A 72,089-nucleotide genomic window follows, 5' to 3' on the forward strand; every position below is an offset into this window, starting at 1 on the left:
GTAAATTTGCTGGTTGGTCCTTTTTATAGACTTTTATATATATATATATATATATATATATCTATAAAATGTGGTAAAAAGGGGGAGGGAGGTCAGAGAGTCTCAGACTGGGGATTATTGAACACGGTACAGATTTTTGTAATTCTCAATTTTACTTTATAAAAATAAGATTTAATGATGATCGATGGTCCTTAATTAAGTTGTTGTCCTGCAAACACAATAAGCACACACATCAAGGTACTAGTATGTGATAATTCGACTGCTACAAAGTAGTATTGTTTAACTGGTCATCGTTTATCCCTACTAATCCGTTAACTGTCGGATAATCTCACCTATTCAAATGAAATGTACATTATATCATTTTCGTTTCTGGTTAATTACATCATTTAACGAGAAATATTGCCTTGGCTTAAAATAATAAAAGATATTGAACCGAGAAAAATCACTACACAGCCGGACGGGGTGTTTGTGAAAAATACGAGCCGAGAAAAGCAAAACAAAAATTTAGCCGCAAGGGTGGAAGTTTTCGCACATATATACTTACCTCCTGAACATGATTTATATATCCAATTATACCGAATACGAAAAAGAGAGGGTGGTCTGGAGCATTATATATTTTATTCCGTTACAATTTTGCTAAAACAGTTGAATGTAGTAAAGCACACAACTGACCAAAGCTTCGTGAATACGGTATACACAGCGTTTTGGGAAAGAGTGCATGCATGGGAAGGGCATAAATCACGGCAAACCAATATGAAATACATCATGAAGTAAACTGAAAACAAAGTGCAGCTTCAGCAATGAACTCTTTTCAACAAAGTTGACTGGAATAGAATTCATGACAATCTTATTTTTTTGTTGTTCATATAATTTCTGCTGTTTTTAGTTTTCTTCGGTTTTCTTTAGTTTTCAATTTGACCAAAACACAAATTAACGGTAAAACTAAACAGTATCAACTGGAAGATTGTCATGATTGTGGTGAAATTTGGACCAGACGTTTCAGAGAAAAAGGTTTATGTTAACTTAAATGACGACGACTATGCACATATATATTGATTGAAAAAAGGTCTATTCATACATCCATATATCAAGCTAACGAAAGATACTCAGAAAAACTACTCGTTAAGAGTTATCATCAAGAGGGTCTATCTAATCTAAGTTAGTTTATTGAATTCTGAATTATTTTATAGAGGTCGTCTTTCACACCAGCTCGTCACACTTTAATGTCTTAAGATAAATGCAAACTTATACAAGACGTTTGCAATAAAACAAATATTTTGAGAAATCATAAAATAAGCTAGTATCATTAGCAACTTTGCGGAAGATGGCCGCCGTGAAGAGCCGCGTATTTAAAACGCAGCTGGTTTCTATATTTGCATTTTGCATCACGAATTCTAATAATTGCATTTTAAATATTTTTTTAATTTTTATTTTTACATTGTTTAGGAGACAGTGGAACATTAGAAATGAATTCCCAAAGAAAATATGAACAAAATAATCTAAGATAAAATTTTGTTTCAGTTTATAAATGATCGGTTTTGGTCAATGATGTTTTATCATTTTATGCAGAGCCTCGGCCGGCGATTTTTTTTATTTTTAAAGAAATTGTAATGCCAACATTACAACATCTAGTGTTTATTACCCAAATATTTGCCTGACAACCAAAAATAGATTATTGACCCGAAGTGGGCCCGACACGTTATGTATTTTAAATAATGGCGAAACGTAATTTACCGTAAACTAGTTTCTGATAGTGTCGTAATAATCATTGAACAAACAATGATTACTCAATAGCAAACAATATATCGTCTGGTGTAAGAAAGTGATTATACTTAGGGTCAATATTCTGTCCAAACACATTGAATAGCTTCTGAATTAATCTCTTGGGAAAATACTTCGGTTGCTCAACAAGAAACATAATGCCTATATAACAGAAGTCTGGAAAATATAACACCCGTCTGAAAAAATCAGGGTGTCGTAAATACCCGATAAGGATAAGGTGTGTTGTTATCTCAGTTTACTCGTCCTGACACAAAGGTGTGTTGTTATCCATACCCGTCCTGACACATTCAGCACTGATGAAAATGTTAACCTCATTCTAAATTTTCAAAAATAAAAAAAAAAACACCCAAATATAAAAAAAAAATACAATGTGGTAAAGTTTCCATTGTGACAACTCTCCACAAGAGACCACATGACAGACATTAATAATTATAATTCCCCGTACGGTCTTCAACTATGAGCATTACAACTATAGATCACCGTACGGCCCGCAACAATGAACAAAGCCCATGCCACATAGTCAGCTATAAAAGGCACCAAATGACAAATGCAAAACACTTCAAACGAGAAAACTAACAGATTAATTTATGTACAAATAAATGAACGAAAAACAAAGATATAACATATCAACAATTCACATCCACTGACTTGGGACTGGCAGATGCATACAGAATGTGACGGAGTTAAACATGTAGGCGGGATCCCAACCACCCATCAGTAACCTGGGACAATGGACAAAATCAGTTGAAAAGGCTTAACCATGTCACCAGATGGATACAAATATATATACATCTATTAAAAAATAAGAGTGGACGTGGCTGGATACTTGTATATTCCAACAACAAAAAGACACTATGTCCAGATCTTAGAGTAGTCGCATTTACTGACAGCTAGTTCAAAGCTACTAAAAAGTATAATAATAAAGCATGCATCTATATAATCAATCAGTGCACATCCAATGTATTTAATGTAAAGACGTCATAAACCGTCAGAGAAAAACATGACACTGTGCCTTTATTGTCGGATAAAAAAAACCTAGAAAAACAATCGAATAATGGAAATATATGGCCAACCTGGTTTTTATTATTATTTTTTTATGTTGCAGATGTTTTCCTTAAAATTAAATATTTTTTTCGAGTATTTTATTCTTTATACGTTTTCAGGTGACAACACGTCAAGCCGTGTCGTTAATTTAAGTAGGTGTGTATAAAATCAGTGCATGTATATGTAAAAAAAAATTGACACCTGCTTTAATATACAGAATACACAGGTGATTAAAACTGCTGACTCCACAAGACAGCAATCCAGAAACAAAAATTAACCGATCAGTGCACAAGAATTAAAAGGAGAACTTTTCATGCTTAAAAGCGCCCTTTTCTAACCAAGTACAACTTGAATTACTTATACCCTAAATGTCATATATAAAATTTCAGTTGGTTGAATAATTATAAAATCTCATTGATGGTCATTAACTAAGTTAACTGGTTATACGTCGCCAAATGATTGTGTTTTCCTTCCTTAACAATGTTTGCGAATCGTTCTTTTATTAAATCGTTACTGTTGAATGTTGATCTATTTACTAGTTGTACTCCCCCCCCCCCTCCTATAATTCAGCTCATTTGGTTGTGTTATTTGAAAACATCTTCGTCGCATCACTTTGTTCTATTTTGATTTAATATACAGAATACACAGGTGATTAAAACTGCTGACTCCACAAGACAGCAATCCAGAAACAAAAATCAACCGATCAGTGCACAAGAATTAAAAGGAGAACTTTTCATGCTTAAAAGCGTCCTTTTCTAACCAAGTACAACTCTAATTACTTATACCCTAAATGTCATATATAAAATTTCAGTTGGTTGAATAATTATAAAATCTCATTGATGGTCATTAACTATCTGGTTATACGTCGCCAAATGATTGTGTTTTCCCTCCTTAACAATGTTTGCGAATCGTTCTTTTATTAAATCGTTACTGTTGAATGTTGATCTATTTACCAGTTGTACTTTTTATTTTTCCCCCATATAATTCTGCTCATTTGGTTGTGTTATTTGAAAACATCTTCGTCGCATCACTTTGTTCTATTTTGATTTTGATTTTTTTTTAACTTTTTTATTTTGGTTGACAAACTATTTAATGATGAAGGTTATTCGCGAAATACGTTAAGTGTTAAGTTCTACTGTTTTTACTTAAATTTATTAACACTTAACTTCTGACTAAGAATTAAGTTATAGTGATTTTACTAACATTTATAAACACTTAACTTCTAAGAATTAAGTGATAGTGTTTTTCCTAGCATTTATAAACACGTAACTTATGACTAAGAATTAAGTTATGATAGTGTTTTGACTTTCATATTTTCATATACAATTAACTTGACTAAGAATTAAGTTATAGTGATTTTACTAACATTTATAAACACTTAACTTCTAAGAATTAAGTGATAGTGTTTTTACTAGCATTTACAAACATGTAACTTATGACTAAGAATTAAGTTATGATAGTGTTTTGACTTACATATTTTTTTTATACAATTAACTTGACTAAGAATTAAGTTATAGTGAAAAAATAAGAGTGGACGTGGCTGGATACTTGTATATTCCAACAACAAAAAGACACTATGTCCAGATCTTAGAGTAGTCGCATTTACTGACAGCTAGTTCAAAGCTACTAAAAAGTATAATAATAAAGCATGCATCTATATAATCAATCAGTGCACATCCAATGTATTTAATGTAAAGACGTCATAAACCGTCAGAGAAAAACATGACACTGTGCCTTTATTGTCGGATAAAAAAAAACTAGAAAAACAATCGAATAATGGAAATATATGGCCAACCTGGTTTTTATTATTATTTTTTTATGTTGCAGATGTTTTCCTTAAAATTAAATATTTTTTTCGAGTATTTTATTCTTTATACGTTTTCAGGTGACAACACGTCAAGCCGTGTCGTTAATTTAAGTAGGTGTGTTATAAAACCGTTATTATAAAATCAGTGCATGTATATGTAAAAAAAATGGACACCTGCTTTAATATACAGAATACACAGGTGATTAAAACTGCTGACTCCACAAGACAGCAATCCAGAAACAAAAATTAACCGATCAGTGCACAAGAATTAAAAGGAGAACTTTTCATGCTTAAAAGCGCCCTTTTCTAACCAAGTACAACTTGAATTACTTATACCCTAAATGTCATATATAAAATTTCAGTTGGTTGAATAATTATAAAATCTCATTGATGGTCATTAACTAAGTTAACTGGTTATACGTCGCCAAATGATTGTGTTTTCCTTCCTTAACAATGTTTGCGAATCGTTCTTTTATTAAATCGTTACTGTTGAATGTTGATCTATTTACTAGTTGTACTCCCCCCCCCCCCTCCTATAATTCAGCTCATTTGGTTGTGTTATTTGAAAACATCTTCGTCGCATCACTTTGTTCTATTTTGATTTTGAGTTTTTTTTTAAACTTTTTTTTATTTTGGTTGACAAACTATTTAATGATGAAGGTTATTAACGAAATATGTAAAGTGTTAAGTTCTACTGTTTTTACTTAAATTTATTAACACTTTACTTCTGACTAAGAATTAAGTTATAGTGATTTTACTAACATTTATAAACACTTAACTTTTAAGAATTAAGTGATAGTGTTTTTACTAGCATTTATAAACAAATAACTTATGACTAAGAATTAAGTTATGATAGTGTTTTGACTTACATATTTTTATATACAATTACCTTGACTAAGAATTAAGGAAGTACAAAGTTTTCTTCTTTTTTTTTAATTATATTTCCCTTTCCTGTTGTATTGATTCGGACTTTAATCTGTCCCATATCTCACTTTCTCTATTGTAGTCTGGGTTGTTGTATTCTTCAGTTGCAGGTGTGAGAAAGTTCTGCACTATATTGCACTCAGGGTTGTTTCAATTATTTGTAAATAAAAAAGTACTAAAATCCCAACAGGGGATAGTTTTAATAAATACCTCCTTCAATAGAAAGACCTTGACATACTTAACCGAGAATTTTTTCGGATGTAACAAAATTGTATTAAATCATCTGCCCTTCGTTGCACGCAAGTATCTTCTATGGAAATTAGGGTCATGGGTCAGGTTCGACTCATCGGTCAGTTTTTCATATTAAAAACTTGAAACCATTCATTTTCCACTTCACTTGTGCAAGGCCAGTGATTCAATTGAAGAATTATGTGACAGGTCAGGTTGACATGGCGATAATTGATACACGTTGACTTTGTTCAATTTTCTAGTGCGTTTTTACAATGAATTGAATTCGTTTCTTTAAAATGTAGTCATTTTTTGAACAACAGAAAATTGAGGGTTGTCTGAATGCTTTAACAGATAATTATTGTGTACTTAAGATTCAAGAAGACAGATGATTATGATGCGCTGACAGATTGTCTGAGAAAGTTACATCACCAAAATCTACACAAATAGTTTTCTTTTAAATATTTTTATATTTTTTTTTTGACAATTTAGAAAGAATATGCCAACAAAATGATTTTAAATTAGTTTTACAAATGATTATTTATCAAAATATCTAGAATCAGTTTAATCGTATATTTTTTTTCTCATTGTTAATAAAAGCCGAAAGGTTGCATATACTTGCTCACGTCCACTTGGTTTGAAATTTGGTTGATAGTTAACTCTTTTTATATTGGGAGTCAGTATCTTCATTTTTTAACATTCTTCAATTTTATACCATATTTCATTTATATATTTTTTATGTTTTAGAATTTCATTTTTTCTCTAAACTTAAAGGCTCTTAAGTTTTTGCCTAATCATCCACTGCATGTTCTTAATTTGTTGACCAACTTTTCCCTATCCTTATTGTGGTACATTTTGTAAACCATAATCCTAACTATCATATTCGAAAGAAACTAGGTTTATAGACGGCATAACTTTTCATAGCTCAAACAAATGTTATTTCGTAATGAGGAACGTTTTGCGTTCCGTTTTCTGGCAGGTTTTTGAAGAAGAAAAACATTACATGAAAAGATATACGGATTTTAAGAAGGCATAAATAAATTATTTATTTGGTTTAATAGTTTAAACATATTTATTTAGAGTGGATTGGGAAACTAGTTTTGCAACTTATTTTAATCCCTCTCCACTTTGCGGGTGCGAGTGCTGCCTTGTAGCGGCATTAGCCTACTCTTTTTCGAAATCTACAAGGGTGTCTTTAACGTGCAAGAGATATGGCTCTCTCTTAACACGGGTCAGCCATTTATCGTCCCCTTCCGACGGACTATCATCGTTTCATCAAGACCATACTCGCAAATGGTGTCAAGGGAGAGCCGAAAATTGAGTTCCTGAAATTTTCATCCCAAACGGGAATCGAACCAGGAACCTATGTGTTAGTAGTCCGATGCACTAACCACTACACCACGGCTCTCTTGTTAAAACTTATTTGGTTTGAATTAAAATATTGATAATATCTATTGATGAAAGATAGAAAAATGTAAAATTACAAAAATACTGAACTCCGAGGAAAGTTCAAAAACGAAAGTCCCTAATCAAATGGCAAAATAAAAGCTCAAACATATCAAACGAATGGATAACAACTGTCATATTCCTGGTTTGGAACAGGTATTTTTTAATGTAGAAAATGGTGGATTGGACAGGAATTTATAGCTAGCTGAACATCTCACTTGTATGACAGTCACGTCAAATTTCATTATATTGACAATGATCGATGCGTGAACAAAACAAACACACATGATAATAGGTAAATATGTCAAAATTACAGCAGTCTTCTTATTATTTTCTTAAAACAGTCAAAACACTATAACTTAAAACTGAGTCAGAAGTTGAGTGTATATAAAATACAGCAATCATCATTTGATCTGTCCTTGACTGACAATAGACACATTTTCAAAGTGAAATATAATTAAACGTTTCATGAATTGCAATACTTACGCTGCATACACGTACATCAAGGATGAAATTTAAAAACTGAAAGTCACACCATATGAAGGACAAATTGTTCAGACAATTGATGTGTGTGAGTGTCTAACACCCGAAATTGTGTTATGCATCACCTATAGGTGTGAAAACACACTTTTTTGCTTAACACTTAAAAGTGTTGGTGTTGTGCAACTCGCTTCTCGAAATAGTGCAGCCTCTGTGTGTGAAAGAAAGCTATAATTGACTTTCCGTGACCAAATCTTAACATTTCAATTTATAAATCTTTTCTATTTTAAAGATACCAAATTTTTTGACCATTGAATAACTCCAAATACAAAATCCCAGGCCATGAGCCTCTGGTCTTTATTCAGTCTTGTATGATTTTCAATTTTAGTTTCATGTGTGAGTTTAGTATGACGTCCATTATCACTGAACTAATATCCATATTTGTAGGGGCCAGCTGAAGGACGCCTCAGGGTGCGGGAGTTTCTGGCTACATTGAAGACCCATTGGTGGCCTTCGGCTGCCTGTTTTATGGTCGGGTTGTTGTCGCTCTGGCACATTTCCCTTTTCCATTCTCAATGTTATGACTACATCCAATCCCACTTGTCCATACAAAGGATACTTTTCTTTTATTAACAGGTAAATGTGAAATAGCACACCGCTCAAGTAATTAATAATTCTAGAGATATCATTAGGTTTCAAAAATCAGTTTCATTTTTATAAGGCCCGAAATACGATCAAATAAACTACTGGCATTCAGTATCGATGTGAACATAGTCACTTTTTTTTTACGATTCATTATGCATGTACGACTATTCCCTTTCAAATGTATTTTTGTTTTATAATTTAATATTAATATTGATAAATTCCAAAAGCTTAAACAGATTGTTAATTTTGAATTCAATATCATAGCAGGTTTTAGGAGTGAGAGAAGGTTCCAAACCATCTGATATCTTACTTAACCTCATTTATCACCGAAATTAATCTCTAGGTAATAGTTAATTAAGATAAATAAATGCTATGTCAGTCTTATCCAACTGCCAAGGTCATCATCGTAACATCCAAGGTTGTTGATTACGTATCTTCCATTCACAACTGGGCCCCAGTTACGTGAGAAAACGCTTTTATCTGGTTCCGCCTTATCAGTCAACATTTGCATTGTAACATTAAGGGTTAACTAGGGACAAGGATGATTTGCCAGAATTTACTGTAGCTCCTTGGGGGAAATATACATTACAAGAATTTTCTTATGTTTAGCATCAGCTCCCATGGGATCCAGACTCATCTGAGAAGTGTATTTCGATCTTCCGATTTTACTGAAGTGGTTCCGTGCACACGATATGAAAGGTCTATCCACGAAAGAATATGGAACATGAGTTATCAAAAGTATGATATTTCGTTATACAGAAAGGAGCATTAAATTGTAACGATTCAAACACAAAAGCATCCTAGCAACCGCTTGCAATTATTTCAAAGAAAATAGCTCTACAAAAACTATACAGCCTAATATAACTAAATTACACATTATAAGCTTGTACACAGATGCGAGATTTTAGGAAATGTGGAATAATTGCCAATCAATTTCCATCAGTTACCAAAAGATGATGATGGAAACAATGTTTAGGGGTCAGCTGAAGGACGCCTCCGGGTGCGGGAATTTCTCACTACATTGAAGACCTGTTGGTGACCTTCTGCTGTTGTTTTTTTATTTGGTCGGGTTGTTGTCTCTTTGACACATTCCCCAGGACCATTTCCATTCTCAATTTTATTATAGATCACCGTTCATATTTCAACAATTGACTAACCCAATATTGTAAAAAATATTCTGTAAAAGACACCGGACTGACAAAAAAATATTCGGGATATATACAGAGTGTATGATTAAAAACTCACAATTCTATTGAAACTGACAATACCATGTCTTAAACGTGATTCGACAAACAAGTCACAATCACAAAACACAACACAAGAAACTAAAGTCTAGCAACAATACCTAACCGGTAACTTGGGAGGGGATCTCAGGTTCGCAGATCCCGCTCCACTATTAGTACCTGTTGTGTTACTCATTGTATGTACAAATTCGGCATAAATATAATTCGGGGAAAAAGCTACGAAATGATAATTCACTTTTAGAAGCTTATTTGTTCAATTTTGTCAAAATTATCTACAACAACCCTTCGCTGTAGAATTTCCCACTTACAAGTGAATACATCGACCTCATTCAATCTGTATTCGTGTGACCTTCAATTTAATCCAGTAGCTAGATATGGGTTACGCATGAATTAGGTGTGTTCAAATTTCGGAAGCAAAAGAATGATATGTCAACATTGAAAGTGAATCAAGAGTTAACCATTTTATTGACTGATTCCATCCACAAAAACTAGTTATTATAAAAGTAAAAACATACAAACAGACCTAGAAAAATAGAATTGCACGAGTCGACTCTAATTACATATTTATATCGGGTTATGTTACCATCGGCAGTCTTTAGAGATCACCGCGGCGGTCAATTAGAAGGCGTCTAGGCTGAAATACATAAGAAATTTTGATACATATTATCGAGCCCATGTATTGTGAATTGTTTTTTTTTTAGAATTTAGAATAATTTTAGATACACATATTTTATATCAAATATTAGAATTTAAGCGAAATCGGTAAATATTAATTAGACAGCTCATGCCCCTTTCATACAATTTGTTTGGTTCATCTTCACTGTGTATTATCGCCACCGGAAATTGGGTACTAACGAAGCGGAGAGAAATTAAAAAAAAGTAAACAAGTTAAGAATTCATTCAATTTAAAGCATTTCCGTTCATTTGATGAGGGTGCCGCTTAAGAAATGATTTTCTGATATATAATTCTTTAAATTATTAGGCCGATAAGTACAAAATTAATACAAGATTTTGTGTAATACTCCAAAACTTGCCACTTAGTACCTGAAAATTTCGAGGTATATCGTCCTCTGTCGCTCCATTCTCAAGATATTGAACTGTTTTTCATTATTTTTCCAGACACATTTTTAGATTATTATAGTGTGGCATCATATTTACTGAAATTTGTTGTCAAAAAGATGTTTTTTAAAGAATATAGACCATAAAAAATAAAGTCTAGGATACGGCAACTTGCTCGTGTTGACAAATTTACTGTATGGCAACTTGTTTTCAACTGTATGGCAACTTGCTTATTTTATAATAGTTATTTACCGTACTTACAAAGAAAATAAAGTGTAAAGTTCAAATATCTAAGGTGGGGGGATTACCTTTTTTTATGTTAAACTGTTTTTGTCCTTTTTATGGAAAGAGAATCGTCCATAGATTTGATTTCCAATAATAATAATGGTGAAATATAATCTCTTTTTTTTGTGAAACCATAAAAAAAGAAGATGTGTTATAATTGCCAATGAGACAACTACCCACAAAAGACCAAAATGACAAAAACATTAACAACTATAGGTCACCGTACGGCCTTCAAGAATGAGCAAAGCCCATACCGCATAGTCAGCTATAAAAGGCCCCGATAAGACAATGTTAAACAATTCAAAAGAGAAAACTAACGGCAACAAATGGCAACAATCAGCATTTATTTGATACCAAATAATGCAAAATAGGAGGTTGAACATGTCACAAAGATCTCAAAAACTTGGTCCAAAGGAAAATTTCAATCAATAAGAGTGATACCTTTCCTGAAACCATAGACATATATCTATCAAGAGGTAAAAAAATCATATGCATTTCTGCTGTTTTTTCCCCATACAATTGAATTGAAAAGATCGAGCATCAAACCTTTGTTGAAAAACAATACAAAATGACTTATAAAACATGTTAAAAACAATCTAAATGTTCATATTAACCCACTATGAAGGCTTTTATTTTATTATTCAACTATCACCTATCTAAAAATCAATTTAATTGTACAAAAACTTTCATATTTAGAAAATTTACCATGGCTATAATGCGAAACTAAACTTGTAACTGTGTATTGGTATACCTGAAGCTGTCTCATAAGTTAGCAATCATGTAACTACAAAAAAGAGAATAGAAGTTCAATGTTTGTTTCTTGAAACATATAAATGAACCAAAATTTAAAAATGAAATAAATACAAAGACTATATAGCAAAGGTTACGGACTCAAGTTGGGTCACGCAGGTGCAACAAATGCGGCAGTGTTAAACACGTAGGAATATCTCATGCCTCTCTTTATATGTCTAACCAATGTAGTTATTTCTGACTTCTATTTGCAATGTATCCAAAACGTTAAAAGGAAAAGCCACTTCTTATCCAGCTAAAACCATGGTCAGTCCTGTGATGTAAATAATTTAGATGTATATGGAGTGTTTGATACGTAATATTGACCCAGAGTACCTGGACGGAATTGTGAAAAATAAAGTATCTTTTCAATTTGCAATTCGTAAAATAACTGAACAGTTTTGCCTGGTAGAAGAGGCTGAAAATGAGGACTTGGTTCTCAAATTGATGTCAAATTTTCTAGTCTAAGACTTCAGAAATGTAAAGATGGGCCTAGGCTTTTTATATATCAACTTAGAATTGTTAAAAAGGACTTGGAGATGAAAGAGTGCTTCAACTTGTGACACCTTACATGTTACTTTCTGATTTATACACTGGTTTTGATGAGTTAAAATAAAAATCAGTAAACCTTCGCAATTTCTTTTAATAAAATTATTTAAGCAATGAGTCGTATGAATACCCTGACTGAGATGTAACCATGATCTATAAGAGCCCCCGCCATAAAAAAAAATAATGTTTGCGCCCTATAGTATTCACTCATTCTATCTGTTTGTTACACTTTCCTACGTCTTGACGATAACCAAAGTTTGCTACGACTCATTGACATAAAACATTTACTCAACAATATACATGACCAGAAAAAGAATCCCTTTTGCTGTTTGGAGCATGTTCGATTATTTATAAAATACATGTAGTGTCCTTTTTCTTGGAGTCAATCACTCCGTCTGCTTTTCCGTCCGTTCAATTGTCTGTTCATGTGTCAATAAAAAAAAAACATGGTACTTGCGTGTGTATTCTGAAAATTAGTCAGCTTTATAAAAGATTCCTTATGGAGCTTGGCATTCCTGCGACTTTTACAGTGGTTTTCAAACATTTGAATAGATTGAAGAGATGCACTTCCCCTTTTCATTGCTTTTGTGTTCGTTTGGAAAAAGGGTAAATTAGTTGCTGTTAACTCTTATCAGTATTTAAAATTTGTTGTTAACTGTTTTTGTCAAAATCGAGGTGTTTTTAACATATTCACGGACCCTCTACCCCCCCCCCCCCCCCCAAAAAAAAAAACCAGTACCTGACCACCATCTAATTATGCATTAAATCGAACTACCATTTGCTTGACAGCATTTAAGATGTATACAAATTATATATTTTCAAAAAGAAACTGACAAGAAAATTAATTGTAAATGCAATTCACGATTTTTTTCTCCTTACTTTTCGATGAAAACAAAGTATTTTCCTAATTTTTTCTTTTTACAAATGAATTATTTCAGAAATTAGATAATAAATTTTTTTTATGTGTCTGTTCGAATTCTCGATCCTGTGGTTCGGTGTTTGTCGTTGCTTCATCTATGATCTTATTTGTTGTTTTCATAAATTGTTTTGTTATAAGTTAGGCCCTTAGTTTTCTTGTTGAGTCCTTCCACATTTTTCGGTCGATGCTTTTTATAGCCAACTATAACATGTATAAGGTACGAGTTTTCGTTGTTGAAAATCGAAAAGCGGTACGCAACGAGGACTTCTGAACTAAATTAACGGCATATATTTATTAACATATGATAAATACGACATTTTGTATATTTGTAAGCCTGTAAAGCTTTGATATCAACAAAATATCGTCACTTGATATTATTTAAACAGTGATTAATTTCCTCTTAACATTATTATAAATTGCAAGACGCCGTATAGACAGAAGTTGTTATTTTGCAATTCGCCATACAACGTCCTGCAATTCGCCGTACAACAAACAATGTTTTTGTCCATATTCTTTTAAAAAAATGTTTTTGACAACAAATTTCAGTAAATATGATGCCACACTATTATTATCTAAAAACGTGTCTGACAAAATAATGAAAAACAGTTCAATATCTTGAGAATGGGGCGACAGAGGACGATCGACCTCGAAATTTTCCGGTACTAAGTGGCAAGTTTTGGAGTATTACACAAATTCTTGTATTAATTTTGTACTTATCGGCCTAATACTTTAAAGAATTATATATCAGAAAATCATTTCTTAAGCGGCACCCTCATCAAATGAATGGAAATGCTTTAAATTGAATGAATTCTTAACTTGTTTACTTTTTTTTTCTATTTCTCTCCGCTTCGTTAGTACCCAATTTCCGGTAGCGATGATACACAGTGATCTTACTGGTCAAAATATCGGCGAAGAGCTCATGTTCGTTCTGTATGTGTTTACAGTACACATTATACGGCGTAGTGTTCCTTGTATTATAGTATGGACCCGAATTGTCATGACTTCCTACATGTGTAGTTTGCCTTTTGGAGTGAGAAATTCATCGGCTTTTGACTCTAAAATTGCGCCCATCGTTGATGAGTGTCATATGATACAGACCCTAGTGCGTTCAATATATATTTTCGCTAAATACTCTTCAACTTCAGAGCATCATGTTATTTAATCAAATTACAATATAGCTAATTTGCTTAATGTTTGTAGCTTAAAAATATCAAATCCTTGTTTTTATGCCCCACCTACGAAAGTAGAGGGGCATCATGTTTTCTGGTCTGTCTCACTTCAGATTAAAGTTTTTGATGAAGTTGAAGTCAAATCAACTTGAACTTAGTACACTTGTTCCCTATGGTATGATCTTTCTAATTTTAATGTCACATTAGATTTTTTCCCAATTTCAGTCCATTGAACATGGAAAATGATAGTGCAAGTGGGGCATCCGTGTACTTTGGACTCATTGTTGTTTTAATTTAATGTTTTATATAGTTTTGAATGTTGTTTGCTCTCTTGACATACAGTTTGTGAAGTCGGGTAATAGTCCAAAGAAGGACAACTTTGGGTTGTTTTTATGTTATGGTAATTTCAGCAAAATTGCTAAAAAGTCGCTTTTAAAACACGATATGCGTTTAAAGAAGGATAACTCTATATCACCGAGTTGTAACCATTTGTTAATAAAATGCCAAGAATCTTTCAGAAGGTATAAACAGTCATGTATTTCAACTGCAGTTGCCGATGCATGGAGTGAAATACAAAGTTCTTTTTCTGGAATAAATTTTTTCTGTTTATGCGGAATTGAAATTTTAATTTAATAAGCTACGAAGATGTAAAAAAAATGTTGCATCTTTTTAAGGGAAATTAATCCAGGCACGTAAAGGAAGTCATGTTTATATAGCCGAGTTTTATGTTATGCTCTATGAGAATCTCTCATAAGGATACGAGTTGAAAGAAGAAAAACTCTGCAAATATAAAACAAATAAAAGAACATCAAAACGCCAGAGGATATATAGAGAAGGAATGAACAGTTTAAGTGACAGTGAAATCAAAACAGTATACCAGAGGAACTTGTAGAAAAGGAATGTTTGGTATGCAATAGGTCCAACATATTTGGTGTATGAAAAAATTGCAAAGTGAGCATGCCAAACTAGCAGGTGTCATCTGACCGTAACCTCATTGAATGTTGTTGTATTAGCAATGTATATTTTGGTGTAATGAGTTGCACATGTATTTCTGGTTTGGTTTATGATACATGTATTTGTAGTAAAGTTTCAGTCAATTCAGGACTATCAACATAATATCAATGGCTAGTCAAGAAGGCGTGACATTTTAACATGTGCACTCTTGTTAATCACAACTTTAGATTATCAAATGTATACCATTCAGAAGGTTTTCCTTAACGATGCACAAATGTCTTCTCTACAACACCTATAAATTGGTCCAAAATTAACTTTGTGCCCTAATTCAGTAATTTCATTTTGTCAATAACTTGAACATAAACCACTCTATAGAGTTTATTTTTATATCTTATTAATTTTCCAGAATTGCGTATCATTTAAGATTTCAAATAACCTTTGTTCCATGGTAACTGCCAATAACCAGCTTTGCCAAGAGTGCATCATTGTATGCTCATTTTGTGCATATTGAAATTGTTGCAAGAATAAAATGACTCGGAGTATACCATTAAATTTAAAGTTTGTTTTGTTCACCAATTACAACAATTAGGTATAGTTTCTACTAAATCAATGCTAGGAAACTCAAGTTATGGTACAATATGTAAATAATGTCCCATAACTCTGAAGTGACAAGCCAAGAAGAAATCAATTAAGGAATAGGAGAGTTTGAAAATAATATGAAGAATTGCCTTACATCGAAGTCAAAAATTCTGTTTTTTTGGCAGAATATAAGACAGAATGTCACAGGACAAAAAGTCACAATTCATTTTTATTTACAAAAACAGTTTTGTGTTTTTCTTGAATTATTGTATATAAATCAACTTTTTAAACAAAATTTATCAAAAAAAATTCAATGATGATCAAATAACTGTTAAAAAAACAAATTTCAAAGTAGCTTGAAATATATCCTTTGCATGATTAAAATTCAATAAATCTTTATTTTTCAAGTATAATGACAATTTTCCTAAACTTTATTATGCATATATGTATTAAAATATTTCAAGATATTTCTCTTATATATATACTGTGGATTCATTTATTTTCGTGGGTACCAATTTTCGTGGATTGCGGAAAACTTGCATATGCGTGGATATTTAAATTCGATGTTTGAGAAAATTTTGTATTTCGTTGAACATTTGAATTCGTGGTTCCCATGTTTCCACGAAAATTGGTATCCAACGAATATTAACGAATCCACAGTAACAAAATTGAAACAAATTATGACTTTTTGTCCCAGCAAATTTGTGACTTAATGTCCGTTTACCTTTTGGAATGGGTAAAAAATACACCAATTATAGTTCTATTTTTGTTTAGGTTGACTTGTAGATTTTGATGATATTTAATAATTCATGAATGTCCTCTACCATATATTCCCTATCAAGATGATTGCCAATTATTTTTTTTAAACAATAAGATGTACCAATTTTATTTAGGCACAAGAACATAAAACTTCAACAACTGGTCTTTTGAATTTGTTTATCCAGTTAGCCTGTTACATAAATGTATATTTTTCTTTTGTGTTGTGAAATAAAATACAAAGTTTAAGTAACCTTTTATCTACCTTAATAAGGGGGACTTTGCACTCTCCCTAAATTTACCTCTGGCAGAAAATTGCCAGACAATATAATAATGTTTTCAGAACCTTAAGCCAGACACTGAATTTCCAATGTTATTCTAAGAATATGTGATAAAAGGCAACATAAATCCTAAATAACAGAACCAAGAATTGAGGGTCAATTTCTTCAAAATATGCAATGCCTTCCTAACATCTTTTTCACTAGTTGTACCCCATTTACAAAATATCAGAATTGTATCATTTTTTTTTAGCAACAAACATATGTTAAACATATTTCCATGAAGATATTATTAAAAATGAAAATGGAATGTGTCAATAAGACAACAACCCGACCAAAGAGCAGACAACAGCCGAAGTCCACCAATGCGGCTTCAAAGCAGTGCGTGAAACTCCCACACCAGGATGCATCTCTCAGATGTTTCATTCAACAACCAGACTGTATGAATAGGAAAGACACCATGTTATCATAATTCATGCATTTAGAAATTTAATTTATTTATACTTTCTCAAATATTTAAGTAAGTTCACATATTCACATTTTTAAATAACATGTGGCTTCCAAAAGGAAAAGTAACAATGCATTTTCAAGAATACACAAAACATGCCTTTAAAAACAAAGAATATCTAGGAATTTTTACAAATGAAAGACATAGTATATATCTCACTATTTGGTGAATTTCTGATTTGTTATGCATCTTAGGCCCAAAAGTACAAATTATTGTCTATGTAGAAAGAAAGCCATACATAATCAATTGGGCCAAATTCATAACTAAATACATTTTTCAGAAACAGTACTTTTAACTGACGACTTAAAATGTCTCTTATTGACTTGTATTCCTGAAATGAAACCTCATATCATGTATATTTCAGTAACAGTTATAGCACTTCTGTATAGCACTTATACACTTAAATTTGATTATAGCACATTAAAAGTAAAAAAATATCTAGCACTTTATATTATCACAAGTTTGCGTAAACAATATTTCGAAATTTTTGTTTTGTAAAATATTGGCACTTCCATTTCCAAAACAGTTTTTTTTCTGAAGGATAGTGAAGTCTTCCCTTCACGATGTTTTTTTTTTTTTAAATAAAAAGGAATAAATATTCCTTCAGAAAAGTCTATTCATCTAAAATTAACTTTTTGAAATGAACTAAAAATCAAGAATTAGCATTTTTATACCAAACCTTGCAATACAGTAGAAAATGTACAATCAGTAGACATGGTAGAAGGAACTACAGAAACTATTGTTAAAAGCAGTCAGAACAACTGAAATTTTTGTAACAAAAACTATCTCAAATAATAACAAAACACCAGATTCAGATGACACTATTTTCCAAGTTTATATTATAGGCTAAATAAATAACTTCATTTTAAATGGTTTTCCCATAAAAAAAAAATGTTGCTCAAGATAAACATTACACATATTTACCAGATTGCAGATTAATTTCCCAAATTTACAAAAACTGGCCGAAATATGAGCAAAAATTTCAATTTTTATGAAATACTTGGAAAAAATGAAAATAACATCTGAATGAGGTGTTTCTTACACAAATATTCAGTTCTGAAGACATGAACACTTATAGCAGCTACTTCTACGATCATTTTGTAAATGATTACAATATTTCAGATCCACATATTAAATGTTGTCCTTTGAAATATTTATTTGCGTCATGCTTCAAAGCTGATGAAGATTTCTAGATCTCTCATTGTCTACGAGTCAACGATCTTTCAACAACCATGGGCGATTAGAAAGACTTAGAAATGTCCAGGAAACAAATAGGAAACTGTCCATGGTGTATTTAGATTGTTGCTCGATAGACCAACTCCCGTACATCCTCCTGGAGAAACATCTGCCTCGCGCTACAATGTATTGTGCAGAATATTTCATCTCTCGAACGTCTCGTGTTCTTCACGCCTCCACACTAGCTTGTAATGATGGAATGCTCTAATTATATGAGTCAGTAGGACACATGTTGAAGGGAAATCAAAAGAGAGGCAACTCTTGTTCAAATTCACAGCAGATTTTTCTAGGTTAACACAGAAGATAATTTACCATATATAACATTTAAAATTGGAAATTGAGCTGAAACCTGCTAATATCTGAGTAACTTATTAAATCAACAAGTATTTGATAGCCAAGAGATTCAGGTTACAAGACAATTTCTACCATAGCCATAACGGTTTAAATAGTTATTCAAATCAAGATGCATTGTTCATTTGGTATCTGGCAAACCTTGGTCACTATCAGAAGATAATTTGTTAACACAAGCCAGTTTCCTCCAGAAATTGCATCAATATATAGAGCTAATGGTGTAAACCTTCATCCAACAGGTTCATCTTGCATTTAATTTTTGTTTGTTACATAAAAAAATATTTAAATATGGTGTTTTACTCGTGTAAGCTCAACTTCAATATATTTTCAACTCTACAAAATTATTTGGCATTTTTCTACAGGCACATGCTGTTGTTATAATCTATTAACTATTTCATCAATTCAAAAAAACACTGCAAAGAAGATCAAGACCTGCCTCTCTTTGATTTCATTTCCAATGGCAACACGGCAAGATAACACACTCTCTCATTGTTGAACAATGTCTATAAATAGAATGTGATTACATCATGATTATTTATATCTCAGGTCAATAATTAGCACTTCAATAGTGTCACTATGGAGACGGAATCGTACACTCTCTCTCACACCTCTCACATAACTCGAAAAAAACACGAGTTCTGTGCATGCAGGACAATGGTTATACACAAGTCCCACACTAATTTGTTCCTAAAATCTCAGATCTGGCTCTTTATCTGAAATAGAGAAAACAAATGTCAACACATTGGAATAAATCAACAAGAACATATCGAAGTTTATTGTTTTCTATATGTGTGAGAGATAAAACAATCAGCTTGAAGTTTTTTCAACACGTATTGATTGATATCACCAAAATTCCTATTCATACAATGGTACATATATCTTTTATTTTGATGTTAACATCATTTGTATAAGGGGTCAGCTCTTTTATACCTTTCAAAATGAAACTACATGTAAAAGAAGTAAATCTGAAGTGAACATATTTTTATTTATATTTTGGATGTTTTTATTTAATTCCAACAAGTCTTATCAAAACACATTTTTTAGTGTGTTGTTGGGTTGCAGTTTTTCATTGATGTTTATCACAAGTCTCCTTTTCCGACTTGTTTATTCATATCAATATAAATCAACTATCTTTTTGCATTAGGATGTTGCTCATTATTTATAGAAATATTCAATGAGTGACTGAACAAACACATTAATTCAGGAATGCGCATAGCACATGAATATAATCCTTTTTTGGTCACAAGTTGAATATCTTTTTCAATTTTTGAATTCTTTGATTAGTTATTCTTTTTATTACATTGGCAAATGGCTTTTTAATGAAATTAAAGTAGAAAATGTCAGGAACTTTATCTTTTTCAACGCATTCACAATTTGTATTTCATTATGTGTGCGACATCAATTTACTTACCAGGAAGCATTTTTTAATTTGCGAATTTCTTTTGTGGCCCACGTGGCTAATGTTCTAGATTTACTGGCTTTTCCTCTTCTACCTTTAGAAATAAGTCCTGTGATTGGTTCTTTATCGACCAATGGTAACATACTAGCACCAAAAGCTGTACAGAGGTCACTGCAATAAGTAAGGTTATGAATTAGTTCCTTGTCAATCAATGGTAAAACACAAAAGTCAAATGTCACTACAAAGAGAATTCACACATAGTCGCACTAAACACACAATGGAAATTAAAAGTATCAGAAAACAGAAAATAGGTAACTTACAAATCCAAAAAGTGCACACAAGTCTTATTCATTACTGTGAAAATGCTGAATCATTATGAGATTGTTCTCTTCACTAGGGACAGACAGAAACATAGACAAGAGAACATGTCCTCTCTAAATATCTTAATAATATGAGTTGATGTCGTGGTATTTTTCCGTTAAATGTGTGTGAAAACTGAATTAGCTAAGAACAGCAAGACAAGAGTTTTAACCTTTCAGATATGTGTACTTTATCAGTCCGCAATGTTAGGCACTAGTTCATGCCCCAGACTTATATTTTATTTGACTAGTAAGTATTTGCAAAACTTTGTTTAGACACACAAGAACATTGGACTAGAAGTTGGAGAAAGCTTATCTTGCAGACTGCTCTATGCAATATTCTAGGCATTAGAGATTAGATTACGTTATATTTACCCTATCAAACCACAAGCAGACTGCTATTCTAGGCATTAGAGATTAGATTACGTTATATTTACCCTATCAAACCACATGCAGCTGCTACATTTTCATCGCTATGGTCTTCATCTAATGCTATGTGTTCCATAAACGACATTATATGTCCTACATGGGGCTGTATTAAATTTACATCAGCTGAAACAGAATAAATGAATCACTTTATTGGACATTTAATGCTATATTTTTCATACACCACATTATATGTCTAATTCTTTATGTCAACTGAGCCAGGAATTTTGCTCTTTTTTCTAAATTTCCTATGCTTAGCCAAGAAGCAAAAAAAACTTATACAAGACACTGGCTTAAATCCGTAACATGGCCCCAGACAAGCATATTACCAAAAAAATTAAAAAGAAAAAAAAAATAGTTGAAAAATAAGACATGTCTTTCGTTGAAGATTATATGCAGACATCTAGATGTTTTTTTTGTTTGTTTGTTTGTTTTTTTAAGTTATGTCGCTGTTTCAACGACACACATCCCACATTTCCCTTTATCCATTTCTACCGTCATGTGTTTGTACCCACCATTTGGTTGATCTCCTTCACCTTTTAATCCCTGGACTATTCCCGTGTATGCCTCTAAACACCCACCACGTAATTCATTTAAATAATCTATCATATCATAATCAGTCTGAAATACAAAAGGTGTCACATTAAAGGTTGGAAGGAACTCTTCAGCATTAAAAATTTACTTTAACTATAATAAGGAAATGAAAAAGAAAGAATATAGTGCATCAATTTGTAACAAACAAAAAATGATTGTCGCATCTAAAAACCCAAGTTAAAGTAAGTGGTTTTATTGCTCTTTTTCAACTCAGTCACAGCGAGACCTTCAACGTTAACTGTGCATGCATGTCAGATCACATTTGCAGGGCAATTTTTAATCAAATATAAGCTTGTATATTTAACACATCAATGTAAATATAACGGAATTTGATGAGACTGTCATTAAAGTGAGAGGGTTAGCGCTATAGAACCAGGTTTAATCCACCATTTTCTACATTTGAAAATGCATGTACCAAGTCAGGAATATGACAGTTCTTGTCCATTCATTTTTGATGCGTTTTGTCATGTGCCATGTGATTATGGACTTTCCAAATTGATTTTCCTCAAAGTTCAGTGTTTTTGTGATTTTACTTTTCAGTAATAATGCCAATCCCCGACAGTGACCTTCTGTTATGATGGTGCATTTAACAGAGATGTAAACTAGAGGCTCTAAAGAGCCTGTGTAGCTCAACTTGGTCTATGTGAATATTAAACAAAGGACACAGATGGATTCATGACAAAATTGTGTTTTGGTGATAGTGATGTGTTTGTAGATCTTATTTTCTAAACAGCAATAACTCCTTAGGAGGTCAATTGACCATTTTGGTCATACAGCCGACTCTCGTTATGTCGAAGTCAGCCGGACCAGAGAAATATTTTGAGATACACGTAGTTCGACTCAAACGAACACCGGAAGTTCGACAATCTAAGGGACACAACTCTTGCTTAGCTTGGTAAAGCTAAAATAAATCCGGGTGAATATGGCAAGGGGATCGATATTCTAGTATCAGATCGATGTATTTGTATGTCACAGTCTTTTATTATTATAATGACATTATTTTTACTTATTCAATTGTTTCAATTAAAAAAAAATTTGTAAGGGTTCCGCAGAACCCAGTGTCTCGCCTACTTTTGCTGTAAATCGCAGGCTCAACATAAAGGAGGAAAAAAATCAATAAAAATATTCCTTTTGATTGTAAGAAGCATCTGTCCAAGTTTGGTAAAAATGTAGGATAGTTAATGAATCTAATTAATGTTTTGAAAACTTAAACTGCAGACTGTATGTTATGTTAACTGGAAGAAAATGTAAGTCCCTTTAAAAGTAAAATACAGAAAAAATGGAAATATCTTTTAACAAAATTTACTTCTGGATACTATCTTATGATCATAAATAAGCTTCTGTCCAAGTTTGGTACAAACCCAGCTAGTTTAAGAAAGTTATTAAATTTTTAAAAACTTTAACCACAGAGTAAATGTGATGTTTCTCTGTAGAAAAACTAAGTCCATTTAAAAGTAAAATACGGAAATAATGGATTTATTTTTTTACAAAATTTACTTCTGGATACTATCTTATGATCATAAACTAGCTTTTGTCCAAGTTTGGTTCAAACAAAGGATAGTTTAAGAAAGTTATTAAAATTCTAAAAACTTTAACCACAGAGTGAATGTAATGTTTCCCCGCAGAAAAACTAAGTCCATTTATAAGTAAAATACTTTAACCACAGAGTGAATATTTGTGGACGCCGCCGACGGAAAGTAGGATCGCTTAGTCTCGCTTTTTCGACTTAAGTCGAAGGCTCGACAAAAATCCTATGGCGTTTCCACATGTTCCAAGAGAGTAATTTCCAATCGATAGTTTCGTTATTCAGGTCGGTTATAGCTGACAAAATTGTTTATTCTCGGATACAAGAGATTTAAGAAAATTTTGATTTCTATTCATTTTGTTTTATCTCACTCTTTCTTTTCAAAAGAAAATATAACAAGATTAAAGACGCCATTTGAGTAGTTTTTAGGTGATCATCAACGGAAGCCATAATCCTCACTTTATACACACCCAAGCTCATTAGTGTAAATCACATATTAAGTGTTTTGTAAACATTTTAAATATTTTTTCATGAACATTAACAAGGTATCACTAATTATTTATAAAAATTTTATAAAAGATAATCTTAGGTAAACACTCATGGAAATAGCATGTCATAAATCAATACAGTGGTCAGTGACTGGAAATTTAATTACACGTGTATTGTCAGATTAACTCTTCAATCCATTTAAATCCCGGAGGTCATGTTTTGACATGTGTATTAGTTCGAGATAAAAAATGAATTTTGAATGCTTTTGTTAACCTTGGGACCGTAAATTTAGTTCGACTCAACAGAAATTTCGACTCATCAAGAGTCGAATTACATACTGTTGTATGGAATAAAGTTCGGGACCACGTGAAAACTTCGACTCATCCGAAATTTCGAGTCAACCGAGTTCGAGACAACGAGAGTTAACTGTATTAACTTATTTGTAAATCTTACTCAGCTGAACATTAATGCTGTTTACAGTTTATCTCTATCTATAATAATATTCAAGATATTGACCAAAAACAGCAAAATTTCCTTAAAATTACCAATTCAAGGGCAGCAACCTAACAAAGGGTTGTCCGATTCATCAGAAAAATTTAGAGCAGATAGATCTTGACCTGAATAACAATTTTATCCCCTGTCAGATTTGCTCTAAATGCTTTGGTTTTTGAGTTCAAGCCCAAACTGCAATTTACCCCTATGTTCTATTTTTAGCCATTCCAGCCATCTTGAATAATTGGCCGGGTCACCAGACACACTTTTTAAACTAGATACCCCAATGATGATTGTGGCCAAGTTTGGTTAAATTTAGCCCATTAGTTTCAGAGAAGAAAATTTTTCTAAAAAATTACTAAGATCTACGAAAAATGGTTAAAAATTGACTATATAGGGCAATAACTCCAAAAGGGGTCAACTGACCATTTCGGTCATGTTGACTCATTTGTAAATCTTACTTTGCTGAACATTAATGCTGTTTACAGTTTATCTCTATCTATAATAATATTCAAGATATTAACCAAAAAACAGCAACATTTCCTTAAAATTACCAATTCTGGGGCAGCAACCTAACAACGGGTTGTTAGATTCATCTGAAAATCTTTAGAGCAGATAGATCTTGACCTGAATAACAATTTTATCCCTTGTCAGATTTGCTCTAAATGCATTGGTTTTTGAGTTATAAGCCAAAAACTGCATTTTACCCCTATGTTCTATTTTTAGCCATGGCGGCCATCTTGGATGGTTGGCCAGGTCACTGGACCAATTTTTTATACTAGATACCCCAATGATGATTGTGGCCAAGTTTGGTTAAATTTTGCCCAGTAGTTTCAGAGGAGAAGATTTTTGTAAAAGTTAACGACGACAGACGACGGACGCCAAGTGATGAGAAAAGCTCACTTGGCCCTTCGGGCCAGGTGAGCTAAAAATGTGTGGTTACCCTCAATATACTGGTAAAACACTGTAGAGATTTACTTTTATATTAATGTGTTAATGCTTTGAGTGTCATATAATTTTATCCCTGGAATACATCTAATCCTATATCTTACCTTATCCACCTGAGCTTGAGAAGCTTGCTGTAGTGTATTTAAAACATATTCTAAATAGTTTTTGAAGTATGGACCAATGGCTAATGCTATATCACCAAATACTGATAAAATCTGTGGTTTTACTGATCGATGGACTGTGGAATTCTGAAAAGACAACAATAAAATCAAATTCAAGTAAAATTCTCATGCTTTTGTTGTTCAACCACACTTTTTTCTGTTAATTCTGAAATCACTAAATATGACTTTCAAATGTCTACCTGAATTTTTTCCCCAATATTAACTGTGTTAATATGATGAGACACAAGATAGTCTTTCGAAGTTCCCTGTTAAACAGAATTTAATAAAATGTGAACACTGAAAAAAGGTTTTACTCTGAAGAGATTTAAATATCAAAATCTACGGGCACTATAGTACAGATTCTACTTACACCTAAATTTTCTAACAACATCATCATAATCTCATCACAGTAAGGTAGTACTTTCTGACCTAAAGCTCTACATAAATCTCCTACTAAACCAACAGCAGCTAAACACACCTATAATACAGAAGATTAGTTGCATTTTTCTGACCTGAAACTTGACATATCTCAGCAATATACTTATAGATCTCACACCAACAAAATATATACATTCTCTATTGAAATAATCTTCTTTGTTAAAATATTAATTTAAATTTCAGGACATCTTTTTAGTTTCATGAAAAATACCAATTTATGTTTAGTGCCTTTAATATTGCAATTTTTATAAATCAGTGAGATTAATTGCTTCAGGAAATTCTATACATTGAATACCATCAAATTCTATAAAGTAGGTTTGATTTTTGCCAAACTTGACACAATTTTCCCTACTATAAAAACTTTATAAATTTTCCTGAATTGACAGTAATAAAATAATTGTGATACATGCATGTGTTTTATCTCAAATTCTTAAATTGAACAAGTTTAAAGAAACATTGTTTATATCTTCCAGCCTTTAATAATACTTACTGTATATTCTTCAAAGTTTTTTAAACTGACACCCAAGTATGGTTTAAATGCCTCCATGTAATTCAAGAAATTTTCACCAAGAACTGTAAAATAAAGTATATATATACCATATATACATCAATTCTTAATGTTTCTTCTAGGCTAGATTTAGTAAACAGCATCTAATAGAGAAGCTCCTTGTAAAGTGATGTTTTCAATGTTACAGTCTACACTGTTAGCCACTAGTCAGATAATCTTGTACTGTTGCAGTCTGGGTCAAACTATATTTTGACTGGGAAGTATTTACAAAATTTGTTTCGACACATAGAAATATTGGACTTTGGGAAAGATTTTGGTACCAACTTTTTCATACACATGTTTTTGTCATCATTGTAATTCTCAATAGATTTTGTCAGTAGAAAAATTGTCACTTGGTTCTTCTGACATTGTCAAACAAGATTTAAGTCAAAACGCTTAAATTGACTGCCCTGCAAATAGTGAAAATGCATGATTTAAGCTGGTCCTGTATAAAGATAATCTCTTAATTTTATATACAAGTATATAATGGTTTACTTTTCTAAAATTGTTATTTGGATGGAGAGTTGTCTCATTGGCACTCACACCACATTTTCCTATATCTAAGAAATAGCATAACAGTTCCCTATATCGCTAGAATTACACAATTACACCTCCTTTCTGCTATTAATAATCTATTACATCTTTCAGATTATCTATATAATTTGAATTCATTCTCACATGGCTGCAAAGTGTTTCTGCATATTAACAAAATTTTTACGTAATTCCAGATCTATACTTTTTTTAACTCATTATTTCCTTTAGCTGTCTTTTTTACATACCTTCAACTAACGTAGATATAGCCAAAAGAACATCTTCTTGTACCCCGCCTGTTTTTATTTGGGCAGAACTACTCAACATTCGTAACAAAGCACTCATAACTTGGTCGGATATCTTAGGTGCATCTTCTGGAGTTACTTTTCTTAACACACTCTGAAAGTCAGATTCACTCTTCATAATTCATGTGTTCACAAACATACAATACTATTACATCATATTTTCTTATCTTGCAAAATTTCCAACCTTTTTTTCTCTCTAAAGACACATTCAATTCTATTTGTTTAAATTCTTAATTTGAAGCTAATGAATTTAAGAACCAATAGTTCAACGACATCAATTTTGGCCATTGACCTTTGGTTTAACCAGTGTAACTCATTCTTAAAACGAAGACAAGATTGGGACAATACATACCTGTAAAGTTGCACACAGGAGGGACTGTAAATCATTGTACTGAGCTTTATCTGATGCCATCATAATATTCTGAAGAAAAAAAAACCCAAATGAGTGATAATAATGTTATTTTGCAGATGTGAAACATGTCCATAAGTAGGATTTTGAAGAAAAAAATCTGTCTATAAACTTTTTCTGGGCAATTACATTTGTTTTAGAGGATAATAAAATCTGTGAATATTTTTTCCCCAGTAAAATTTATCATTCTGTGAAAATAATCATGCTTAAATAAAAATATGTCCATAGAACACACAATGCCTGACTTGCACTGTTATTTTTTTCCGACTTGTTCCATCAAATTATAATGCTGCAACTACAACTTCATGATAAACTGTCATGATCAAAAATTTCATACTGAAATAAGACAGACAAACAAACAAACAAACATAGACCAGAAAACATTTCCCAAATACTATTGTATGCTGGCCATTTTCACTGAGCTGGATAACCTGAAGATAAAAATAACTTGTCCACTTACCTCCATTTGTAGAACTCTATCTAACTTTTCTAATATAATTAATGTAGTTTTCTGTACTATTGCATAACAATCCTGGAAATACACAAATAAACATCTTGTGAACTAATCATAAACATCAAGGCTTCATAAACCAGAAAAAAAATCAATTACTAATATTATGAAAGAAATAATTTACAAGCTTCAAAATTGATTTAATGTTCAAACTTTTGAATGATTGACTGCAGTTAAGATATATAACACTTTAAATGAGAGATATGCTGCTTCTTTTAAATCATTTATGTTAAACATAATTAAAACAAGCATTCTGTGAGTATTGCATGGCAATACATAGTCCCTTACTGGTTAAAAAAATATTGGAATTGAGCAAACCTACAACTAAATTCTTCAAACTATTTACTACTTGACCTGTAACTTGTCATGGTTAAAACAATACACCAAATATTAAATCAATATCTTCAAACATGAAGAAAAAGTCTGGAAAACTGATTTGTGGACTGACGGATTGACAGACAGACGTGCAAACCTAGTCGCCTTCGACTTCCTTGGTAAGGGACTAATAAACTGCATTACTTAGAATATGAACGTAGGTTTGAAAATGGTCTACACAATTTGTGAAATTCTGTCCTGAACAACAAATCAGAGTTGTCTAAAATGAACAAAATACAGAGACCCATCATTTTCAGTTCCTTGGACTATTTGACACAAAGGGGTTAGGCAGGAAAACTTGCCATCCTCGTCTTTTAAGATAATTTCTTCAGACCTATAGAACCTTTAAGGTATGAATAGAATTCGCAATTAATGGTGTTTTGGAACATATTTTCTAAGAATAATTTCCCAGGACCCTGGATCTTATCCAAAATTTAACTTAGGACTTTTTTTACTAGAACTTATCCCCATGTTTTATGAGGACTATTTATCCCCAAAAATATAGTTTCACTGTAGGATTATTTTCCTAAAAAAATATCCTAAGTTTGACTATAAGAAGAAATCTCGTGTGTCACTAACCTTAGGACTATTTTTCACCATTTCCATCAGAGCTTCATAGGCTGCATTTCTTAAATTATGCTGGTTACCATCCGCTCTACAAATAATCAGATAGGCATTTAAAATTTACGAAATTGAAAATATTTCTGTTAAATATAAGTGACACTACCCAAAATTGTACTTGATCCAAATTTTATGGTATTTAGCATTGTGCATTGTTATTGTGTTTCATAACATATCGTTGAAGCAAAAGTGAAAGAACTGAAATGAAAAATCCAGCTATTTTTATGTATGGACGTAAAGACTGACAAATGTAAAACTTGATCTCCCCTCAGCTACAGCAGGGGCATAAAAAAGTGTCGGTAGACAAACTCCTTTATTTTTATTATGTTAGTGAAAGAGATAGCAACCTAACAGTATAAAATCTGGTTTTCTATTATAGGTCTTTTGTCTTTTAAGAAAAAAAAATTCTCATTATCTCTGTCCAATAGGCCTATGTAATTACCTGTCTGTAGTCTGTAATAACTTATCAACAACAGATTCAAAATAACTAGATAAACAGTAGGTGTTTGGTTCAGCATTCTCGTCTGTAGTTTCTGCGTTGTCATAAGCTGCTTCAGCTAAGCTAGAGAAAGCCTACAAATGGATATTGTAAAATAAGTAATTACATAAAATGACTACTCAGAGCCAATGAGGAATTTGACCACAACACCTGGCAGGTGTGAAACTATTGAGTGATTTTTTTTTAAACCAATGTCATTTGCATGGTGGTCTCTCTGGCAATAATACCACATCTCTTTATTTTTAAAGTATAAAAATGTCAGCCCATTGATGGTTTGTGACCAGCTTGCAACATTTTAAAATGTGGTTCTTTAAGCTCAAGACTTTAACACAGCTACTTGTGTAACAATTTGTTTTGATCTTTTGTGACTGCTTGATACATCTCTGACACAAAGAAACATAGTGAAGGTATCAATGCTTACAAAACACATTTCTTTTGAGCCTTGACACAGGTTTTCTAATAAAAAAGTTTGAATACCTACCCAGCATACATTACTGGCAACTCTTGGCTCGGCTGTTAATCCTTCTACTAAGGCAATTAATAATGGATTTAATGTCTTTTCATCAATCACAGAATCAGGTAATAGTTCACAAACACGTCCAACAGTCCACGCTGCTGTATCACGCACTACAACACTAGAGTCTTTTAACAATTCTATTAACATTGGCATTGCCTGTTCTACAATCGGTTTTAATTTCTGTGGATCTGGTCCTTCTAAAACTGAACCTATGGGTAAAAGAAAGCATATCATGCATGTCAGTTGATAAATAAACCAGTTTACAGAGAAGATTCATATACCAAGTTTTTATGGATGTTTTGATTTTCAAACTAATTTTCAGTGTTGTATGTTGTTGAGTGCATCTGTGGAACTCTAATCTGTTGTCAAGGTCTTCAGGGTCCATAGTGTTGTCGACGATTTTGATTTTATTTCACTGGACAATTTGTTCAAACTCCAGCAATTTTTCAATGTTTTAAGAAACTTCCCAGTGCCTGATACAATTGGCCTTTATACTTACTTTTCACTTTTGAGCATATAAATATTCTTTTAAACTAGTCATAATATTCCCAGTATCAATATTGGAAAAATTCTAAATACTGTACATTTAGAAGTTTTTTTAGTTTGTTTTTTATTATTATTCATGTGAACAATGTGAGCAAGGTAAATATCACAATAATATATCAGTGATATTGTTGCCCTTAAATTAGCAGAGAATAAAGGCTTTTTCCCCTGGAGAAGAATCCTAATTTGAAAAAAAATGGCTTAAAATTATTCCCAAAACTGCAACTTTTTCAAAAACATTGCAGTCTCAGTAGTACAAAATGTAGTAATTCTGCATGTATACCCACTGAAAAACACTCATTTAAACATTGTTCATGCCTAAAATGACTATATGTGCATATTTGAGGATCTTTATGTATCATCACTGACAATAACGGGTTTTTATCTAAAATGAGGGTTTACCTCTTGAAAGTGGGTCTGCAAATTGAAGTTCCAGTCAAAATCATGGTGTATCATAAATTTCCCTATTTGAAAAAAAATTATGCATATTTTCCCCAATTAAAAAGGGTAGAGGTAGCCAACAATACCATTGTGCATATCTATATGCTGATTTTGATGACATTGCCAAATTTGAATCTTGCATAATTGTCTATTCTTCAAAATATATGCACACAATAATTTCTGTATTTACAGTATACAAAATGTGTTATCATCAATTTGAGTGCCATTTTTTTTTTATAGAAAGACTGGTCTTCAAAGTTGAAGATCAGTCACAAGCAACAAAGTAAGGGCAGCTGAAGATGGACGTTCCAGGTTACCCTAGCAATTTTTCTTAATCACTTGAGTTTTGGATTAGTATAAGAATAACTGGACAGTGTACTTAAAAAGTTGTCAACCTTAATATTGGTGATCCGACGGAGCCAGCTCTTGAAACACTTTACTGACGTAGTTTAATACCTGCGTTTCAACTTCACATTTCTGTAAAAACTTACCAAAAGCCATTACAGCTGCATCTCGATATCTCCAATCTTGATCACGGATGTGTTTTTGGACGAAAGGTAAAACATGTGGTACAACATCATCTTCACAACATGTGGCCATTAACATGAGACAAACACCGGCAGCTTTACAGGGATTCCACTCATCATCATCATCTAGTTCTTCCTGAAAAACAAAATAGACGGAATCATAGTTAAAACATCTACTTACACGTCAAATGAAGTTAGCTGTTAAAATCCACATGATTTATTAGTATTAGTTCAAGTTCACGCAGATTTGATTGATTTCAATCAATTCACTACTTATAGGTCAACTTAACCATAGATTTATCTTTCTAAATATTGATGCTAAAGCATAAATACATTACTATAATAAATATAAGGTTTAATTCTTATGATGAAAGAACAAGAATGTGTCCCAAGTACACAAATGCCCCATCAGCACCATCATTTTCTATGTTCAGTGGACCGTGAAAATGGGGTAAAATCTCTAATATGGCATTAAAATTAAAAGATCATATCATTAAGAACATGTGTACTAACTTTGATTGGACTTCAACTTCATCAAAAACTACCTTGATCAAAAACTTTAACCTGAAGCAGGACTAACGAACGAATCAACGAACAGACGGACGCACAGACCAGAAAACATAATGCCCATAAATGGGACATAAAAACAAATGGTGCATCCAATCTCAAGGCTAAATTAAAGTTTAGCAGTCTTCGCCCTACTCATATCACAGAGAGAAGGAAATGAAAGTCAACTTTTCAGCCGACTATGGAAATTTTAGATTTTAAATTCTACCTTTCTTTCAAACTTCATTTAAAAAGAGCTTGTTATGAGTCCATGCTGATATTTACAATGAGACTGAATAGCAACTTATTATGAGTAGGACCATTTTTGTTCATATTTAACACCTAAGCAAGTAAAACAAAATGTTAGTTTACTGCAATTTCAGTCAGGACTTATTCTGAATTTATTCTTCAGTTGTTGTAAACTTGGGAATTTTCAGTCTTAAAATTATTGTACAAACATGTAATATGATAATTTTTAATGGAATAGCAATTTGAAGGTATTAATTAAAATCATTGCAGTTTAAAATTAATGTATATCAAAAATGTCATGCAGTTCATACATTTTAAACCTAAAGAGATGTTGTATGAACAAGGTGATTTCTCTGTACCCCCAAACTTTGTTTGCAGAGTTATATTAACAGAAATTGTGAGCATTTTTCTCGTCCATTGGACAACACCTTTAATCATCTCAGATAACACAAGTACAAATTGCAAAATGCTGTTGTTTAATTCAAGCATCACAATTGTTTTATAAACCAGTTAAGCTATAATTCATAATGCTGTTGCTATCATAACTGGTAAATCTTGATTAAATCAGTTAGTGTTAAAGCCAAAATGCTGATACAATCGTATAAATAGAAATACACTGCAGAAAAGCTCATATCCAAATAATAGCATTTCATTTTAAGATTATATACATATATAGATGTAACATTCTTTTTGTTTCTTTATTACTTGCTGTTCAGACCAAAATAAAAATGTGTCCATAGTATACAGATGCCCTACTTGCACTTTTATTTTCTGAAACCTGAAGCAGGACTGTTTGGACGAGTGAACAGACCAAAATCATAATAACTGTAAGTGGGGCATAAAAACATTACTTCCAGCAAAATTATCTAAGAGGTTGGACATCTTTTATTGGTCTCTTTAAATTTGTATGCCTCCATTTTTTTTCATTAATGTTAATTTCATTCCTAACTTTTCTAGACACATCTGTTTTTATACTTTTAACTTTTTAACTCAACATATAATTGTATGGTCCTTGGAAATATGTGCAATGCTACCACCAAGTTAAAGATATTCATAATACAGTTATAAATTAAAAATTAAAACAACTGAAAAGGCCAAGCAAATGTTCACCTATTCTAAATAAATTGTCCCCAAAATAATATTGAATTACAAACTTGAATAATTGTTGAAACTGTCAAATACAGAAAAAGGATATTTCTTTGTTGAAACATGCCAAAATTAACCATTGCTTAATGATGATACATTTGTGATAGTAAGATGCTTGTTAAAATAAGGATAGGAAAATCTTAAAGTTTTTTTTTATATGGAAAACTTCTAATGTCATGTTTTTGTGACAGAAAAAAAACCATCTACAACAAAATCTATTTTCAACAGGTTAGTTTATATCAACTCCTTTAATTTGCTTGGCCTTATCAGTTATTCTACAGCTTCTATGAATCTTCTACCTTTTCCCACTAGCCCAAACTTTAGTCAAATCATTTTCCTGATACTTCAAAATTTGCTGCCAAGTCAATCATTTAATTTCGACCACACATCATACAGTTTGCATCAACTGTCTAATTTCACAAACTGAATTGAGTATTCTATGAAATTCAAGTACATTAACAAAATTCATGAACATGTTCATGTAATGCATCATATCATAGCTATGCAATGTAAATTTCTCCCCATGCCTATATTATAGATAGAAAGGCCATAAAAGCTGTAGTCTTATAAATAGTGTAAAGGTTAGTTATAACTGGAAATAATACACACATGCCCGGTTACCTGTTTCGTCAAACAGACGAGTAGAATTGGACACAGGTACTGGAGAGCTCCTTTGGCATAGAATCTACTTGTTCGTTCTGGTGGTCTACCTTGTTCTGCGGCCTAAAAAATCAGGATACTTTTATACATGGTAAAAGAAAAATGTACATACATGTATTGTAATCATAACATCAAGTCACAAAAAGGAAATGTTGGCATTGAGATTGACAAATTTTTAAAGTGTATGGTAACAATATGTTTGAAGGTAAACACTATATTCTGACCTTAAATCAAGGTTAGATGTAGTTCATATATATGTGCAGTTTTTTCGTTTGATTTTGAAAAAGATTTTGAAAAATATTAAAAGTTTTATCACTTGTAAAACATAAATTGGTCTATTACAATAACATACATAGTACAATCTTCATAAAATTAGCACCAATTTTTAAGTATTCACCCCCAATAGACAAGTTGAAGGATTACCACAAAAAGGAAACTTTTGTGCATCCTACATTCCCCAAAAAATGACTTACTTCAGACAATTCTATAGCTAGATCAACTTCTTCATCACACACAGTTGACCAGAATTCAATTCCTTGCAATGCTATTTCATCTACATCTGATTTCATGGCTTCCATTGTTATCTGAAAAAAAATTTGATATGATACTATTAACTGCATATTTGAACTTAAATAGAATACATTATGAATATTATGGACTGCTCATACCAAAAGTCAGCCAACCAAAATGAAAGTAATTGAAACAACTGAAGTAGACTCACAAATGTTTAAAAAGTGTCCAAAATCTGTCCTTACAGGACTTACTCTTTACAGCAGACACAGTGTTTATAAAAAGTACTAAATTAATCCAAAACTGGTTGCATCAAATGTTTTCAATGTTTCACTTACTGCAAATAAAGCAGGTCCCATATAATGTTCCATATAGGTATAATATAATGACATTATTTTCACCAGACACTGTAGAGCAGCTACACGTACCTGAAAATAGAACCATCAATAAGTTACAGGACAACATTCTTTTCTAGATCAAAGTTATCTGCTTTATATTTACAGTAAAAATTCAAATATATGCTCAAACAGATTCAAGTCCTTATACTATATTTATGTCAGGAAATTTAATTACTTTCAAGTTTGTGATAATCTTTTGCAACAAATTGCTATTTTTGGACACACAAGGTAAGATAGTGAATGGACGAGTTTAAGTCTAGGTTGGTAAGAAGGGCTAGACAAATAGACTGAATTTTTGTTCGGGAAGATACCTTTAATGTACATTCCTGACACAAACTGCAATATAAAATTTACTAAATAAACTCTTATTTTTGTTGTGGGCAGATTTCCCTTCTTTATGCCCTTCCACATCCATTTTAATGGACTAGTCCTTAGAAAACCAATCTCAGCAAGACTAATCAAACTGATTTCATTACAGTTCATAAATAGGCAATTTTGTCATCATAGATTGATTAATAAACCCATGGATATATATATCAGAAATAGATCAATTGTTGATTTCTTAATTTTACTTCCTGCAAATGTGTGCAAAATTTCCTTTTTCCTGCAAATTCTGTTAAAATAGACTACAGAGATCAGGAAAGAACTTCCAAAATCCTACTCTTTAATAGTACAAGTTTGCACTTCAAAGGGTAAAACAAAAATAGATAACATTATAAACACATTCAAAGGGAAAATTTATCTTTCATCTTGCAATTTATCATGGTTCTCCCTGTTCAAAGGAAGAGAAAAGGTATCATTATAAAATTTCTTCAAATGGAAGTTTGGAAACCAAAAGTATCAAAACTTTTTTCTCTCTTGAAATCTTGTAACATTACTTGTGGCTATTCAATTTCTTGATCTGTTAGGTTGGATGTTTTAGGGGTGTTGGCTCAATTGACCTAATGCTTTACCTAATTGTATAGAATAGCCCTTATACCAATCTCAGCAAGACTAATCACACTGATTTCATTACAGTTCATAAATAGGCAATTTTGTCATCATTGATTGGTTAAAAAATCTAAGGCTCTTACATCATGTTATGAGGAATTTGTATTTAAATGATCAGATGAAACAATTCCTGATATATTAAAGTTTATTAACCCAAAGTCAAGCAATTTTATTCATATTAAAATACCATTCAAGTACCCAAAGTTAAAGGGGTAGTCTTAACTTCAAAATTTCATAATCAACAACAAGAAGCCAGAAAAAAAAGTAAACAGGAGGGCAGTTTTAATGTAAAATATCACAAAAAAAATCCCACTTGTCAATACTAGGTTCACTTACTCCACTTATTCTGGTCTCTGTCGACTGCGTAGCTTCACATACCACCTGCATGATGAAATGTCTTTCTGTCTACAAATAAAAAAAAAAATATTATTGCAAGTTTTCTCTGAAACTGTTTAAAACATATCATTCTTGCATCTCATGCAAAATTTATAAAACAAAACATTTTCATAGAAAGAATTCCATTTTGAAGCTGATTAACTTAACATTGCTTAATGAATAGAATCAAACAGTAAATTGTAAATCACGTGTAAAATTATAATGCTTTTTATGTTCTTTTCATAAATATATTTGATAAAAATGAACAATAAGACGTAGGATAGCTTATATTTGCCTGTAAAAATATTTACCTCTTTGTCAAAGTTTGCCTTTGTAAACTCCAGGGAATTAAGTAAAGCATTTGTGGCCGCCAGTCTGACATAATTACTGAAATAAAAGAAGAAAAAAAAAGTCTACTTCATGTTCGTATTGTAAATCTGAGATGTAACCTCATTGGGAAAGCAAGTCATACACATACAACATAATTGATATTTAAAGATGGGGGAAGTATATATATATTTCCCACCCCTCTACATACAATTTAACTGTGTAATTGTTTAGGAAATATTTATAAATGCCCAAAAAGTTAAAAAGGCCAAATAAAGTATGAAACATCCTAACAATACCAATCTCAGCAAGACTAATCAAACTGATTTCATCGCAGTTCATAAATAGGCAATTTTGTCATCATAGATTGGATTCAAAAATAGATTGTTTATTTATGTGCAAATGTTTGCCAATTTCCTTAGGACCTGAATTATTTGTTGACATAGAACAAAGAGATGAGCAAGAATTTCCAAAATCCCTCTCTCTTAGGAAGAAGCTGGCATTTCAAACGGTAAAACAACAATAAATTACATTTTAAACATGTTCAAAACTTAAATTGATTTGTATTATTGCATTTTATCATTGTACCACAATCAACATCAATACTAATAGTGTTTTTTCTCTCTGGAAAACTCGTAAAATTACTTAGGGCTATTCAAGTTTAGTTTAATTGATCTGGGAGGATTATATGGATAGTGGGTCATTTATAGTAGTATGCATCTATTTGATCTAATGCCTTTTTCTACTTTATGGAATAGCCCTTATGCCAATCTCAGCAAGACTAATCACACTGATTTCATTACAGTTCATAAATAGGCAAATTTGTCATCATTGATTGGTTTAAAAAAGTTGGTTAAGTCATGTCCAAAGAAATCTCTATGCTCACATGAAACAAATCATAACTGTCAACTTGCAGACAAAATATGAAGTCAAAGTCATTCTGTTCAGTAGTAGTTGAGAATAGGGCAATTGATGGATTTGCGATTGCTTTATAAGAATCTATTAACAGGAAGAAGGTGTCTGAAAATAACAACACATCACTATCAAGCTGCTGATTAAATATCAATTCATTCTGTTGAGTAGATCCCAATTGGGCGAGACAAACAAGTGAAGGGGGATGATACCCCCGCTGCAAGTGGATAATATTAATAGTGTAAAAATATGCAAGTGTTCGGTAAACAGGAAGTTGTCGAGTGATGAATCTGAAATACATCACACAGTATAGCTGACTTATATAAATCCTGAAACCAAATTTCAGAAATCCTTGTATTGTAGTTCCTGAGAAAAATGTGACGAAAATTTTCAACTTGGCTATCATGTGTAAAATCATACAAGTGTTCGGTAAACAGGAAGTTGTCGTGTGATGAATCTGAAAACCCATCACACAGTATGGCTGACATATATAAATCCTGAAACCAAATTTCCGAAATCCTTGTATTGTAGTTCCTGAGAAAAATGTGACGAAAATTTTCAACTTGGCCATCATGTGTAAAATCATACAAGTGTTCGGTAAACAGGAAGTTGTCGAGAGATGAATCTGAAAATGCATCACACGGTATAGCTGACTAATATAAATCCTGAAACCAAATTTCCGAAATCCTTGTATTGTAGTTCCTGAGAAAAATGTGATGAAAATTTTCAACTTGGCCATCATGTGTAAAATCATACAAGTGTTCGGTAAACAGGAAGTTGTCGAGTGATGAATCTGAAAATGCATCACACGGTATAGCTGACTTATATAAATCCTGAAACCAAATTTCAGAAATCCTTGTATTGTAGTTCCTAAGAAAAATGTGACGAAAATTTTCAACTTGGCCATCATGTGTAAAATCATACAAGTGTTCGGTAAACAGGAAGTTGTCGTGTGATGAATCTGAAAACCCATCACAGAGTATAGCTGACTTATATAAATCCTGAAACCAAATTTCTGAAATGCTTGTATTGTAGTTCCCGAGAAAAATGTGAGTAAATTTTCAACTTGGCTATCAAGTGTAAAATCATACAAGTGTTCGGTAAACAGGAAGTTGTCCAGTGATGAATCTGAAAATGCATCACACAGTATAGCTGACTTATATAAATCCTGAAACCAAATTTCAGAAATACTTGTATTGTAGTTCCTGAGAAAAATGTGACGAAAATTTTCAACTTGGCTATCATGTGTAAAATCATACAAGTGTTTTCGGTAAACAGGAAGTCGATGAATGATGAATCTGAAAACGCATCACACGGTATGGCTGACATATATAAATGTTGATACCAAATTACAGAAAGGGTGGATGTGTAGTTCCTGAGAAAAATGTGATGAAAGTTTCATGGGACAGACAGAGGTAAAACAGTATACCCCCCCTTTTTTAAAGCGGGGGTATAATTAAAGTTCATTCAAAATATATTGACAATGAAAGTATTGCAAACAGGAAATACTTGTATGATAGATCAAAATACTAGCACAACTATCTCCATGTACTGGGAAGCCAATCCAGAGTTCTAAAAAAGTGGTGGTCAAAGGACGAACATAACTTTTTGGTATTTTGCACTCTGCCAATCTCAGAAAGACTAATCAAAGTGATTTCATTAAGTTCATAGAAGGCAAGTGTTTCATCACTGATTGGCTACACAGAAATCAAATTTTACCTCAACTTGTGTTTTTTGATTGCTATCTTGTTTATAAACACACCCACCCACCCCAATTTAATGGATATCTTCAACAGTTTGAAATACATTTTTTTTTTGTATGTCCTGTTAAAATTTGGGACAGTACTGCAGATTCATTCATTTTTGTGAATATCAAAAATTCTGTTGAATGATGAAATTTGACAAACTTGGAATAGAAGCTGTACATAATTTTATAATAAAGAAACAATATTAATACCTGGTTTCTTCTTTCTTCATTCCATGTACAATAGCTGTAAGAATTTCATTGGACTGTGTTTGTAGTATCTCTGGGTCCTGCAATATATAGAGGGAATTATTGTGTACTGTGAAGGTAGCAACAAGATTAAGTCAAACTGTAAACAGCTAAAAAATAATATTCTTCCAGACGCAGGAATCTTAAGATTTAACTTGTTTTTGTTTGTTTTGAAAACAATTTTTTCAACTTGTTACTGAAAAATAGCACAAAAAAAACCCAACCTTTTAGGTTATTCATATATCGAATATTCCTAACGTCACAATTAAAAATATTTTGGTTTGCCCAAACCCTACCCAAAGGTTGAGGCAGTTGGTGGTAGGTAGGTAGGCATTTTCTTTTTTGTTTTCAAAAAGAGAAATTGGAAGTATCCGGTGTTTATTAGTCTTCATGCCAATCTGATTAAAAACAAAATTCTTCAAATCAGGACAATAAAAGAATTTGAGAAGGCAGTTTTTTTCTGGAAAGGTAGCGTTTGGGCAAATAAACCTATTCTTTTTTTTTTGCCTAAGTATCTTTTTTTTTTTTATATATTGAAAACAAGTTTGATGAAGTGGACATTACATTTTAGAGAGATTTACATTTCAACTTCAACTGAGGTACCACATAGAGACATCTCTATGGAGGATAGGGTTAAAATACTTGTGCAAACCTCTGTTTTGTCTATACTTACAATATCCATACAGATATAACCAATGGTCTCTAGTGTTGATTCTTTCATCATTTCTGTACTCTCAGGATTAGTCACATTGGTGGTCAGTGCGGCAATGAGGTCAGGCCACAGACCATGAGGCAACTCTGTACAGGCTATGTACGCCACACACTGTGCAGCAGAACTTGGACGGATGGTTTCTGTGCCCAATGCTAACAGGACCTGTAATTAGATATAGGAAGATTTGGTGGAAAGCCAATGAGACAACTCTCCATCCAAATAACAATTTACAAAAGTAAACCATTATAGGTCAATGTATGGCCTTCAACACGGAGCCTTGGCTACTTATTTTCAAGATGTACATGTAGAAGCTCATGTATAACACATAAATGGTTGGCACTGCACTCTGCTCTACTCAATAAAATATATCAATTACCCTGACATGTATACTTTATGTACTCACTGAAATTTGTTCGATATTTTCTTCATTCCCCAACATGGCCTGAAGGCATTAAATAATGAAAGGGTTTCTTTATTCAAGTTCATTATAATGCACTTACATTTTGTTTGATGTAGTTGCGGATTTCCTCAGGAAAAGTCAGCCATCTTTGTTGATGTTCTTGTCGTATGGTTTGATCTTTGGAATACAATGCGTTTTTAAGCTGAAGACCAGCCTGCATTCGGACCACAGCACTGTTAGCTCCATTTCGTAGAATGTCAGACAAAGTTTTCAATAGTTCTTGCTGAAATTAAAAAGAAATTGTCACTCAACATAATCAACCAGATGCTCCACAGGGCGCAGCTTTATACGACCGCAGAGGTTGAACCCTGAACGGTAGGGCAAGTATGGACACAACATTCCAGCTGAATCCAGCTCTAAATTTGGATTGTGATTAAATAGTTGACAAAGCATAGGTTTTTGACAGAATGAATGTGTTCTAATGAACTTAAAATTTTTGTTTTCTCTTAGAGCAATTCACTATGCTGTTGAATATTAATCCTCTCAAAAAAATGTTTGAAGAAATTTTTTTTTTATTTATGAAATTTCAAATGAGAAAAATTGAACCAAATCTTTTTTTCACATCCCCCTTTCCCTTATTCCAAAACTGATCCCAATAAAAATTTCTAATGGAGTTTGCAACAATAACTACTCATTTAAATACATCATAAAATATTAAGATGTAAAAAAACTGCTTGTTATCACTGAATGGTAAAGATTGTTTTAATTTATCAGTTGGTAGTAAAAAGTGAATATACATTATATATTGTATATAACAAAGATTTAAGTTGATTCTGGACAAAGAAAGATAACTCCAATTAAAAAATTTCTTGCTATTGCACAATATTGTGCAATTAGATATTTCTTGCTTACTATTCTGGACAAAGAAAGATAACTCTAATTAAAAAAAAATATGCTATTTCACAATATTGTGCAATTAGATATTTCTTACTATTGCGCAATACTGTGCAATTGAAAAGACTTGCTATTGCACAATACTGTGCAATTGAAGATTTTTTGCTATTGCTCAATACTGTGCAATGGAAAATTTCTTGCTATTGCACAATACTTAATAATTTTAGATTTGGACCAACTTGAAAACTGGGCCCATTATCAAAAATCTAAGTACATGTTTGGATTCAGCATATCAAAGAACCCCTTAGAATTATTTTTTTGTTAAAATCAAACTAAGTTTAATTTTGGACCCTTTGGACTTTAATGTAGACCAATTTGAAAACACTATATACACAGTTAGATTTGGCATATCAAAGAACCCCATTTATTCAATTTTTGATGAAATCAAACAAAGTTTGATTTTGGACCCCGATTGGACCAACTTAAAAACTGGGCCAATAATCAAAAATCTAAATTCATTTTTAGATTCAGCATATAAAAGAACCCCAAGGATTCAATTTATGTCAAAATCAAACTAAGTTTAATTTTGGACCCTTTGGACCTTAATGAAGACCAATTTGAATATGGGACCGAAAATTAAGAATTGACATACACAGTTAGATTTGGCATATCAAAGAACCCCAATTATTGCCGAATCTCCACGCCAGTCGATACGATTAACTGTCAAGTAGCCTGATTGTTGGGCTTCATAGAACAAAATGGAATATTCGATTAGTTGTCCGTAATCGTGTGCTGTAGAAACGTTTTGGGAACTGCTAGATGTTGTCGTTGAAGATGATGTTGGTGTTGTTGTTGTAGATGAAGTTGATGTTGTTGTCGTTGATGTCGCTGTTGTCGTTGCTGTCGTCGTTGTTGTGGTTGCAGGTGTTGTTGTCATAATCGTGTCTTGTGAAGATGCAATATCACTCACACATGTCCCTGTTGGATTTTTGGACCCTTTGGGCACCTTATTCCTAAACTGTTAGGACCAAAACTCCCAAAATCAATACCAACCTTCCTTTTATGGTCATAAACCTTGTGTTTAAATTTCATAGATTTCTATTTACTTATACTTAAGTTATGGTGCGAAAACTAAGAAAAATGCTTATTTGGACCCCTTTTTGGCCCCTTATTCCTAAACTGTTAGGACCAAAACTTCCAAAATCAATACCAACCTTCCTTTTCTGGTCATAAACCTTGTGTTTGAATTTCATAGATTTCTTTTTACTTATACTAAAGTTATGGTGCGAAAACCAAGAAAAATGCTTATTTGGACCCCTTTTTGGCCCCTTATTCATAAACTGTTAGAACCAAAACTTCCAAAATCAATACCAACCTTCCTTTTGTGGTCATAATCCTTGTGTCAAAATTTCATAGATTTCTATTCACTTTTACTAAAGTTACTGTGCGAAAAACAAGAAAATGCTTATTTGGGCCCTTTTTGGCCCCTAATTCATAAAATGTTGGGATAAAAACTCCCAAAATCAATCCCAACCTTCCATTTGTGGTCATAAACCTTGTGTTAAAATTTCATATATTTCTATTCACTTTTGATTAAGTAAGAGTGCGAAAACTAAAAGTATTCGGACGACGATGACGACGACGCCAATGTGATAGCAATATACAACGAAAATTTTTAAAATTTTGCGGTCATATAAAATTTTATTTGCAACTAAATTTGTACTGAGGCCTTGTTTTCTTCAAATTTGAAATTATCTGTCAGGAGCAGTCTGGAATGCAGGAATTTGCTTCATTAACAGCATGAGCTTCTGGAGGTCTTAGGCAGCTCCCAGACTCCTTGTTGTAGTCTGTGAGTATGGGGAGGGCAAGTTATTCTATATATTGATGCCCGAGGCAGGCAATGCTATTTTCTTAACTTAACAGATTAATTATTTGTCACAGAATATCATTATTTAAATTACCAAATTATTTTGAGATGCTTCTTCCAGAAATCTTTGGGCAGCTTCCAACTCATTTTGATCTGTAATAAAATAAAGAAAACCTTTAAACATTATTCATAAACAATTTGATGGTGATGAAAATATTTTTTTATTTGGTTTGTACGAATACATGCAGGTCATTTCAAGTATATGGAACTATATTCAGTTGTCATCAACCTGTAATCATGAAATACTAAATTCACTTCAGAAACTTCTTGCTATTATGGACACAAATTACTTCACTGTTTTTCTTGTTTCATTTCTGCAAAATCATCACTTCAAATCTCACATGTTAGATATATGTATGCTGTTTTTTGCATAATAATAAATATTTAGAACACATGACATAACAGAGCTCCAGTTATCATAAGAATTCAAGAAATGTTTTTTAACCCATCAATTTTGATTTAATTGAGTGAAATATTCATTTTTTTTTTCAAAAATGCGAGTTAAGTATTTTGTGTTTTATTAACCCTTACCATGCGGAATTGTTTTTAGAAAATGTCTAATTTTCGTTTATTTGCAAAAATATGCAAATTATATGCAAATGAGCTTAGCCCTGTTGCTGTAGCATATTGATTTCTTTAAATCTAATATAGGTGATCATGGGGTGGGGTGGTCGGGGTGAGGAGGCGGAATTTTTTTGACGGGAATTTGCCCCAAAGTGGGTCAACAGGTGCAAAAAACGTCAATTTTGCCGATTTTTCACCCCTTCTCTTGACCCAGAAGACCCAGGAATGCTGGTTAAGGTACCCAGCTGTAGCCTGCGTGTAGAGTGGACCCTAGTGAACAAATTGACCCCAACAGTTGTTAGGTCGGAGTGAATCTGATCTTGATTCATCGGTCTACAGAAGGTCATTTGGACCCAAAATACCGAATTTCACGATTTTTGTCGATTTTTGACTTCGAATGGACCCAAAACCGGAAGTAGTTGTTTCCTATGCGTATTTCAATAATAATAATGATCAGTAGTTATATGGCTGTGGGTTTGCACTATCTTTGCCAGTTTTATGCCTCTGAACTTCTTGTGTAAGATACAGATGTGAAGCCTACCCCTCCAGAAAACCGAGTTTTAGCCAATTTCAATTTTCCAAGTCCGTATTTGTGCTCAAAATGCTACTTATACATGAGAAACGTGAATATGGATAGCCTCAGGTTGACGGAACATGCATAACTATTAAAATAAGTATCATAAAGTGGACTTCTAAAAGTATGGAACGCCATTGGAGCCAAATAACGGTTATTAGGGTCCGCCCGTCAAAAGACGGGTACCGCATGGTAAGGGTTAAGGTTTGTAACTTTTGTTTTAGTCAATTGCCTGAGGTCTAACTGTTTTGGATCAGACTTATATTCATTTACATAACAAACAGCAGCAGGACTCCTCCTAGCACGAGATGCAGCACAGGAGGCCTCAAATCTAAATGACTAGTACAACGTCATAACAATGCCTGATGTGAAAAGTGCAGTGAAGATGCATATGTCAACCAAACTAAAATGGCAAAATAGAAAGACTAGAAGTGAAACTGGGAAACAACTTCACGAATAAGTTCCCGTTGTAGGCAAGACCCATCAACTTGATTACCTGAACCCAACTATAGGGAGAATCATGTCTGAATTCAGAACTGGCTAACATAGGCTAAATAAATGTTAATCAGATAGGCCAATCTCTCACACCATACTTTGAATGTGGTGAAGAGGAAAACACTGAACACTACCTATTTAACTGTCCAACATACCACCAGGAGAGAGAAGAAATGAATCTACTGGAGATACAACATCAAAATAGATCTTCAAACACCAGCAAGAAAGGAGACATACTAAAGAACAGCAGATATGATTTGAGAGTATGTAAAAAGTTAGGAGGGATTTAAAGATTCATTTATCCCTGAACCCCCCCCATTCCTGAACCTAACAAATCAAATTAACCAATAAATCGGTGTGAAAATACTAACAGAGAAATTTAGTACCAGGATGAAATAATCCCATACCTGCCAACTTTACAAAATGCCCAAGGGGGTTTTACGTGCAAGATTGATCTTGTAGTCCTACAAACCTTCAAGTACATTTTAATGTTGTTTTTTGGTTACTTCATACTTTTACAATCCTATAGGCTATAGCCATTGTAAAATTAATTCTTTTGTTTAAAATTGAGGAGTAAATTGTTCTTTCAAAAATTCCATTTTAGTGGTGTCTCCATGGGGGGAAATCCCCCGCTAATACAGGGCTCACACTACTTCAGAATTATTGGGAGAAGTGGTGAGATTTGAAAGAGAAGTGCTCATTCGCGCGGTGCACTACAATGTTTGGATTTTACTATAGTATAAAGGGTCATATGTAAATAATGTTCTTTTTATATTTTTCAATTCATATCTGAGTATACAATTAAAGTAATCTTTCAAATTAAAAGTTGTTAAGTTTTACTAAGGTTCTTGTGACAAACTTTCAACTAAACATTTAATATCTAGCACTAAAAATGTAAAGAAATTGTAATATATCAAATTAACTCAAAACTATCTTGAAATTCAGCGTTTCTCATCAAAAAATATAAAAATTATTAAGCTGGGCCATAATATATTGATATTAGTGTAATAGTCTCAGAGTTAAGCAACTTTAATCAATAGTTTGAAACAATCAGTAAAAAATATAGGGAATTATACACCAATCAATTAGAAGTAACCAAAAGTCTCTTAATGCGTGTGGAATAAGTAATTTTTCCCTTTGGAGTCAATATTCTTCTGTCAGCTGTTCCATCCGTGCGTCCGTAGTAATCATTGTAAGACGAATTTCTGTCATAGCTGGTCCGGTTCAGATCGGTAGTTTAGAAATTGGTCAATGGCGGACGAGTGCAAGAAAATTTACAAAAATAAACGATGTTTGACAAGTTATTTGGAAAGGAACATGATGTTTTTAATGCAATAAATGGATTAAACATGTTATAAATACTGGAGGCAACTTTTACCCCGTTTCAATGAAGTAACAAACTTATTTTGCCGCCGAAACTAAGGTTGATGTATGTTTTCGAGTAACAAGCACCGGAACTTGCTTTTAGGGGTTGGGGAAAGCAAAGTGACGGTCGGGAAAGTGACTTCTTCGCCAAAGTCGCCTGGTAGCGTGAGCCCTGCTAATAGTGACAGTTGGCAGGTATGGCAGCACAAAGAGAACAGTTGTGTCATAATATTGACCTTAGGATCATGAATAATATGGATTTTTGCATTATATATAATATGCCTTCATTGCACAACTATTCAAATGAATCAACTATAGTTTACATAAATGGGAACTGAAAACAAGACAAATTATAGCCTCCAAAATCGAAGTTGTGCAGGTGTCTTCGTACATCAGCAAATGTCATAGCTGAAAATATAATATTAACTTCTACTTGGTGCTTTTTCTAATATGAATTTAAACTTCAGAAATAAAATATCTTCAAGTGACAATGATTAATGACCTTTCATATCACATACAGGTCAACCAGGAATCCGGGTCCGTACGCCCTAATTCACGTTCGCCCTAGTACCTGTTCGCCCTGATACCTGTTCGCCCAGGGTCCATTCGCCCTGATTTTTATTTTTTACTAATTGTTGTCTAGTGGCATAATTTTAAGTATTTGAATAAAATATGTTGAAGTTTGTTGAAAAAAATCACCGAATATTGATTTTGCCGCAATCAATTTCATAATTTTCCCTTTGATTGCAGTAGAATACTGGAATACAATGTATTTATCTTTGTTGATATTTGTTAACAAAATAATTGTATTCAGTCATTCACTAATGTATGCAGTATAACTTAGACTTGTCTCAGATTATTTTAATGAATGCACTTGTAAACCCGTTTTACAGTTCGTACATTTTTTTAAATTGATTTCAAGCTGAATATATTATCAAAACAAATTTGTTTTTTATATTATAAATCCATCAAAAGACAGGTATCACAATAAGCAGTGATCCGAATTATTTTGTCATAAAATAATAAATTAATGATCCCTAACAAGCCATAAACTTTTAGATATTTCTATGTTTCCATAAATTTCAAGAATATATACCATAGAAATATATCTGATTAAGTTTATTCAACTTCGATGCCTCGAATATTAATATTTTTTAGTAGGGCGAACGGACTCTAAGGGCGAACGAACCCAGGGCAAACGGACCCAGGGCGAACATGTTACTAGGGCGAACGGTCCCGATACCGTCAACCAGTACAGTTCATTCAAAAATCAATACCGTGATTTTGATTGATAACTGTTTCTTAGGTATAATAGCCATATATCTTCTTATAAAGCCATATTCAAAATAGATACAATGATATTCAAAATAGATACAATGAACAATTTTGCGAATTGGAATTTCACAAAGTATGGTGTTCGGTTTTTTTTACGTTGTCGTTGATCAGTCTGGTTCAGGTAATGTGATGGATTCTTAAAAAAAAAGAAACATGTTCCAACATCTCCGATCTTTTCATATGCAACAAGTGAATGTTGACAAAATAAAACACATTAAAAACATTAAAAAAAATCAGAGTCCCATGCAGTCCGCGAAAAAATATGTGAACAATGTCAACTGGTGAATGAATGAATGTGGAAAAAAGTGAATTACCAGGCGAAATTGTTTTCTCTAAAATGCTAACAAGGTCCATCTTGATGTCTACAGTGTAAAAATGTGTTTATATATTCTGCTCGTTCCTGAAATTTCTTTAAATTGGCCGGTCAGCCAGTTCCCATGTGGGAAGCGTGATAATCCAAGATGGCGAAGAGAAGGTTTGCCGGCAGAAGTCAGCCGAGGTATTTTAAAAGGCTTGTTTTCATTGGACGAAAATGAACTATTTGCAGAATTCTTGCAAAATGTATCCAACCAAATTAAGGTTTATTTCAGAATGAACTATTTCACATCCTTTCTTATTTTTTGCAGTTGAGTGTAAAGAAATCTAAAAAAAGGAATCACTTGACATTGTATGAATTTCAAAATACAATGAGAATAACAATGAAAGATATGTTTCGACTTTAACTACCAAAAAAAATAATAGATTTTATATATGCGACAAGAACTGTGATTCGGCCGAAACATTTTCCCGCCAAAAAATGAATACTATCAACTTGCAAGCTTGCAGTTTCGCAAATCTTTTTCGTTCCCTCAATCAGGGACTTATAGTATAGAAATTCCCTACCTCAAACGAATGACATTAATTGCCTGTAACCAGTTTAAGAGCACCCAACAGTCATCTTGTGTAGGGTCATGTATTTCAAATTATTTGATTCTAAAGTTTCAGAAAATAGTCTCGGGTTGGAAAATCTTGGAACAATACTGAATTATTTTCTCCAGGAACGCAAAGTTGTTAATAAAACTGTTCCCAGCAGCTTTCTCAGACAGTATTGAGAATAAATAGACAATTAAATGATTCATATTTATACTTGATTGTATTGAATGTTATTTTTTATATCTAGTACTGTACCAGAGACATATAATACTTGATTGTTTTATATGTCTCTGCTAGTACTAATGACGTCTATTATGCCTTAACTCGGGGTCTTCATGAGAAATATTCATCTGACATCTATAGAATAGAATAGAATATTCTTATTTTCCAAATAACAGGGCCCATTAAGGCATAAAATCAGATATAATTGATTGAAATAGTTGGTATAACTACACAGTGGTGAATCACAGGAAGAAAGGGGGGGGGGGGGGCGGTGCCGGGAGTTGGAGCACCCCCTTTTTTGGACTATCAATGCATTTGAATGGGGACATGTAGTTAGAACCCCCTTTTTGTCCTGGGTGAGAACCCCCTTTTAAAATGGCTAGATCGGCCCCTGCTACAACAATAACGGTCACAGAGTACATGATGCCAGTAAATACATATTTAGACAAATTAGTAGAAACTGTATATTATGTATATTAGCATTGGTCAGAATCGGAGCCAAAAATCACATATTGTGTATAAAAGAAAAAAATTACATTATATTCATTCTCAAATCATTAACTTGACTTTTAGTTTCAAAACTCATACCTGATCCATTCAAACAGTCACCAATATATCAGCCATGTATTTCCATAAGAATTACATTTTCTTGGGTCTAGAACCATATAAATTTAGAAGTTTTATTTAAGATTTCAAAATTACAACACTTGTTAGAAATGTATTGAAAAAAGGAACTGTAAATTTGAACAAAAAATTCCTTGATCTATATAAGTCTGGGTGTGTTCTTTATGAAAATGAATAAAATATTAATTTAAAGGGCAAAAACAATTAAACTGCATCCCATGACATACTGAGAACGGTTCCCATACCCGATGTACAGTACATATATATGGGATACGAGATAGAGAATTATATCGGTCATTCCCTCGACCTAACGCGAGTGTCAACTATGATGGCCGTGTTAGGGAAGTACTGTATAATTCTAGACATAATAATATCACAACAGGTTCGGTAATAATTTGTGAACGAAAACCGCATGCTCTAGACTACCATACTAGGAAAACAGATAACACGAGCTTATTTAAATCAGTTTGGAAAACAATCTGCAATACTTATTCTTTATATATTAGCAAGAAATTTAACCAACAGAAACAGCAATCCAACAACACAACATAATAACCGATATACAAAGTATTCCGCTGAACATATATTGCTCAGGGTGTTATGTCTCAGCTGTCGGACAAAATATTTCATGACTTTTTTATTATTTGATCATCTATGATTGTACTTTTGATTGTTTTATTATCTTTTTTAAAAAAGTAATTAACTATTATGTGAAACAATTGTGATGATGTTATTACAATGGAAGTCATGTGATTAGCATATATGGGCATTTTTTTTCTCCAAAAAAGTGAAGCCTGTTTTTTTGGAATTAAGTTTTTTTGCATGAGTTACTTAAAACTAATTTGCTTTAAAGTGAACGTTCTCGAGTATATAAGACATATATTGATTAATCATTTGAACTAACTCGAAAAAGGGCAAAAAGGCTATTTTTCATACTGGTCAGCATTATCAAACAGTTTTTACCACACATCAATTCGGCAAGCAATTCTTTAAGAAACGAAGCATGCGTTGACAATTCTAATATTTGATAAAGGAGTAGGTTCAGTAAGACCCATTTGGCCCCAAAATACAGGAGTTTCACAAAATTGGGAAAATATATTCTTTTATCTATTAATTTATTGGAAAGTAGGATTCTTCTGCTACACAGATATGGGCTGTTTTTTACAATACAATGCACATATACCGAGTTCAAACATCATTAACCCTTTAACGTTCAAGGGTTTTTTACCTTTTCTTCCCGAATACAGGATATCTGTTTTCAATCAATTGCACATTTCGATAAAAAGCTCACTCAAAGGACAAGTTAGACTCATCTGATAGATAATTGACCAATGTTTCAGGAAAACCTGATTTAAGGAAAATAATTCTTACGTTGGTCACGTGATATCTCTCAAAAGTCACATGACATGCTGTATTAAAGTGACAAAAATGTACAATTCAAGCGGAAAAGCGGTTTTCAGACATTTAGTGACAAAAATAGAACATAGTTTTAGTGTTAAATTAATGCATGAAGACTTTCGGAAACGTTATCGGTGAAAACTTTATACAAAAAGATGCAAAACCTGTCTGATTGGTAGAAATATCAAGACTCGAAACACCGAAAAAATAGTGGATTTTTTGAGAATTTTTGTCATAGTCAAATAAATGGCCCAAGTTTATGTTAAAGATGTACTATTCATAACTGCTTACAGAATGAGGCTTTAGGAAAGAATTTTGAGTAAATATTGAATGAAAATCTGGTATTATTGTGTGCCCAGGCTAAGAATGTAACAAAAACAGAGAGAGGGGAGAAAAAACAGCTTATAGGATACATATACACAATTTTACACCAATATAAGAATTTCACAAGAGATATATAATAGATATAAATATAAGGTGTGCATGCAAGAACATATAATACATAATACATAATACAAAATACAAAATACGAGCGGAGAATAATATGATACTTAAATAAAGTGAGAACAAAAATATTATTTACTGCGATTAAATTCTAATTTTTTCAGCAGATTTTAGAAATATACCAAAGTTATTCAATTCTTTAATATTTCTGACAGATAACAACTGGATCAGTTTGAATATAGAAGGATTTCTCCAATAATACTTTTTTATATACTTTTCTCGAATCTGACTATATTTTTTACATTCAAAAATAAAATGGTATTCATCTTCAATAGAGCTAGTATTACAATTTGTACATAGTCTATCAACATTATAATATCTACCTGTTTCTATACCTAATATATGAGCTGATATACGATATTTACATATGTATGGTTTGAATATATAATTTACAGGTCTATCTAAATAAAATTGCAATGTGTGTGTACTATACATGTATCTATACAAATGACATTTATTTGAATTCTCAAAAAACATAGTTGCTTCACTAATGAATGCACCAAGCATTCTTTCTTTTAATTGCGATAGAAACATATCTTTACAATCTACACTTTGGTTTAACCAAACATAATTAAATCCATATCTAAACAAAATATCTCCAATTTTACAACACCAGTTGTGTTTATCGTTCTTTTTAATAAAACTTCTGTCATACATCTCATCATAGCTATTCTAATATACAATTTTCTGTACTCAAAATTGTAATCCAATATTTGACCATTCTATACTGCCTTTCAATGTACATTGGCAATCTACCTAATTCACAATAAACCATATTAGTTACAGCACTCATTTTGACTTTAAGAATACGTTTTAAAAAATACAAATGAACTTTTTCAATATTTGGTGCCATATGAAATCCCCATATTTCCGAGCAATAATTCAGTATACTTGCTACATAAGTATCAAATAATGACAACAAAGTTTCAGGATTATAATAATCATCATGTATTTTATTGAATATACTAAACACAGCCTTTTTACCCTGTTCTGAAAGTTTCTTTTGAGTATTTGCAAAGTTACCAGTATAATAAAATAAAATTCCCAAATACATGAACTCGTTACATATATCAATAGCCTTTCCATTAATATACCATTGCTCTTCTGGTCTAATTTCCCCTCTGTTTCTAAAAACTACAATTTTGGTTTTTGACAAATTTATATACAAATCATACTTATTTAAATAAACATTTACAGCATCGATCATCTTTTGTAGATCAGTAATACTTTCACTAAATAAAACCATATCGTCAGCGTACATTAACAAATACAGATTTAACATTTTAAGTTCATATGATTTACAATTTTGTGTAATAAGTTCTATCTCCATATCATTGACATATAATGAGTACAACAGAGAAGATAAGGATTCCCCTTGCATTAGACCAACAGTACATTCAAAAAATTCAGAAAATTTTTCATTAAGTTTTACACAGGTTTTTAATTTGCTATACATAGATTTAATGACATTTAAAACTCTACCAGTTACTCCACATCTGACTAATCTTTGCCACAATTTGTAATGTGTGACACTATCAAAAGCTCTAGTGTAATCTACAAAGCAACAGTATAAACGTTTACCTTTTCTCAAAGAATTAGTGATAAGGGAATAAAGGGCAAAGACGGCATCGACTGTTCCAAATCCAGGACGGAAACCAAATTGTGCGTCTGTCAACACATGATAGATTTTTTATATTTTTAAGCTTGAATTGGAGTATTTTTAATGACTTAATCAGTTAAAAAATCTTTCACATAAACTAATTGAATCAATTGAAATGTACCCTTTGAAGTGTTTAAAAAGTGTCAAAATCTTTCATTAGATGAACCTGAAATTTGAGGCAAAAATCGGTCCTTACCGGAATGGACGCACATATAAACGAACCCATATTGTATATCTATTTACTTTCGTGCGATGTGTTTTGCCATTTTTATTTCACGTGCAGCCGTGAAAAAGGTTCGTTATTCAACGTGCTTCGTTAAATCGGTAAAAAGATCAACGTACAAGAAATTTTTGATGGTTCGTTGATCGTGAAAGGGCAATTTTATTTCGCGTTTTTCCGTGCAGATACCCCCCTCTTTTACACTTTTTTTTACAACTTAAGTGATGTAAGGAAAACCACAAATTCAAAACCCTGACATCATATTGACTCGTAATGTAGCCAACATAGCGGCACAAGTGATCATATAGTTCATATTGATTCACATAGGCGAATCTAGGGGGGGGGGGGGGGGGGGGGCGGGCCCCCCTTTCGTGGTAAAATTTGGTTGATTATATAGGGAATCACTGAAGCAGGACTGGATATAAAAGAATGACGACAAGCAGCAATCTTTGCTTTTTTTCACCTTCCAACAACAAGGGCAACAGTTGGGATATAATAACTAATTCATATCAAATGTTTGTTTCTACGGATGGACTTATCCGTTTGAATACTTATCAGATTTAGGAGTGTCGTTTCTGGTTTATTTTGTGCTATTGTTTATAACCAACATCAATCATTTTCTTGAACAAGCTGGTAGCCATCCAGTAAATAGATCTATTGTGGATGTTTCCTTGTGTTGTGCGCGTGGATTTGGTTGTCGTTTGGGAGTATATTTTTTATCGGCTATTGTGTTATTTAAAGAGGTAGGGCCAATATGCCGAGGATTTTTTTCACAGAAGGGCCAATTTCAAAAAGTGCCAACAGAGTAAAATTTACTATAAAAACAAAAAATAAAAATGCTTTTTGATCAATATTTCGATTTACATATAGTATTGTATGTGTGATCAATAGTTAATTTAACCCTAAAAAAGGATGAAAGTCCAATATCCGGATTTTCGGGTATTTTTATGTGGAAAAAACAGGGAATCCCCCAAGAAGGACATTTCAAACCAAATAAAAGTTATGCTTTTAATGACTGTTGTTATTCATACTACTTTTTACTTCAAAAATGAAATTGGTTTAGTGTGTCCTTATAACATAAAAAACAACTTTTTAAAGAAAAAATTGAAACATCGATAAATTGTACCAATATAGCTTATAAATAAGAGGCATAATGATAAGATTTGCCGTAGCTCCACCAGTAGAGCACAGAACTACTAATAAATGACGGTTTTGAAGAAAGGGTTCGAACCTCGCATAGGACTTTTGAATTTTTTTGTGTTGTTATATTAATTTTTAAAGTATCATATTTTTTCGGATGTTTGCTTGATTCATAGAGTCATTCCGGTTCATTTTGACTATTCAGTTAGTTTACTAGTATATAATTTTACGTGAATCAAAGAAAAAAATAATGTATCGCTTATTGTGTGCAATCCTATGACTGTCCATACTCTTGAATTACTTTCTATTCATGTGTTTACATATATCCAAGGGACAACTGCCGTCAACCTGATGAAGGTGCCTGTACATAACCAATAACACGAGAATTAATTCTATAGAAATTAAGCTTACCTGTTGCGGGTGTAATATACACATAACTTAAAATAAGGCCATTGTATACAAGTTTCATAACAACAAAAAACAATTCGTCGAAACCTTTTTTGAACATGGTATTATATGTAACAAATGCAGTCAACAACAACTTTGTCGCTAAATCACAAACTGTAAAGATACTAGTACTGAAATATTTACCGTCTATACACGGGTACATAACTCATCAGAAAAATAAAACAACATACATGTAACAGAACAAATCAATTACACTACAAATCGTGATTGTAGGTAAAACATCAAGACGCTGTTGCATCTGTATCACAACGAAGGGCCGGTTTGTTAAAATTACAGAAAAGACAATAAAACATGAAGTAGTAACACAGGGTGATCTATGACCAACTGATGTAAGATGTTCTTCGGTTAAAATATATACATGTACATGTATTTTCTTGTTTTATCTTATAGACGATAAAACCTTAAAAGACCAGGACAAATACTGTGTAACAGATATACATATTCAGAATGAGAACATCACGATTTGAATTAGTTCGATATTATTTGGCTCCTTGACACATTACATGGTATGGCACCTTGCATAAAGGATGTTAATGATAAAATAAAACAATATTAAAAATCAATAGTCATGGCCTTGTTTTTGTAGGAATACCTGTTCAAGGTATGAAAATAAATGATGTGTCGTATTTTTATGTACTATAATTAGCATCTATCGGGCTATTTAAAACATGATTTACCTATCTTATCGAATGAAACAAATTGCCGGCAAATTGTCCCTACCTCTTTGCTGAAATCAAAGTCCAATCATTGATATAAATTTGTATCTAAGTCAATTTATAGATTATCGAATATTTGGTAAGAATGTAAAAAAATCTGAAAATTTATTTATCTATTAAAATGTTGACATGGATTTAATAAAGATCCTTTCTATTTTCTGGTCTAGTAATTATCTCATCAGCCAAGGCTGGAATTTTAGCTTTCCTCCTCTCTTGGAGTTGTGTATCATTACGACAAAACCAGAGGATTCAAAAAGGTAAGTAGAATGGAGAGGATCCTTGTGACAGCGAAGTCTAAACATATGATGTGCAGATTGGATGAACGCAATGTCACCTTTCAGGGGTAGGTTGTGGATCAGTACGATTTAAACAAGTCTATGCACCTGTCCTAAGTCAGGAATCTGATGTACAGTAGTTGTCATTTGTTTATGTAATATATACGTGTTTCTCGGTTCTCGTTTTGTTTATATAGATTAGACCGTTGGTTTTCCCGTTTGAATGGTTTTACACTAGTAATTTTGGGGCCCTTTATAGCTTGTTGTTCGGTGGAGCCAAGGCTCCGTGTTGAAGGCCGTACTTTAACCTATTGTGGCAATATTGGAATTAAGTTATTTATCAGCTCCCTTTTAAGTTTAAGCATATTTACATTTTATATAATTACAATTGTTTACATGAAAACTTTCACCTGTGTTTATGTACACAATAACTTTACTCCTTTTCTAAACCGGTTATTAATAGTTAAAGGTAAGATTGTGTTGGTTAAATTGCAAATCTTATTTCAAGAAAGTACCATTTGTTAAGTCATTTTGTTATTAATTATATACTGAATTCACATTTAATACATTGTCCAGAATTCATACTTTCCTCGAAGGTAATTATCAGTTGTCATTACAGCCATGCTGTTTACTATTACTGTTCTGGACCAATTCGTTTCTTAAATGTTTTGGCACTATTTAGGGATTAAACGTTAGGACTTGGGACTAAAATGGTTTAAATGGTACAATTTACAAGCCCTACTTACAGTAAGATATTTTTCCCCCTTTATTTAACTTCTGTATTGTTGTACAACTTACTGTCATAATATAAGAATATTTATTGTGTATTTTGGTATGAAATAAATATGATAATTTAGGTATTATTTCTTTAAGACTTCCCTTTCTAGAATGCTGGCTTATACTTGTCCAAATCATTATCCGGTCAAGTATTAGCTTTGTCCTCCCAGAGAATTGTCCGTTATGTCGGTTGTTGTAGACACTTGTCCCCTAGTGTGACAAGGTGTCCAGGGCAAAACTGGTCTTCATAGTTTATGCAAAGAACCTGGGTTTATTTGGTTATTTCGTGACTGCGCTAGCATTAAGTAAGAAGGTATCCAGGAAACGTTACTTTTACTTGAATGTTAGATCAGTCCGTTCACATTTTGGTGCCGTGACCATACAAATTGCCCTTAAACATTTCTGTTATTTTGTAAAATGGCATATTCAATGGATTATGCAAGCGGTATAAGCCAGCAAGATAAAGCAAAAATTGAGCATTCTGATAGATTTTCAGATAAAGATGAAGTTAAGTATAGACATGAAAAAGATTTCAATTTTAGTACTCCATTAAAATCATTTGTTACTTTATCTGAAACCTATGATGATTCAGTAAGGGATAAATCTATATTGAAACATCCAGATTATAAAGTAGATAGAAAATTTACTCCAAAAAGATACCAAGAGCCTCATTTTAGTAGGAGACCAAGCTATGAATTGTATGATGATAGGGATAGATTAAATAAGAACCAAGGATCAGATTATCTCCCAAACAAGAGATACGTTGATAAGGAGTCATTTTCAGAGGACTATCAACCCTTAAATAGGTATTCAACTGAAAAATACCCTAGTTATGATTTAAATAGGCATGAAGGGGTTAAGCACACATCTTTTCTTGATAACTTGCCAAACCCTGTTACCTTACATGAAAAACGTATAGTAAGAAGAGAAAAAGAGCCTCAATCATTTGATGGCAAAACTATCGACTGGCAAGACTATTTGGTTCATTTTGAACAAGTTGCAGAATGGAATGAATGGAATGATTTAGAAAGAGCTAAACAAATTGTTATGAGTCTAAGAGGTCCTGCTCAGAAAATTTTGAGTTCTTTAAGTAAACAAGACCTTGGAAATTATAATAAAATTAAAGAAAGTTTAAATAATAGATTTAATCCTAGAGAAAGAGAAGCCGCATATGTTTGCGAATTTGAAGCAAGGAGACATTCTAAAGATGAAACTGTTTCTGAGTATGGTCAAGCTTTAAGAAGGTTAGGTTACTTGGCTTTTCCAAATGAAAAACAAGATTCTGAAATGATGGAAAAAGTTCTTATAAATAAATTCATTAGAGGATTAAATGACTTGGATTTACAAAAGCATGTCCAGTTCCAACGTGCAAAAACGTTGGATTCTGCAATTTCATACGCAATTGAATATGAAGCATTTATCAATCCTCACAAAATTATGAGAAAGCCAATGCTAACTATCAATGAAGTCCCCATTCAAGCAATTAAGGATAATAAAAAGGAAAGTACAGAGTTATTAACTCTTGATCAAGTTGCTAAACTAATTGATGAAAAATTAAGTCAACTTAAACATGTTAATACAGAAACTGAAAATAGGAACGGATATTATCAAAATAGGCCTCCTAGGTTTAATAATAGGGGCAGAGGAAGGTATTATAGGAATCAAAATAGCACGACTGACAGAGTCTGCTATAAATGTAATGAGATAGGACACATTCAGTACTATTGTCCATTGAACAATCAGGGAAACGATTAAAAGCTGATTTAGAGGCCAATACTTCAGCTGTTAAAAATTTAGAAAGGCCACAAACCAAAATTGAAAGTTTGATATCAGATCCAATTAAGAGAGTTCAAATAAATTTAGTGAATCAAAATTGTCTTTTTGCCTTTTGCAAAATTGATGAAATTGATGTTAAATTTCTTGTTGATACTGGATCACCAGTTTCTTTGATTTCTTTTGATACTTTTGAGAAATTAAAACTAAGTTCTCAGTTGATTAGCCTAGATAGTATATTAACAACTGCCAATGGCAATGTTTTAAGTGTTAAAGGCAAATGTATTTTGAATATAGCAATAGGTCCTTTATTAGTTAAACAAGAAGTTATTGTAGCTGATATAAAAGGGTCATCTGGGATCTTAGGAATGAATTTCTTTGAACAAAATGAAATTGATATTCAAATTCAAAGCCAATGCTTAAGTATCAATGGTCAGAGTATTCCTCTTTTTAAAGAAAATAGTTCACAGTGTTCACGAATTCAGATAGCTAGGCAAGTTTCAATTCCTGCAAATAGTGAAATGATTATTGAAGCTTCTAAAAGAGATTCATTTGTAGATGGTATTGGCATTATTGAACCATTAGAATGGGTGAAAAGTAAAGGTCTTTTGGTGGCAAAAAGCCTAGTTGATACAGAAAATACAATTTACATAGCTATCATGAATTTGAATTCAAAATCAGTTAAACTTAAACAAGGTGAACAGATTGCACACTTGATGACAATTGAACAAGTTTTTGATGAGGATAATGCTGAGTCACAAACAGATTCAAAATCTAATGACATATCAGAACAAGTTAATACTTTAAAAGATAATGAATTTCCCGAGCATTTAAAATCTATGTTAGATAAAGTATCATCAGACTTAAAAGATGAAGAGAAGCAAAAACTGTCTTCACTTATCCATGAGTATAAAGATATATTCGTTGGTCCTGATGGTTCTCTTGGGCGAACTGATAGAGTAAAACACTATATAGATACAGGTGATTCAAAACCTGTAAAGATATCCCCACGAAGAGTAGCTTTGAAACAGAGGGATGTACTTGAAGAAGAATTGAAAAAAATGATTGACAAAAATTTGATTGAACCCAGTTGTAGTCCATGGGCAGCACCAGTGTGCCTTGTGAAGAAAAGGGACGGGTCTATTCGATTCTGTGTGGACTTTAGGAAATTAAATGAAAGAACTGTAAAAGACGCCTACCCTTTACCACGTATTGATGACACTCTTGATACCTTGAGCGGCGGAAAGTGGTTCTCATGCGTTGATTTAGCCAGTGGTTATTTGCAGGTAGAGGTTGCTGAAGAAGACAAATACAAAACTGCCTTTTCGACACATAAAGGCTTGTATCAGTTTCTTGTAATGCCGATGGGTTTATGCAACTCTCCCGCTACATTTAGCCGGCTCATGAATCAGGTTTTGGATAGTTTACAATGGCATCGTTGTCTTTGTTATCTGGATGACGTCATAATTTATGGAAAAGACTTTGAAACAGCTTTTGATAATTTGAAAACCATATTTCAGTGTTTTAGAGAAGCAAATCTTAAACTGAAACCAAGTAAATGCTCGTTTTTTCAAACAGAAGTCAAATTTTTTGGGACACATTGTCTCTGCAGAAGGCATTAAATGCGATTCAGAAAAGATTCAATCCGTTCAGAATTGGCACACACCATCAAATGTCAAAGAGTTACGAAGTTTTTTAGGCTTTGCGGGTTATTACCGCCGTTTCATACCAGATTTTGCAACTATCGCTCATCCTTTGACACAGCTAACTCAAAAGAATAAATCATTTATTTGGGATGATAAATGTAAAATCGCGTTTGAGACTTTAAAAGAATGCTTAACAACTGCACCAACATTATCATTTCCAGGCGAAGATGGCGCTTACATACTAGATACAGATGCTAGTCAAACAGGAGTCGGGGCTGTTCTCTCGCAAATCCAGAATGGTGAGGGACATGTCATTGCGTATTCCAGCCGGACTTTAAACAGAGCACAAAAACAGTATTGTACTACAAAGCGTGAACTGCTCGCGGTCATTATTTTTTTGTGCCAATTCAGACATTATTTATATGGCCAAAAATTTACTTTACGTACAGATCATGCGTCGCTCAAGTGGCTCAAAAATTTCAAAAACCCGGAAGGTATGATCGCAAGATGGATTTCTATCATAGACACCTACGACATGGAAATTCAACACCGCAAGGGTTCATTGCATACAAACGCAGATGGTTTATCTCGCACACCAAAACGGAAATGTAAACGAAGCAATTGTCCTGAATGTACCGAAATGAAAACAGATATAGAATATTTGAAAATGTCAAAACTACGGATTGTATTGATGACTTGAATACCGTCAAGGATGGCCATGCCTCCTGCTTAAGTATTCAATCAGTTATCAATGACACGGAAACTGACGGCGACACTGATAGCGTCAGAGGTTGTCTTGCGACCCATTTAGCTATCAGACCGGTCAATGTCAATACAGAAGAACTTAGTTTTGACATAACATCAAACTGGCTCAGTTATTGGTCGAATTCGCAATTAAGAGAAATGCAAGAGAATGACCAAAATATAAGTTTTATATTAAACAATTTGTTACAATCTGATAAAAAACCCAAAAAGTCCGAAATTCAAAACAAATCAAAAGAAAATGTGAACGGACTGATCTAACATTCAAGTAAAAGTAACGTTTCCTGGATACCTTCTTACTTAATGCTAGCGCAGTCACGAAATAACCAAATAAACCCAGGTTCTTTACATAAACAATGAAGACCAGTTCTGCCCTGGACACCTTGTCACACTAGGGGACAAGTGTCTACAACAACCGACACAACGGACAATTCTCTGGGAGGACAAAGCTAATACTTGACCGGATAATGATTTGGACAAGTATAAGCCAGCATTCTAGAAAGGGAAGTCTTAAAGAAATAATACCTAAATTATCATATTTATTTCATACCAAAATACACAATAAATATTCTTATATTATGACAGTAAGTTGTACAACAATACAGAAGTTATATAAAGGGGGAAAAATATCTTACTGTAAGTAGGGCTTGTAAATTGTACCATTTAAACCATTTTAGTCCCAAGTCCTAACGTTTAAACCCTAAATAGTGCCAAAACATTTAAGAAACGAATTGGTCCAGAACAGTAATAGTAAACAGCATGGCTGTAATGACAACTGATAATTACCTTCGAGGAAAGTATGAATTCTGGACAATGTATTAAATGTGAATTCAGTATATAATTAATAACAAAATGACTTAACAAATGGTACTTTCTTAAAATAAGATTTGCAATTTAACCAACACAATCTTACCTTTAACTATTAATAACCGGTTTAGAAAAGGAGTACAGTTATTGTGTACATAAACACAGGTGAAAGTTTCCATGTAAACAATAGTAATTATATAAAATGTAAATATGCTTAAACTTAAAAGGGAGCTAATAAATTACTCTTAATTCCAATATTGCCACATTCCTCCCCACTTAAAGATCAAATGTCATCATTTTATCTAAAAAAAATAATGAAGAAATATGTAAACGTAATGTAACCTGTATATAAAAAAAATATCTCAAAAATGTTCAATAAATATGTATACGAAAATTCAAAATATGTATCAAAATATTAAAAAAAATATGTATCAAAATATGGAATATAAACAAATATTGGTCACCTAATGTCAATGTTTCTTCGCTTTTATTATTGTCCTTGTCAGTGTATTCTTCACGAAATTAAACTTCAAATGTTCGTCCCTTGAATTATAGTATTTGTCCTCTAACTTTGGTTTTTTTCCCTTCTCAACATATTGTTTACGGGTTTCTTGAGCCTCTTCCTTGGCTTTTCGCTTCCTTTCCTCAACTTTCTCCCTCAATTGTTTTGCTTCTTCCCGTTCCTTTACGTCTCCCACTCGATAAGGCAAAACATCCTTCGGGTCAATGAAATTTTTATTGGCAACCTCTATACATCTATATTTATCTTCAGAGCATTTATGGTCCTTAACTAGATGTTTCTTCAGTACCTGTAATTTCCTTCTAGACAAATCACATATCTGGCAGGTATATAAGGTCAACTTTTCTTTATGTACACCTCCAAAGTGTGACTTGTACTCGTTAAATGAGCGGAAGAATTGGTTTTTTCCACATTCTTCTATGTTACAAAATGCTCCCACAGCTGGCCATAAATCTCTCAAGTGATCATTTTGAAAACTTTTATACTCATTATCACATACATGTTATTGCAACTCCATTCTGAAAATACATAATTAATAAACATATAAATTTGCCTATTTTCAATAAATCTTTTCACAGTAATTCACTGAATTCAATCTGCAAAAATCTACAGTAAAGAAAAAAATATTCATTATTCCTGTATATATTATATACAAACACAAAAATTATGTACATATGCATACCTTCTAACAATACCATTTATGATGCCGTGTGGGCCCTTTCACAACATCACAAACAGTAATGTAGACAAGTACTAAAAGTAAATGAGCGAAACAATAAAACAAAATTATAGAGTAAATATTTGTCTTGGTTTAATAACACGACCAAAGCGAGTTGTCACTGGTGGAGTTAACGTTTGTACATTTTCGTGTGGTGTAACGATATGCTCTTGTATAGTTGGAGTATGTGCAGCTTGGTATGGCTTCAAATGATCTACATGTACGACTAATTGTTTAGTACTTGTGTCTTTTTGTATTCTGTATGTCAAATCAGTGATTTTCTTAATAACTTTGTATGGACCGGTCCAGCCTAATCCAAGTTTCTTATTTGCTTCTGGAGGATACCATCTCCAAACAAATGAGTTTTCCTCAAAACTTCTTATTTTCAAGTTTTTATCATAATTTTCTTTTTGTCTATTTGCACTTAAACCAGATTGTGTATGTGCTAACTGAAATGCATTTCTGAGAGCTTCTTGAAACTATAGAGGTTGACAATAAAAATTTCATTGACCCTAAGTATGTTTTGCCTTATCGAGTGGGAGACGTAAAGGAAAGGGAAGAAGCAAAACAATTGAGGGAGAAAGTTGAGGAAAGGAAGCGAAAAGCCAAGGAAGAGGCTCAAGAAACCCGTAAACAATATGTTGAGAAGGGAAAAAAACCAAAATTAGAGGACAAATACTATAATTCGAGGGACGAACATTTGAAGTTTAATTTCGTGAAGAATACACTGACAAGGACAATAATAAAAGCGAAGAAACATTGACATTAGGTGACCAATATTTGTTTATATTCCATATTTTGATACATATTTTTTTAATATTTTGATACATATTTATTGAACTTTTGTATACATATTTCTTGAACATTTTGATATATTTTTTTTATATACATGTTACATTACGTTTACATATTTCTTCATTATTTTTTTTAGATAAAATGATGACATTTGATCTTTAAGTGGGGAGGAATGTGGCAATATTGGAATTAAGTTATTTATCAGCTCCCTTTTAAGTTTAAGCATATTTACATTTTATATAATTACAATTGTTTACATGAAAACTTTCACCTGTGTTTATGTACACAATAACTTTACTCCTTTTCTAAACCGGTTATTAATAGTTAAAGGTAAGATTGTGTTGGTTAAATTGCAAATCTTATTTCAAGAAAGTACCATTTGTTAAGTCATTTTGTTATTAATTATATACTGAATTCACATTCAATACATTGTCCAGAATTCATACTTTCCTCGAAGGTAATTATCAGTTGTCATTACAGCCATGCTGTTTACTATTACTGTTCTGGACCAATTCGTTTCTTAAATGTTTTGGCACTATTTAGGGATTAAACGTTAGGACTTGGGACTAAAATGGTTTAAATGGTACAATTTACAAGCCCTACTTACAGTAAGATATTTTTCCCCCTTTATTTAACTTCTGTATTGTTGTACAACTTACTGTCATAATATAAGAATATTTATTGTGTATTTTGGTATGAAATAAATATGATAATTTAGGTATTATTTCTTTAAGACTTCCCTTTCTAGAATGCTGGCTTATACTTGTCCAAATCATTATCCGGTCAAGTATTAGCTTTGTCCTCCCAGAGAATTGTCCGTTATGTCGGTTGTTGTAGACACTTGTCCCCTAGTGTGACAAGGTGTCCAGGGCAAAACTGGTCTTCATAGTTTATGCAAAGAACCTGGGTTTATTTGGTTATTTCGTGACTGCGCTAGCATTAAGTAAGAAGGTATCCAGGAAACGTTACTTTTACTTGAATGTTAGATCAGTCCGTTCACACTATAATGGTTTACTTTTTAAATTGTTATTTGGATTGAGAGTTGTCTCATTGGCACTCACACCACATCTTCCTATATCTATTTACACAGTCACTGCACATAGACTTGAAGTGCGTTTATTGGATATCTTTTCACTAACAAAAGGATAATTTCATGGAGTACTCTAGATCTTTTTTCCATTCATCCAACCAAACGTTTTCCAAGATTTTGTTTCCGCGTGTCTTCTGTTGTGTTATGTGTACTATTGTTTGTCTGTTTGTCTTTTTTCATTGATAGCCATGGCGTTGTCAGTTTATTTTCGATTTATGAGTTTGACTGTCCCTCTGGTATCTTTCGTCTATCTTTTCTGACGACAGCCTTATTGGAATTGTTTGCAACGATATTACAAATAAAAATGGGGATGACCATGATACTATTAAGAGATAGAAAATATATCCAAATAGATTCATACACCATTTTTTTGCTACATTTGATATTAAGTATGAACAGGTATTGTTTTTAGATCACTGTGTCTGAAAGTCTAAGCAGTATTATTATTATTAAGTGTCCGTTGTTGTCATCTTTCATAAACAACAAATTCAATGTCTTGGGCTGAAATCCATATAAATAAAACAGCTAAATTGCAAAACTAATCTGTATGCGCCAAAGATTTTAGCAAACAACTTTTACTAACTTAAATCAGTACTTTTTGTCTTGAAGAGAAACTTCGCAAAAAAAAACCGAAAAAATTAAATTATGTCCAATCTGTATAAAAAAGCACAAATTCATAAATATTTTGGTTTTATTCCGCTTGATAAGAGATCACCATCTATTTTAAATTAGAGTATCAATTATCTGCGTGCGGCCATTTTGTTATCTTCTCGGTTTAGAAACCGTCCTAAAAAGACATGAACATTTTGCAATCATTCCATATACACCAAATAGATATCCGACTATTCGACATATTGCCTATACTATCAGAAAAAAAAACCCGGACTTAATCATGTAATGAGGGCGTAAAGTGGGGTATATGCACGGAAGAACACGAAATAAAATTGATATTTCACGATGAACGAAAAATTAAAAATCCGATTTCACAAAACACGGCGAACAACGAATCACGTGAATTAGATATGGCAAAACACCTTGCACGAAAAAAAGGTGAAGTTAATTTCGTCGAAGGTAAACGCGAAACATCTGTTAAAAGAGGAAACTCTTATAAGATAAGATAGTTTATTCTCATAAAACCATGCAAGTACAAAGGTTACAGAGAAGTTGAATAATAATATACATAAAAAAAACAAAATATGCATTAAAAATGCATAAAATTCAAAAATTTCGGATGAGATAACATATATAAGAATATATATATAGACTTTTATAGTCAAGTGTAAAAGTTAAAATTGTATAAAGAAAAACTTCCTATAAGTATAAGTATGGTATATAAATTATGGTTGTTAAGAAGGAGTGAGCTTACTAGTATTAATACATCTTATAAAATTGATATATACGCATCGACTAAATTTCAAATATGGAGTTCTCAGACGTTGTATTTGGTGTGTGTGCTAAACGCAGTTATGATAGTGACACTTGTATTTACTTGTAATGACAGTGTAGATTGACATGGTGGATGAGTAGCAGGAAATACTCCTGGTTCTAGTTTCGTTTGGAGATCATTTTTGTGTATTGTGTCTTTTTAATCGATTTCTGTGAGTTGCACCACATTGGTAAACAGTTGTTCTATGTACCATACGAGTAAAATATTAGCTGCTGTAGGTTAGTCATACAGTCCGAAAAATGGAATGACATTTTCCGTCATAGCCAATTGATTGGAATTGTTTAATTAAATGTGTTTGGTAGGGTATATGACATAAAGAAAAAGAAAAATCATTTAATGAACTTCTGTACATTCTGAAAAGATAAAAAGCACATTTATGATATACAAAATGTATTTATTTCTTCGTATATATCTTTTCCCATGGAAACCGTTTCCCATAGTTACAGAAAAACATCAAGAAGACGTCTCCATCATGACTAGTAGGTAAATTGTCGCCTTGAAAACGGTATCTTAGCAAATAAGCATCACCCAAATTATCCCCATACATTTTTGGTTCTTTAGAGTTAATGTTTACAACTCCAGAACAGCGTTCATATTTTGGTGGGTTTGAGCCTTTCACGTGGCAATGAGCCTCACAAACACGTCCATTGTGATCAAATGCTGTTACAAATGTTTGGACAGTTTCACCATCACTTGGGCGCTTTAATGCAACATATGCTACAGCTTCACTGATTGGTTGCCGTTCGTCAACTATAGCATACTCTTTATATTCTCCTTTGTAGGATAAACCTGTGATTTCGACAAAATTTTTAGATTCTCCAGATCCACTGACTTTGAATTCACCAAAATGAAGTAGGTTTACCTTCCCTCAGTTTTCTCTAGAGTCTGGGATACGCACGTGGATCATACAAATCGAAATCTTTAGGATGCAAAGTTTCTTGTTTTTTATGTTCCGCTTTTTTTTCCATTGCTCTTTGGTACTTAGCCGTTCCAATATTGAAACGGCAATAAGGTGGCCGCTTGTATACTATTCGTACAGGTATGTATGCCCAATTTTTTGCGGAAACCACACCATCTAACAGGAAATCATTCTGCATCGGTTGATTTATAGATGAAACAGAATTTGATTTACTAGCAGACCATTCGTCATCATCTGCTGATCTTTTAGAGATCTTGTTTGGCTTATTTCTGTTGTCATTAGAAGAAGCTACGAAACTCTTTGTTACTAATAGTAATTGACACTTTTTGCTTTTATTTCTTAAATTCTGGAGTGCCTGCACAAGAGCATCTTATTTAGAATCATATTCAGCAGAGTAACATACCTTCCTCGTATCATTCATCTTAATATGGGGATAGTTTACACAGTTTGGATATTTTGGTGATTTTGCAAAATTTATTAAAAATTTATCGGAGAACATATTATGACTGCATTGTGCTTTGGTAAGATTAACTTTCAAATAATCTGCTATCATAGGAAGGCGTGTGCCTGGTTCATGTAAATTCATGGTGTTGTTCGGATAATCACTGCCAGGGTCTACATTTTTTCTCCTTTGAATTTCTCTAAATTGTTCCCAAACAAAATCGATGTAATTATGGTGACAAAAGAAGAATGGATTATTTGGTGCAAAATTGAGATACCCCATTAGACCCCCAACATACACATGAGGGTTGTTGTGTTGTCTTTCAATCTGGCCCAAAGTTGTTCCTAAAGTGACATCTCTCATGTGTTTAAGAGCCATAGTTTGTTTATATCCTTCATCTGTCATATACGATCCAAAACGTCCACCATCTCGTTGTAATAGTCCGCCTGCAGTCGTATTCCAGAATTTTAACGTGCTAGTTACAACAATTCCTCGGAGATTACAAAAATACCGTTTACTAAATAAAATACTTTTTTTAGGGTCTATCATGTTGTGGTCCAAAGTTGTGTCACAGTATGGTAACATGACTCGGGGATTCTTATCCCAGAGAGCCAGCTGTAATCTGGAATATATATAAAAGGGCAATTGAAAGATAAAGTAAACACTACTAAAAGGTTATTTTTATAGGGAGATAACTTCTAACCTCTTATCAAATCTGTCAGGAGAACTGTTAGAGCACAGAATGTAGAACTGTCATCCTGACACCTTTTAAACAGTTCTAACCTAGAACTGATTTGATAATGATTTGGTCAGTTCAACGTAGAACTGATTTAGACAGTTCTATCCTAGAACAGTTGTAGACAGTTCTATCCTAGAACAGTTGTAGACAGTTCTACCTAGAACTGACGAAAACTTTGGTCAGTTCTACGACTAGAACAGTTCTACGGCTAGAACAGTCCTACAACTAGAACAGGTCTACGATTAGAACTGATTTAGTTATTAGATCCATAGAACAGTTTTAAGAACTCTTTGTCAATATGAATAAGTCAAAAGAATAGAATATACTAGAACACACCCGTGATATCGCGGGTCCGTGACTGAATTAAGGTATATAACTATGCGCAAGCCTTATTTTAGTATTAGTATTGTCATCTGATAAAGTCATGCCGATTATAAGATACACAGTTTTTGATTGCTTTCAAATCTTTCTGTTTGAACCCGTCGAACTGGAACTTATCAATTATTGGATTTATTATTTATTTGAAAACAAAAGGCCCTGGAATGGAGTATTTTTTAATCAACAACATTGTCCTATATTAGTTATAAATAAAGATAATTCTTTGATTCGCTGTTTTACGTCATGTATGTCCACTAACAAATTGAAAACTGTTCCCCATTTTTAATCTTGTTATCTTAGAAAGTCTTACTGATTAAAATTTTACAATAGGTAGCTATTTGACAATTTAGTAGTGTCAACCCTGTGATTATGACCCGTGTATATAGCATATTAACCCTGAATACACCGTTTGGTGGTGCGCCTGTCAGATGCGGAACGTACAGATTAGGTTATAGGTAATAGGTGAATATACTGTTGGTATCGGTATCGGTATCGGACTCGACCCGGAACTTCTTAATTATTGGCAATATTAATTACGGGGAAAACAAAAGGGCCTGGAGTGGTGTAATTTTCAATCTACACCTTTGTACTATATTAGTGATATATAAAGTTGAATTCTTTGATTCGTCGTTTTTACGTGATGACGGCTGAAAAATTGGACTTCGTAATTTTAGTATTATAGATATAGATATATTTTGTGTGTGTCTATATCAACGATAATAATAACACTGAATGAAGAACAGTGAGATGCCCTCAATGCAGTGACGTCATTTAGAACTGTTCTACAATCCTGACAAGTTTGGTCAGTTCTACGGTTAGAACCGATTTAGTCAGTTCTGCTATCAGTTCTACGACTTCAACAGTTTTAGACAGTTCTACCATAGAACTGATCCTGAAAGTTCTACAGTTTTAGGTAGAACTGTTCTAGGACAGTTTAGAACAGTTCTATGACAGTTTAGAACAGTTCTATGACATATTATTATGACAGTTCTAATGAGAGGTTAGAAGTGATCTCCGCTGTATAGAATTACAGAAAAAATAACACAAAGACTAACAACAGTACGTTATATTGATTTCATGATTTCAAAGCGCTTTTATGGATTCACCTTCTCAGGAACGTTCAAAGCCAAATATTTAAAAGCTAAAGGGTTTAAGAACTGAAACACATGAAGCGCTATACGATAATTTTTTTAACATGATATGATTGATTTATTGTTGGGAAAACTGATAATACTAGTCAATTAAGATTGGAGTTAAGTGCACCCACATGAACAGGGTTCGAACTCACAACCTCAGTATTGACTGGCTAGTGATTTAACAGGTCGAGAATTCCTGACGTCAGAATGTATTTGCATAGTAATATCCAAAACAAAAGGCCAATATGGCCTCGAAAAACCTGTCCAATCGATTCGATGACCTCGTGCATTGCTGAAGAGAAATTGTTATCGAAATGAGCATTTTGTGCTGTAAAACTGTCACCATTTATGTTATTACCTATATGAGTTGTGTGGTGGTTGTTGGTGTAATTTGAATATTTGGAATTTTGAATCCTCAATGCTTTTCAACTTTTTACTTCTTTGGCTTAATAAATATTTTGATTTAAGCTTAACTGATGAGGTTATGTAGACGAAACGCGCGTCTGGCGTACTAAATTATAATCCTGGTACCTTTGATAACTATTGACGTACTGTCCATGCAGTATTTTAAGACTGATCTTTAAAAATTCGTGTTTACCGCAGCTGTAAGGGTATGTGTTTTGAAAGTATTTATTAATAGAACGAACATGATTTTTTTTTAGGAATAGGGTAAACTTATTCACATATATTCACATATATTTACAGCAGGTGTTCAAGTCATACAAAAGGCTGCTCTTTTACTGAATCATTTGTTTCCATCGTATATATCATTCATTCCATATGAAAACAATCACTTTCCGCATAAAAGCATCAAAAGTGCACAGTTGTAGTTTTTACCGATTGTTATGTCTTCGGAACATATAAAAGAAAGTGATAAATTTTAAACAGAAAAAAAGGTTGTAAAATGTGATCTTCAAAAAGTCAAATGACCAAAATTACACGAGTTGTTATTTGGTCCAACTTTAGTATTTTTTACCTATAATATATTGAAAGATGGAATATATAGACTTAATCTTGAATAGAAAGTTGATTACAACAGAATATCTCAATATTGGTTCTAGATGTAATTGTCTGTTGACTCTTAACAGGATTTTCTAACACTTAATCACAATTTACCCTAATTATTTCATGTTCATGAGAATCAGGACGTATGTGTACGGAAGCCGATAAGGGCCATTCAAAAAAAATATTTTATGTCGTAATTACGACATAGCATGTCGTAATTTCGACATAACATGTCGTTATAACGACATCGCTATGTCGTAATTTCGACATAACATGTCGTAATTTCGACATAACATGTCGTAATAACGACATCCCTATGTCGTAATTTCGACATAACATGTCGTAATAACGACATAACTATGTCGTAAAAACGACATCGCTATATATAAAAGATAATGTATTATGATTGGCAAGAGACTAAATGACACAGAAATTAACAACTATAGGTCATCACAATGCCCCCAATAGTTAGAAAAGGCCCGCACAGTCAGCTATAAAAGAGGGAGTAAAGATACCAGAGGAAGAGTCCCCGAAATGCTGTGTGGCAGACAGTATTATTATTTAATTATTAGCTCCCTTGGTAAAACTCCAAATTTTATATTTAATGTATTTTATTGCTAAATAAAATGCATAAAGCTTAATAAGTATAATTATATTTGTTAATTGCATAGCTTTTGCAATTTGAATTCATTGGTTAAAGATTTCTATTGATATTGTAAAGTGTGATATTTGCATCGTCGCAAAATCTTTGGTTACCTTCTTTGGATACCTTTAGTGAGAATTTTATATTCTATAGATATCACCAATGGGTTTATAAATATATGGATTAAATAAAAATGTTATAATCCATTAAAGTTCAAGCCAGGGCCGACCGTGCAAGGGCTGTATAGTCATTCAAGGTCGTAAAGATACGGATGAGAGCTGTTTAGCAAGAC

The 72,089-nt window shown here is 32.6% G+C and overlaps 1 protein-coding gene across 3 annotated transcripts; it reads right to left on the reverse strand.

The window, feature by feature from the left end:
- Positions 1 to 17,400: 17,400 nt before the first annotated feature.
- LOC134694619 (importin subunit beta-1-like) lies at positions 17,401 to 48,580 on the reverse strand. 3 transcript variants are annotated; one of them, XM_063555655.1, is made up of 24 exons: positions 48,376 to 48,580; positions 43,763 to 43,821; positions 41,008 to 41,190; positions 40,469 to 40,669; positions 39,760 to 39,836; positions 36,875 to 36,950; positions 36,525 to 36,593; positions 35,139 to 35,228; positions 34,764 to 34,874; positions 34,252 to 34,353; positions 31,654 to 31,825; positions 30,143 to 30,387; positions 29,605 to 29,735; positions 29,121 to 29,196; positions 28,116 to 28,187; positions 27,599 to 27,667; positions 27,190 to 27,340; positions 26,354 to 26,436; positions 25,796 to 25,903; positions 25,369 to 25,512; positions 21,732 to 21,837; positions 21,228 to 21,342; positions 20,444 to 20,602; positions 17,401 to 19,745 (listed from the first exon to the last, which is right to left on the reverse strand). In XM_063555655.1, coding segments are annotated over exons 1-24 (2,640 nt in total). In that variant the 5' UTR covers positions 48,416 to 48,580; the 3' UTR covers positions 17,401 to 19,744. The 3 variants fall into 3 exon arrangements, with proteins under 3 accessions (XP_063411725.1, XP_063411724.1, XP_063411723.1); XM_063555654.1 differs by having other exon boundaries at positions 34,240 to 34,353; XM_063555653.1 differs by lacking the exon at positions 17,401 to 19,745 and having other exon boundaries at positions 20,440 to 20,602; positions 34,240 to 34,353.
- Between the last annotated feature and the right edge of the window lie 23,509 nt (positions 48,581 to 72,089).

The sequence above is a fragment of the Mytilus trossulus genome, chromosome 13 (genome assembly GCF_036588685.1).
Source record: "Mytilus trossulus isolate FHL-02 chromosome 13, PNRI_Mtr1.1.1.hap1, whole genome shotgun sequence".
Classification (NCBI taxonomy): domain Eukaryota; kingdom Metazoa; phylum Mollusca; class Bivalvia; order Mytilida; family Mytilidae; genus Mytilus; species Mytilus trossulus.

What these genes read in the sequence shown, in the direction of transcription:
- LOC134694619 (XM_063555653.1), bottom strand. Translation starts at nt 48,415, where the DNA reads ATGGACCTTGTTAGCATTTTAGAGAAAACAATTTCGCCTG. An exon ending in CAGAGACCAGAATAAGTGGA is followed by an intron (nt 35,229 to 36,524) that starts GTAAGTGAACCT and finishes TTCTATTTTCAG; the next exon opens with GTACGTGTAGCTGCTCTACA. An exon ending in TGCAGCTGTAATGGCTTTTG is followed by an intron (nt 30,388 to 31,653) that starts GTAAGTTTTTAC and finishes TTTTACCCATAG; the next exon opens with GTTCAGTTTTAGAAGGACCA.